The 72,089-nt window shown below is 41.1% G+C and overlaps 1 protein-coding gene across 1 annotated transcript; it reads right to left on the bottom strand.

Annotated features, from left to right (window-relative positions):
- Window positions 1-18,269: 18,269 nt before the first annotated feature.
- Window positions 18,270-67,785, bottom strand: LRIG3 (leucine rich repeats and immunoglobulin like domains 3). Its single transcript, XM_081084896.1, has 19 exons — window positions 67,306-67,785; window positions 61,244-61,315; window positions 60,957-61,031; window positions 38,178-38,309; window positions 37,483-37,626; window positions 36,311-36,454; window positions 35,870-36,013; window positions 35,305-35,448; window positions 34,303-34,383; window positions 33,101-33,172; window positions 30,475-30,546; window positions 29,790-29,953; window positions 27,333-27,653; window positions 25,932-26,213; window positions 24,310-24,762; window positions 23,378-23,536; window positions 21,654-21,797; window positions 21,274-21,549; window positions 18,270-19,950 (listed from the first exon to the last, which is right to left on the bottom strand). The coding sequence occupies exons 1-19, from the start codon at window positions 67,518-67,520 to the stop codon at window positions 19,706-19,708; spliced, it is 3,339 nt and encodes a 1,112-aa protein (XP_080941022.1). The 5' UTR covers window positions 67,521-67,785; the 3' UTR covers window positions 18,270-19,705.
- Between the last annotated feature and the right edge of the window lie 4,304 nt (window positions 67,786-72,089).

Raw genomic sequence — 72,089 nt, 5'->3', positions numbered from 1 at the left:
ACGAATTTTGTGCACTGGGCCTCTAGTAAGGCAATAAAAAGAAATCAAAGGCATCTTTCTCATCTTGGAAAGGAAGAAGTAAATTGTCTTATTTACAGATGTCATTATTGCCTATATAGGAAATTCTTTGTAATCTGGACAAATCTCCTATAACTAATAAGTTAGTTTAGCAAAGTTGTATGATGAACGATCAATATACAAAGTCCATTATATTTCTCTTTGCTAACAATGAACAATCATAAATTGAATATTTAAAACCTAAGACCATTTTCAATGTAATAAAAAATATAAAATACCTATGGGATACATTGACTAAAAATTATGCAAACCCTATACTCTAAAACATACAGAAACATTCCTGGGAGAACTTAATGAAAACCAAAAATATAGGCAGATATACCATAGATTTGGATTGAAAGACTCCATATTGTTAAAATGTTAATTATCCCTAAACTGAGCTACAGAGTCAATGCAATCCCAATCAAAGTTCCTGCCATCTTTTATTTTGTAGCCATTAACAAGCTATTTCTAAAATTTATAAAGATATATAAAGCACAAAGAATGGTCAAAACAACTTCGAAAGGGAAGAATATAGTTGAAGGATGTATTAGTTTCCTGTGGCTGCCTTAACAAATTACAATAAATTGGGTGACTTAAAACAACAGAAATCATTCTCTCATAGTTCCAGAGGCCAGAAGTCTGTAATCAGGTGTCAGCAGGGCTGCCTCTAGAACAGCGGTTCTCAACCTGTGGATCGCGACCCCTTTGGGGGTCGAATGACCCTTTCACAGGGGTCGCCTAAGACCATCGGAAAACACATATATAATTATATATTGTTTTTGTGATTAATCACTATGCTTTAATTATGTTCAATTTATAACAATGAAAATACATCCTGCATATCAGATATTTACATTATGATTCATAACAGTAGCAAAATTACAGTTATGAAGTAGCAACGAAAATAATTTTATGGTTGGGGGTCAACCACCACATGAGGAACTGTATTAAAGGGTCGCGGCATTAGGGGTTGAGAACCACTGCTCTAGAAGCTCTAGGGGAGAAATCACTTTTTGACTCTTGTACCTTCTAATTGTCAGCATTCCTTAATATGTAGTCTTGTGGCTACATCACTCCAATCCCTATCTCTATTATCACAATACTTCCCTATGTCTGGCTTCACCTCTGTGAGTCATTTATATAGACACACTTAAGGACTTAGGGCCCACTCGCATAATCTAGCATAATCTCCTTATCTCAAAATCTTTAACATAATTGCATCTTCAATGACTCTCTTTTTCCCAAATAAAGTAACACTTATAGGTTCCCCCTGGATATATCTTTTGAGGGGCCACCATTTAGCCCTCTGCATAGCATTTATACGATCTGACTTCAGTACTTCTTACAAAGCTGCAGTAGTCAAGACAGTGTGGTATTAAAATTAATGGAGAGATGAATGGAACACAATAGAGAATACAGAAACAGACCCACATCTATAGGATCAATTGACTTTCAATGGCAAAGGCAATTTAGTGAAGCAAAGATAATCTCTTTAACAAATGGTGCTGGAACTAATGCATAGTCATAAGAAAAACAAATAAATAAAATAATTTATTCATTTGCCATATTATCACATATATTTGAATTTTTGTGTCCTGTACAAAACTAAAAATTACTCACAGACCAAAACATAAAACCTAAAGATTGTAAACTTATAGAAAAGAACATAGGAGAAAATCTTTATGACCTTGGGTTAGATAAATATTTCTTAAATATAATAGAAAAAGCATAATCATACAAGAAAAAATTTTGATTAAATTTTATTAAAGTTAAAAATGTCTGCTCTTTACTTAATAGACACAGCATTAATACATTAAAAAGTTAAGCCCTAAGCTGCAAGAAAATACCATATTTACAAATCATATATCTGACAAAGGATATAAACAGACAGTTCACCAAAGAAAATATGTGAACAGCAAATAGGCATGTGAAAAGGTTCTCAACATCAGTATTTGAGATATGAAATGTCACTACACACCTATCAGAATGTCTAAAATTATTAAGACTGGCTCTATGAAGTACTGGTGAGGTTGTGGAGCAACTGAAACTCTCATACATTGCTGTTCAGAATGTAAAATGTACCACAAAACTCAAAACTTTCACTTTTTTTTCTTTAAAATTACAGAGGTATAATTTTATCCAAAGAAGTCATATTTCACCAGGTCCCCTTATTAGAATTACTCCTTCATAATTCATCGTTATCCTTAGTAATTTAAAAAACATGCCTTAGTTGTATTTTTACGTAGCTCTTTTTCCCATCTTTAATGATGTGCTGTTTAAGTGACCATGGATGAAAATACGGTTGCTGACAAATGTGTGAACTGCAAATAAACTTCACAAACCAAATGCTGCTGGTATCAGATGTCCATTGCTACCAAGGGCTGGCAAGTACCACTTTGCATTGGAGATGCTATTGTTTATGGCTCATATTGTGGACACAGGCAGGAATCAATGCAGGAGGTAACACGGGAAATGACAATGAGCATCTCCAGAACAATAGGTGTCACTCTTCCTCTTGGATCTGGACACTATTTGCTTTGGCAGAGCTAAGGAGTTTAGTTTTGCCATTCACTGTTTGTAGATATTGTCTTCATAAATCAAGTCTTTCATTAGCATAGACAGAAAATAGTGTTCCCCTTGTCTCTTACAGACCATAATCACCCACTTTACGAATTGCTGATTGAAAAGATCATGACCATTAACATTTGTTGAGCAGCCCCTGGGTACAAGGGATGTAACAAAAAGAAGAAAAAGGAGAAATGAATGATAAAGTGAAGGGCAGGTTCCAGAGAAAGTTTTAAAGTTGCCTATCAAGATTCTTAGACATGCGACTTGTGCTAGAAAGGTAATTTAATTAAGTAAATTTTATTTAGTATTAACTGAAGCACTGAGATAGTTTTAAAAGATGACTTTAAAAGGCCCAGGCAGTATGCTCCCTCAAAGAATTAATGGTCCAGCTATACGGACAGAATAGAAACATGTAACAAGTAACTGACAATACCGTTCAGCAAATTCGGTTCGAATGAGTAATGAAGAGTGTAATAGCTATGGATGTGGACAGCTATATAAGGAATAATATATGATTTCTCAGAAGAAATAAATTTTAAGAACAGGCAACATTTGATGCGTGGAGGAGAGAGAGGGAGGCTGTGCAGAATCAGTGTTAGGCCCCTACAACTTCTGTTCATGAGGCTTTGGTGAAGAGGATGTAGAAGTTGTGGCAGACTAATTAGAGGCAACCCCCGGAAGATGGTTTGGAGCATGACTGTGGAGAACCTTAAGTAATAATAAATACATTTTTCTCTAGTAGATGTTACAAGCCAAAACCACAAGGTGACAAAAATATTTATCATCCTTTTTGTACTTGGGAGGGTTTGTTTTCCTACAGTTTTTAATAACTTCCCCCAAACACTGACTTTTATTCCAACCAAATCACACACATTGGGTAACTGTGATAGGCACTGGGCTAGGTAACAAAACTGTGTCCAAGAGCTCACTCTGGGAAAAGAGAGCCCTAGAACATCAATCCCTCTAATCTAGGACAGCATACACTTATCTTTGTACGAGAGGTTTCAGGTGAGATGGGTTCTGATAAGGAAGAATTTGCATCTGGCTGAAGGCATCAGCAGGCATGTGGGTTAATGGCTCTTCCAAAGAATCCTTGCACAACCAGGAAAGATATGTCAAAACCCAAGACATGGTGCAATTTTAGGCTCTCTGACCAAAAATTGGGGAGATATTTAAGGTGAAACTATCTCCAGGATATTTTTCATCTTTCTTATCAAGTGACTTGCCACCCTACCTGAGACTCATTGGAGAATGAGGGATCTTCACCTCTGCTCACCATAAACAGTGTGTTGCAGAAATGGGAACAAACCTTCGGGCCTCTGAATCACGCACGTGGGTAAGACCCTGGGGGCTCCGCTCACTGGGGTGGAGAGTCTGCATAGACATCTCTCAGGGCTGGTAATGACATTCTGGCATCAGTATCGATGTCTGGGGAAAATGTCTACATCTGCTGTCATATTTAGAAGAAAGATATTTCACTGACTTTTCAAAGAAAATATTTATTATTGAAGAGAAGGAATAGGGAGGACTGACTATCAAAAGAGTCTTTGTGGCAAAAGACTCTTTCTCCCCTTCAAAGGATTAAAATATTGACTTGGCTTAGAAATAGCACAATAAAACAAATGTGAATTTACAAAATAATATATCCTTTATTCAAGTTAATTTAAGTAAGGAAATTGTTTCCTATCATGAATGTTTTAAAATGGTGATCCAATGCTTATCATATATCATGGCAGCTGAAAAACATCTGCATGGTGATTTTTGATTAATTAAAAGTTGTTTCATTACAATTTGTTTTGCTGCAAAATAACCTTAGCTCTAGGTTAAGCAAATATTATGCTTTTTCTTTGTTTTACAGAAGAAAGAGGACCAAAGTAATTGCTTGGCTAGAATTATATACGTAGTAAGTCCCAAACACATGTTCTTTCCATATCACAACACTATAGAACCCATAAAACGGTATTTTGAAATATGCCCTTCCAAAATTAAGGGAGGTTAAAAAGATCTAGACCTAAGATCTGAGTAGATTAAAGAAAATTTAGTATATGATAAAGAAAGCATTGTGTTATCAATAGAAAAGAAATGGATGATTTAATAAATAGTCTTGGAACATTGTTAAATCATTTAAAAAAAGTTTAGGTCTTTTCCTCACATCAAAATAAATGGCAGCAAAAGGTGAGCCCAAGAAAGAGAAAGAAGTTGAAGAAAATATAGGTGGCTATTTCTATACTTCTGGGAACCTATCCTTTGACCTAATAGTTTCTCTTCTAGATATTTGTTCTGAGCAAATAAGTAACATTTATAAACATGTTATTTGTACTAGGGAAAAATTAAGTAATTTAAATGTCTAACAATATGAAAATAGTTAAATTATTTACATATATTTTTATTGAGGTATAATTGACATAATATTATATTAGTTTTATGTGTACAACATAGTGATTCAATATTTGTACATATTGTGAAATTATTACCACAATAAGCCTAGTTTATTCTTTAAAAGTATGCCTGTAGGACATACGTATTATAAATATACATACATGTTATATTTAATGCTATATGTATTTGTATATATGTTGTTTTACCTGGAAAATAAGGTATAAAAATGTGATCAGATTACAGTGATAACACAGGTTTACATGGAAAATAGAGATAACAGGTGATTTGAATTTTCTTTAGTTTCCTAACTATTATCTCTAAAGCTTTAGTGCAGTGGTTCTCAACTTTGCCTGCACATTAGAATCACCTGAGAATCTTTTTAAACTCCTGATCTCTGGACCTCATCCTCCGGAAATTCTGTTTCTTTGTTACACTAATGTTGTGGCCCCACCCCATAACAAAGAAACACAATTTCCAGAGGATGAGGCCCAGAAATCAGGATTTTAAAAAGATTCCCAGGTGATTCTAATGTGCAGCCAAGGTTGAGAACCACTGCTTTAGTGTCATTATTTTTAATAATAAGAACAGTAATTGTTGTTTACTTTAAAGGACAAAGAAGAAGTGGGAGCTGGAGAAACATTGCATAGGCATTTAGGGGAACTTGGTTTTAAATAGCCACATGATTCAAATTCTAACATGGTAAATGGGGCCTTTACTCTAGGAGTGCATCCCATCTAAGTGATGACTGCCACCGAAATATTGCTAATGTGTTTGTAACTAACAAGATTGAATGTTTCTTAAAACCAAGGCAGAAACTGTGAATGTCCTAAGCTATCAAAAGCCACGTATTGACTATCCCATTGACATCATTTAAATTTAGCAAATCAGTCATCTAAATGCATCTAAATTAGTAACTCATGTGGATAATAGAAAAATTGCATTCAGTTTTCTGACATATTTATTGAGCATCTGATTCTGCACCAGTGCTCTGCTGGGCCTTGTGAATGCTGTAGAAAAAAATAGACTCTGACTCAGCTAGCAAACTGTCACCCAAGTGTGAGAGAGACATTTAACAAACACTTAACTGCAGAGTCAGAGGTTGTGATGAGGGAAGGGCGGATATTCACTGAGTATCTCCTGTGTGCAAGGTGCTACCACACACACTGAGGATATAGTCATGGACCTACTGATCTGTACCTTTATAGGGTTTACATCCTAGTGAAAGGAGAGAGAAAATACAATAAATAAACTATAAGGTAGGTTAGATGGTGGGAACTAGTAAGAAAATCATAACACAGGGAGGGGAATGTTAAGCAATTGAAATTAGTGGATAAAGGGAGCCTGCCAGAGGGGAAAAACAAAACAAAAACAACAACATTTGACTGAAGACCTGATGGAGAAAAAGGAGTGGGAGTCATGTGAAATTTAGGTTACGGTCATTTCAGAAGAGGGAAAGGAAGAGCAAGGAGAGTTCATCAGAAGCAGAGGGCCCAGCAAGGGGAAAAGTTCTGAGGTGAGAACATGGGGCATGCTTTCCAGGAGCGATAGGCTGTCCATGTGGTTGGAGGTAGTGAGCGGGAAGAGAATATAGTAGGCTCTGGTGTCAGATATGTAAGGGTAATTTGGATCCTGTATGGCCGTCCAGACAAATGTCTTTGTCTTTTACTCTGAATTCACTGCACTGTTTTGAGCATAGCTGGGGCATGATCTGTATGTTATAACAGGATCACCCTGGTAGTGTTCCTGAGAATAGATTGAAGGATACAAAAGCCGGGATACCAATTATGAGTATACTGCGTTAATTAAGGTATAGAAATAGCCACCTATATTTTCTTCAAACAGATTGGTAGCAATTGATAAGGTGGAAGTTGCTGGATTCTGAATATATTTTTAAAGCAATCAACAGAATTTGCTCATGGATTGGAAATAAGGTATCACAGAAAGATAGAACTTAAAAGTGACTATTAGTATTTTTGTTACACATGAGCAAGGGAAGAATGAAGATGCCGTTAAGTAAAATGGGAAAGACTATGGGAGGAGCAGCTTAGAGAGGGGAGGTCCAGAGCTCAGTGCTTGACATGTAAAGTCCAAGATTCCTAACAGAAATCTAAATGGAGATGTCAATGAGGCAGAGGAATAGAAGAAGTTCAGGGAAGAGAATGTGCTGGGGATATAGACATGAGAATCATCAGCATTTAGATGTAAAGTCACGGGATAAGACAATATTCATCAAGACTGGGTATAGATAGAGATGAGAAGAGGTTCAAGGACTCCACAGTTAAGAGACTGGAGTGTGAGGTGGAACCACAAAGGAAAATGAGAAGACACAGTTTGGGGATAGAAGGAAAATGTCCTGGGGGCAGGATTGATCACTGTCAAATGCTGTTGGTAGGTAGGGCAGAGATATGATTGAGGAGTAACCATCAGACTTGGAAACATATAAGTCTTAGGTGACCACCACAAAAGCAATTTAGCAAAAAAGTGAGGACAGAAGCCTGAAGTGTGTGTGTGTGTGTGTTGGGGGTGGGGGGGGGGAGCTCATGAAAGGATAGAAGGTGAGGAACTAGATACAACTGTTCCAAGAGTTTTGTGTTTGAAAAATAAAATAAGAATAAAAAACAAGGAGAAAATCAGAGCAGATGAAGAAAGAAATGGCGTCCAGATGGCATCCAGGTTTTAATTCTTAATATGAGAGAAATAACACTGATCTGTATCCTTATTTTTTTAAAAGAAATCCAGAATAGAGATGAAAATGGATAATATAAGAGAGAGGATATTACTGGATCAGTGGTCTTGAATCGGCAAGGGAGGATCTAGTACACAACTAAAAATGTCTTACTGTGATTGCCTAGATCAACAAGGTCTTGTGTTAACACAGTTCAATATGTTAAAGTTTTATATGTTATTGGGAGGATGCAATTATAAGGAAGCAGAAATGAGGATAGAGGGAGTGTGGTGGGAAGAGATGAGAAGCAAAAAGAGAATATTAATGATCTGACCATCATTTTGTGACCAACTGATTGTCCAGTCTGGTAGGATGTCTTCAGAGATGCCATATCTGAGACATGGGTAAGCTACCAAACAGCCCAGAACTTGTTCCAGCAGTTCACACCTCTCCTCTGTCACAGTTACCTCCCTTCTGGAAGACCCGGGGTGGGAGGCAAGAGGGATGTATGCACAGCAGAGGAGGAAAAGAACAAGAGAGATGGCAAGTTCTGCGGGCATGGATTTAGATAGGTGGGTAGTGGTGGACTTTGAGAAGGTTCTCTTTTGTTTGCTTCTATTTTCTCAATAAAATTAGCTGAGTGAGAACAGGTGATGAGGAGGTTTGGGATACTTGTAGACAGAGGAGGTTAAAGTGATTATCTGGGAGAATGGGAAGCATAAAAGGACCATGGAGCCTGGGAGCACCCGCTTTGTCTAGGGCTGTGGTCGGCACACTGCAGCTTGAGAGCCACATGCGGCTCTTTGGCTCCTTGAGTGTGGCTCTTCCTAAGCCTTAGGAGTACTCTAATTAAGTTAATAACAATGTACCTACCTATATAGTTTAAGTTTAAAAAATTTGGCTCTCAAAAGAAATTTCAATTGTTGCACTGTTGATATTCGGCTCTGTTGACTAATGAGTTTCTATACGAGTTTCTAGATTCTAGATGAGTCTCAACAGGGCTGACTGGGCACTTCAAGTCTCTGCCACATAACTGTTCCATGCCAGTAGGCTACCTCAGGAATGTCCTCATGGAGATGACAGAAACAGATGACAGAAGGAGCAAGGCCTCTCGAGTTGTAGACTTAGAAGCACCATACTTGCACTTCTGCTTCATACTATTACCCAAAGCCAGGCACATGGTCAAGTCCAGAGACAGAGACAGAGGACATTTCAAAGTTAAATGCCCGAAGGGGTGGATGCAGAGAGGGTAAAAGATCATTCAACCCATCAGCAAGACCTATCAATTCTACCTTAGAAATACTTCCCACACCTGTCTAATGCTCCTTCTATCTAATTGCTACCACCACTTCAGTTCACCATGATCTCTCTTACCTATCACCACCTGACTGCTCTGTCCAAATCTTTCTTGTCCATTCCTTCTCAGACCATTCTCAATGCAGCAACGAGAATAAACTTAAAAAGAAAACCTGCTCTGGCCACTCATTTAATTAAGTCTGCCAAATGGTTTCCTATTGTTCTCAGGATAAAGGTGAAAATCCTGACTAAGGCCTGAATTGTTTTCAATTTTTAATTGAGGGGTTATTTTAAAGCAAATAGATGAACCTGGTGAAAGGGAGAAAGAGAGTGAAGAGGGAGTGTGGGAAAGAGAGGCTTTGTAATGACTTCCACGTGAGGAGAGCCTGGGACCCCTTTCTCCAACCTCATCTCCTTCCATCCTTTCTTTCACTGTATGGTTGGAACACATCATAATTCCCAAACTTGTACACTATTTCAAGCCTCTGGGGTCTTACTTGGACTGCTCTGTGTCCAAGTAGAGTTCTTTACCCCTCCTTTTGGTACGGATTCAAAACCCTCTGCCTTTCTCCTTTCCTTCTGCTAGGGAAAAAGAAGAGAGGAAAAGAGCCCAGATTGGTTTGGCTCAGTGGATAGAGCATTGGCCTGCAGACTGAAGGGTCCCAGGGAGAGAGAGAGAGAGAGAGAGAGAGAGAGAGAGAGAGAGAGAGAGAGAGAGAGAGAGAGAGGATGAGAGAGGGAGAGAGAAAGAGAGAGAGAGAGAGAGAGAGAGAGAGAGAGAGAGAGAGAGAGAGAAGATGAGGAAGAGGATGAGGGAGAGGATGAGGACAAGATATTTATTGTTTGGAAAAACAGTATGTGTTAACACCTTGAGTCTAGGAAAAGTATAGCACAGTTGAATGTAAATATTACCGAGTGTAGTCCATGATAAGCAGAGGGTAAGAAAAGAGTTTGTAGAAATAGGTAGTTGGAAGATTTGCTCTTCAGGTCTTATATTTCATGGGACTATATAAATAATAACTATAATAGAAAGATTAAAATACATTAACAAAAATATATTAAAATAGATAATTATTCTTAACTGCTTAATTAGTTTTGATTAAGTAGGGGCTTGGTCTTTTCTGACAACATTCATCATAAAATTACTTGATGAATTAAGGTCATTGAAGTGCAAGTCAAGAGTTAAGACATTTATAAATATTGTGAAATTCAGCAACACTGGAATTACTGACGTTCCCAATGAAAGTCACAATTAGTCCCAGGAACAGAGAAGTAAGCATAGCTACGATTCACAAATATGAAAAGTATTCATTTCACAGATAATAGATGTTATCTTCAGCTCCTCTGTAATATCTTCATAGCTATTACATCAGAGAGGAATTTAATGATATACTTATGATACTTAGAATCTTTAGTAGAATTACCCTAAGAGCCTACTCAGAATTATACAAACACACATCTGTGCACATACATAGATATTCTTAACTTGGCAGAGAAGCTAGATAAAATGTGAAATGGAAGACATAAAAATAAAACCAATTACTATCTTGGCAACAAGGGTTCTTTCATGCTACTTAGCCATCTCTCTGAAAATAAAAGTATGCATTAACAGCAATTCAGACAGTAATATGTTTCCATACTCCTATCTCTATGAACCCAATAAATAATCCAGATATACTTGGACATAATGACATCTAAAACTATAGAGAATTAAGAATAAAATTGACAGAGTAATGAGACTCCGTTTTTTAAAAAGCCAGACTTGGGGTGCTTTCAAATTTTAGGTTTTCAACTAAACTTGCTAATATGGCTCCACTTATCTTGTATATCCTGCAATAATGCATCTTTGAGAGCAACCCTTTGATTTTATTCATTCTTCACTGTAGCACTGGTATGTCTACCATGTCCTTGAAGTTAATGCGAAAAGTTACGAAGAATACTAAAAGAAGAAGTAGCTACCCTTGGAGAGATTCCCAGAGAAAACCTACGAGAACCATAGTTCTCCCATCATCCCCCACTCAATAAGGTAATTGGCTTAAGTCCATGAGGCTTCTCCAAGAGGAGGAGGGGTTTGCTAGAACCACATTAATCACAAGTGCTTCCACCATTAGCCATTAAACTACAGCGGAAAAGTTAAGTCACCGCACGCATGACATGCTGTGGTCCAGGGAGGAGGAGAAGTGGTGTGCCTCCTTTAATTACTCCCATGGAACTGAGCACATGTCTAGCCATGGTCTTTTCTTTTACTATTTCCCAAATAATGAGCACTCTAATTGCTTCAGCTGGAGCAGCCCTTGCTCATTTTAATACCTGGCTGCCAGTGTTCTTTTCCTTTCTTCCCTCTGTTCTCTCCACACACATTCTCCCCTTCCTCCCCCTTTTTTGGTCTGAATTTGATGAAGGTCTGGTTTTTACTCCCTGAAAGTTTAAGTGGTTGAGTTAAATTACAACTTTCTTTGGTCAATCACCTAGGGAGCTTTTTAGGAATTGGGGAAACATTTTATTTATGACTCAACTTTCCACCTGTGCTGACATGGCATGGAATTTACAGCTATATTGAAAGCGTTATAACCATCACCTCAGAAATTCCACATTCTCTTGAGCTGCATTATTATGGGACATTTGTCAGGCTGCCAATTGCTCTGTCAGCCTCTAATTGATTTATATTAGCATCTGTAGGAATGAAGGGGAGTGAGGGTGGGGTGAGCCTGGGACCACTTTAGACTACCCAGTTCCTGAGTTTCCTGTGGACATGAGAGATTTCCAAACAGAACTGAACACATGGCACCAGGGTTGTCTTTTTGCTTTATTGTTATGCAGCATCTTTAAAATCACTAGTACATATGTTAACAAAGCCAGTATAAACTTTGATTACTTTGTGAAAAGTTGAGTGAGCTTCCCTCTCTCTGCTATGCTGTTACTTAACTGTAAAGAACACCTGGCCCTAAAAGGTCGGATTCATTTTCCCCTGGGGAGGGGGGTGAATAAAGAAACCAAGAAACACCTTCAAAATGTTTTCCTCTGACAGCCTTCATTTACAAAATAGAGCAGTTAGCTTTAATAGCTCTCTTTTACACTAAGATTCCACTCCTCCTGGATTAGAAACATAAATCTAAATTACTCATTTAGAAACACCTGGTCTGAGGTTAGGTCTGGTTGAGGAAACCTGAAGAAATCAGCAAAAGGGGATCGTGGTGAGAATGCCCAAGACACCCATTCACTACAACATTGGTTCTGGGATGCATTCATGGTTTATCCAAGAGCTCCCAAACAATGGCGCTCCCAGAGTGTCCTGGCCAACCTGATTTTAGCTGTTGGCATCTTTGGTGGACACCCCAGCCCCTGCCATTCCCTAATGTATTGGATCTGGCCCAATTCACACACATAGGGAATGTGCCTGGCCTCTGTTGGTCTATGAGTTTGCAACAGAATAATCATGCTCTGAGCACTTTTTATATGTCAAGCATTGTTCCAGTTGCTTTGTTCCTATTGTCTAGAAGCTTCTGTAAGAGGTGTAGGACAGGGGACAGGGCATGATAGGCGATAGGCATGGTGTGAGTGTGGAAACAGAACTATATGATGAAAGAAAGGAGTGCCAGTGGTTTATTTGGGCCTCTGGCTATGGGGCAACCATAGCTGAGAGGACCTCTAGGGAAGGGGTGGCTTCTTTCTACTGCCCCCAGAGAGCTGGCTAGTCAATAGAGGTTCTAGTGGCAATGCCAGGCCTGGGGCACAGTGTGCCTGGGACACAGAGCTCCGGGCCACAGCAGACCTGGAATACAGTGTTCCTTGATCTCCATACCCACCTCTAATCCATCAGCAAATCCTGTTGACTCCAAAGTCAAAATATATAATTATAATCCTCACTACCTTCACAGCTGAAATTGGCACTGAAGCCTGAAAAAAGAGTTTCCAGAAAGGCAAGAGAAAAATAAAGAGCGAAAAAGAGATTGAAAATATACTACTAATTTGCCTAAATATTTATTCATTCATTGAACAATCACAAACTGAGCACTTTTTATATGTCAAGCATTGTTCTAATTGCAGGGAATAAAAGGATAAACAAAATTAATAAACGTTGCAGGAAATAAAAGGATAAACAATAAATGAGGACCACAGACAATAAGCAAAATGAATGAGCTAAATATATGGTATGTTACACTGTGAAAAATGCTAAAAAGAAAAATAAAGCAAGAAAAATGTGCTTAATGGTATCAGGGGTGGGGGCTGCAATTTTATATGGGGTGGCCACAGAAAATTCAATCATTTGAGCTGTGTCCTGAAAAACAGGGAAGGACCCAGCAATGTTGACATCCAGGGGCAGAGCACTTCACGCGGCGTGGAAGTGGAAGCAGGAGCATATGGTTTAGGGGAGGACCTCGTGGGGGATGAGTAGGAGATGATACAGGAGAGGTCACCCTGGGGTCAGATCCTAGGGCCTTAGAGGCCATTGCAAGAACATGGGCCTTTTCTCAGTGGAGCAGGCCTGAGTACTGAGGGGTTTTTATTCAAGGAAAGACTTTCATGTTAACAAGTTCATCGAGTGGCTATGTTGTTAATAGTAAAGAGGGCAAGGTTGGAAGCAAAGAGATTAATTACATGACTATTATAATAATGCAGCCAAGATGTGATGGTCCTCTTTTTAGGTTTCATTGCTAATTCCACTTCATCTTTTGTCACCTACACTTTTGGCTCTCTTATCTACTCACTCACCATCTCTCTCCATCGCATACTCTCTCAGGACTTAGATGAGCACAGGCTAATGATTCACCTCCCTTGGTCAGGAGCATGGTTTACTCTCCTGTGTGTTATACTCTCCAATAGTTGATTGGAATTTCCACTTGGTTTCTTAATAAGGTCCTCACATTTTAGAAAATAGAATTTATTATCTTCTCTCACCAAACTTATCATGTTCTATGTCTCAGTTAATGGGTGCTACCATCCATCTAAACCACAAAAGCTAGAACTTTGGTATCTTCACTTTCTCCTTCACAGTCACGTCCCACTTCATTTAGAGCTTTTTCTGGTGAGGAGGACAGTCTTATTTCTTGCTTCCATCTTCACCCAGCAAATATCAACATGTCTGCATATGTGGGTGTCTGTGTGTTACATATACTGTACGTGACGTAGCCACATTCAAAAATGACATGAACAAACCGATGGGCCAGACTCAAGTAACAAGACAACAACACAGGCTTCCCTGTGACTTTTTTCACGATGATTCATATAGAATTCTATGGGGAAAAGTTGTAGTAAAAGGAAACGTTTGGTGTTGAAAGAGGAGTGGATTCTGCTGGATGAGAGAAGAGAAAGAGCACCTCAGGAAAATAGTTTTGTCATTTGTCTAGGAGCTTCTTGGGGGAAGGATGTTTGTTTTAATAGTATAGTGTAGCCTAAGCATCTAGGACGGCACCTAGCACAGCAGCCACTCAATCAATGTTTGCTGAACTAAAAATGAGAAAATATGCACAATGACAACCAACAGTATGTTGCTATCAAATTTCAACTCCAAGCTGTACATATATCAGTATAAAGCCATAGAGGTGCATAGGGGCTGGGCAGGGGTACTGTATTATCCTGTTAAAAAGTTGGGAGGGGGTGGGCTGGAGAAGGGGTATGCATGGTTCAAGGGGTGGGCTGGAATCAGTGTGGAAAGTTTTACTTGTTATAACGGGGGCTTAAAGCTTAGCCCTTGAGGGTTTTTAAACAGGAAGGTGACCAACTTAGATCCATTTTAGAAAAACAATTCTAGCAGCAGTGAAACAAGGAGTTGGGTGAGAGAGATACAAGGGGCAAGAAGACCCTGCTGCAAGGGACAGATACTGATCTGAACTTGGCTGTGGTAATGGGATAAGAGGAAAGGCATGAACAGCCTTGAGATAATTCAGATGCAAAATCAGCAGGAATGGTGATAATTGCTAAGTAAACAAAGGGAGTACCAGAACTGGACCAGATAATCAGCTTGTTCTAGGACATGCTGAGTGAAGTATATTCAACAGTTCTAGGCAGCTCAGGTAGGATTAGACACCAAATTAGTTCCTGTAACAGGGGCCCTACTAAAGTACAGCACTTAACTCATTGTAAGTATTTATTTACATACCTGTTTCCCCCCCTGATAATAAAGCCAAAATCAACCATGAAACTGAACAAAGATGTGAAAAAGAGGAAATAATTGTAGAAATCTGAGAATAAAATTGTAATAGTCTTGAGTTGCTCTGCCTTATTCTTTAAAATGTATTTTCAAAAACTCTTTAATTAAAAAATGTAAATCTAATAAAAATCTACATGTGAATATTGGTTACAACTTCTTTTAAAAATAAGTTTTATTGATTTTAGAGAGAGGAAGGGAGAGGGAGATAGGAAAGTCAATGAGAAGCATTGATCTGCTACCTCCTGCAAGCGCTCCCCCTCCCCCGCCCCTCGTCTCCCCCCCCCCCCCCACACACACACACCCTGGGATCAAGCCTACAACCCAGGCATGTGCCCTGACCGGGAATCGAACCAGTGACCTCTTGGTGCTTGGGACATCACTTAACCAACTGAGCCACACCGGCTGGGTTGGTTATAATTTGTGTTCATGGATATAAATCGTCCATGAATGATTTATGGGAGGATATGGAATTCAGGATAAAGAATTCGAATCCTTGACAGGAAATAGAGGAAAAATGGGAAATGAACTTAGTATTTTTGCAATAGTAACAATGTATTTGATAAATTGTACACATTTCAACCTATAATATAAATTTTCTACCTCAAGTGAAAGCAAGCATCTGTATTAGAAAATACCCCACCACAATCAAACTTCTCAAAAAAAAAAACAAAAACAAATGGCCCAAAATATTGGAATAATTCAGTAAATGTATGTGGACAGACCTCCTCTCTGTTAAAATACGAACTAAAGTACCTCTGAGCCATTTTAGGTCAAACTTGAAAACTCTCAAGATGTTTCAGTACACTCTTATTATACATTAAAGTGCCTCATGGAAAAGGTAAGTTCTGGTAACTGGATGCTTCTGGACTACTGAAATTATTCAATGTGTGAAGAAATTGTACCCCTCTTTAAAGACTCTAACAGTTTTTTGGCGGGATATTGTGTTATTCAATGTGTTAATAAAATGCTGTTTTAAAAAAAGTGTTTCTAAATTATACTAAGAACAGCTCTGACAAGGAGTTAATATCCAACGTATGCAAAGAACTCATACAACTAACAAAAAATCCAGTAAAAAAATATGGAAAGAAGACCTGAACAGACACCTCTCCCAAGAAGACATACAAATGGCCAACAGATATATGAAAAGATGCTCAAATTCACTACTAGGGAAATGCAATCACACCTGTCAGAATGGCTATTATCAACGAGACAAGTAATAACAAGTGTTGGAGAGGCTGTAGAGAAAAAGGAACCCTCCTCATTCACTGCTGGTGGGGATGTAAACTGGTACAGTCACTATGGAAAATAGCATGGACGTTCCTCAAAATATTAAGAATGGAGTTACCATATGACCCAGCAATCCCTCTTCTGGGTATCTTCCTGAGAAATTTGAAAACATATGCACAGCTGCTCATTGCAGTATTACTCATGGTGGCCAAGACATGGAAACAACCATAGTGTCCTTCAATAGATAATTGGATAATGACAATATAGTACATATATACCATGGAATACTACAGCCATAAAAGATGAAATACTGCTATTTGTGACAACATGGATGGACCTTGAGACTATCATGCTAAGTGAAAATAAGTCAGTCAGAGAAAGCTAAGAACTATGATTCCACTCATATGTTGGATATAAAACTGAAACTCATAGACACAGACAACAGTATGGTGATTACCGGGTAAAGGGGGCCAAATTCATGGAGATGGAAGATGATTTGGGTGGTGGGCACACAATGCAATATATACATTATGTATCATAGAAATGTACACTTGAAACCTATATGATCCTATTAACCAATGTCACCCCAATAAATTTAATTAAAAATAAAATTTAAAACATTTATTTAAAAAAATAAATTATCTTATTAAACAAGTCCAATTACTGCTGATCCAAGAGTGGGAGGGACAGGGCAGGCATTTTGCAATGACATTTGGTTCTCATTCTCTTAGAAAAATACTAGCATAGCACATCTCCTGCAATATTGATTGTGAATTATTTCCTATCACATTAAATCAAAAGGACTAAAACCCGTCACGTGTGTACAAAGATCAAAGCACTTTCCAGTCAAGTTTTAAACCATAGTCCCATTGGTTTTATTCTGAAATAACTGTTTGTTTCTTTCTGTAGGAACACTGTGATTGTAAGAGTTCTACAGATATTTAATCTTTAGAAAATGTTGTCTGCCATAATTAGGGAATATTTTCCCCAGTATCTTCAAAAAACAGTTAAAATTATACACAATAACTATCTTATCATTAGTGTCAACAGTGAACAAAAAAATACAAGTTGTGTGAAATCTGTTAGGATAGGTTGTACATGAATTGGTCTTGTATCAGAAAGCATAGAATAATTCAACATTTTAAACATCCCTCCTCATAAATAAGGCAAGTAATTTGATATTTATTTACATTAGTTTTTTTCTTAAGTCTGCTATTTTAGGATTTCTTAATACCTAATGGACTCATTCTGTTAATTGAATATGTAGTCTCAAAATCACACATTTTTTCCTGCAAATGTCCAAAAGAAGTTAAGCTCCTCCTATTTCTCTAGCAGCTAAGATTATATGCAATCCATAATTTCAGCATATGAGCAGAGTAAAAGGGAAAATCATACTGATGCAGAATGAATCTAAGTTTTAAATTTCAGGCATTAATGACTTGAATGACCCTCTGTGCTTCAGTCTGGAAAAGTTAAATGCTTTAAATAAGTTCATAATTATTGAAGAGGTCCCTAGTGATGCTTGCATCACATCTGGCAATAATGAAGACAAATCAACAATAAGATTTGAAAATTTGGCAATATGATAAAGGAAAGGCATCTGAGATCACTTCTTCGCACTTTAGTCACTGTGGTCCAAGGGAGAATCAACTTCCTGCCTTGGACTCGGTGTCTAAACTAAAGAAGGAAAATCTTACTGTGATCTGGGTTCCAGGCTCCTGGCTCACAAACAACAAAGTTCTGAACTCACTGAGCAGGAAAACTTTACCCAACATCTCTTCAGAGGAGAATCTGCTTTCTCTAAGAGCTGTTTTCAATTTACTTCAAAGAACTGACAGTGACATACAGTCTCACTTCCAACTGGTTCAATTTTAAAGATGAATGTGCTATATTAACTCCTTCCATACCAATTTAATTTTTCTTGGGCAAGAGAAGATTGTTTTAACTACAGATGTGAAGAATTTTCTGGAAAAAGAAATCCAACTTCATCATCTGCATTATTTTTTTTTTTCAGAGAGGTAGGGAGACGGAGAGATAGAAACATCAGTGATGAGAGAGAATCATTGATTGGCTGGCTGCCTCCTGCATGCTCCCTACTGGGGATTGAGCCTGCCACCGGGCATGTGGCCTTGACCAGAATCGAACCTGGGACCTTTTAGTCTACAGGCTGATGCTCTGTCCATTGAGCCAAACCAGTTAGGGCATTTTCTGTGTTAGTAAACTTAAGTTCGTTTTATTCTATTGCTTCAAGTTATGTCACTTAACTACAGTTTAAAACAAATATTTAAATTATTTTATGTGTTTAACAGATCTGATACTCAGTTTTTAACAAGTAGAGAGCTATGATGATCAAATTACAAAAATATTTTAATTATTAAAGAATGTTGCTGGATAGCTTAGAATAGCTTTTTCTGTAAGAAAATCAGTAAGAACAGCAAAGAATTCTACCAGCATCCTATTATAACCTGGAACAGTGGATGAAAATCCACATCTACTTTAGCTGTTTTAACTACAGAAATGTGCAAAAAACCACCCTCGTTATAATTAAAGGGATGGTGAATGTGAAACTATTTGGAAAAGCACAAGGCATTAGACCACATAAGGCATTATTATAATTAAGGACTCATGGCTCCGGCAGTGACTTAAGCAATGATGGTTGTACTATATTACACCAGCGTATAACAAATCTTTTGTTTGAAGAGTTAGAAGCAAATTAACGTACCTTGAATCTTTGCAGCTCCTTCTCACTATATGCTTTCACATACACTAATCTGATTTGAGTCTATATTACAACCCTGGGAGGTAAGCAAAATGGTTGAATTTGCTCATATTTTTATGTGCTGCATATAATTTTCATCAATTTGAGACATGATAATATGAAATAATTAAGCCTACAGTGTTGAAAACAATAAAAATGCTATTATATAGATGACACTTGGGATCAAAATGATACATTTTATTAAATGTAATGTGCAAAGTAAAATGAAGTGACCTCTATTCAAAAAAAGTACAAGACAGGTATTATTTAAATTGCTTTAGTACTTATTTTCAATAAAAAGAAATCCGGCATTATAAAAATACATAAAATAGTCATGGATTTATACCCTTAATTTACACAAGATTTTTTTTGTTGTTGCATAAAACAAAGTTATAAAATACTTTAAAAAGAAATTCTTATATGAAAGTTACTCCCAGTATAAAATTTTTATAAATTTTGGTAATTTTGGTCCATCTGTATAAATAAGACATTTTATCCTTTTAAAATTCATAACTCCATTTAAAAACATAGGATTCTCTCTCTTTTAAATAAAAGTCCACTTGAGGTAGTAGTATATTAGAACTCTTTGGTCCCATTCAGTCTATGTGTCCAAGTCATAAGACTGAAAATTTGGAGTCCTGTGGTTTTCTAAGGTCTGTTTATAGGTACATGTGTGATTTTCTTGCTGAAAATCTGTCCTTTCTTTCCCATCTTCTTCTGACTCAGAGTCCAAGTCTGGGGAAGAATGAGCTTTCAAGTGAAAAGCTCTTGGCTGACAATCCGACGTCTGTCCAAAGCTTGAAAAGACATCTAGGTGAGGTCTCCTCAGAGGCTTTCCAAATGTTCCTAAAAGAAAGAAAGGAAGAAACCCCTTGAGCATGTGGCACCTTTTGCTAACATGAAGTCATCAGAAAGCACTTCAAATGGAGCACCTTGCCCCATGAACATGAATGAACATTTTCTACAAGTCCACATTATGGTATTTGGGGGCATGTGTATCTGAGTTATGGAGACAGAACTTACAGAACTCCTTGTGGTTTAAAGAGATCCCACTTGGGGTGCATGCCCGAGATCCCCAGGCAGGCCCTGTGAAGTGTTAGATGACAGGATACCTACATCCCTTATATATATGTATATCTCCACTCAATGTGTCCATTTCTTATCACTTCTATGACTTATAGTAATATTTATCATTGAGCAATGAAGTTCCCCAATATAAGTTGAAAACCCTGCTTTAGGACTTAAGAGCCCACAGTAGTCTCCATGAAGGCAAGTTTAGACAGTAACATACAAGTAAACTGTGCCTGAATAAAGTATCTTTTAAAATAATCCTTATGTCATATTCTTTCCTTTTCAGTAGCACAATATTATTCAATTGACTCAAATTCTTGCCTGAGTTTTATAAAAGATATTATTTTCATTTTTCCCCCAAAAGGAATATAAATAATTATACTGTGACAAAATATAAAACGTCTTAATAGCTGGGTAAAATATTTTAAAATTCTATTTCTTAACAAACGAGACAAGCTGTGGTTTCTCTTCCCCTATCTCCACTCAGTGAAAAGATGACCTAAGTTCTTCCATCGCGCTGGTTCCAGGCACCAGACGAAAGAAGTCTGCACACGAATGTTGGTGCCAGCCGGCGTCGACCACCACCACTAAGGGCTGTAAGGCTCGGCTGGTCTCCTCTGCCAAAGGTAGTCTAGCCTGGCTGGTGAGCAGTTCGTTGTTGCCAGGTAGGACGCCGTCTACCCTTTGGCTGCAGGTTTAGTTATAAACCGCCAGACATCCAAACCACAATCATGCAGTGCACACAACTCCACCCCAGAGGCTGTTGTAGCCCAAAACCACTTTTTCCACATGGCTGACCAACTGAGCTCCTAAGTCACTCCTGAAACGCCCGTGTTCTCGAGGATGCCACACACGGTGCCACCCAGAGAGCTCCTGAGGCTTCGTTAGGGACTAACTACATAATCAAGTAAAATCCCCCATGCCTGACTCTGCTTTTAGAAACATGTAAACTAACAAACAGAATGTCAGAACAGAATCATTAAAAATCAAAGACACTTTTCACTCGCTCAGCATCTGAAGTTCTCTCTCCTTGCTCTCCCACACGCAACGTGGACTAGGAGTCCCATGTCAAGGTATCTCACAACTGAAGGAACTTACCCATGAACGAATGACTTGAGGTAATTGATGCTGGCTCTGAACTTGGACTAAAATCTAAAGAGGACTTGTTTGGACACACATTTTTTGGGCCAGGTCCTTCATGCGGAGAGTAAGTAGAGTTGATTAACTTCCTCACGTGGGAGGGCCAGCCCGTGTCACTGCCACTCTGTTCGCAGGATTCTTCGGGAGGATGAGGACATGGGTAGCACTCCTTTTTCTTTATGTAACTGGCCTCACAGTGGTCCATTAACGCAGCTCGAGGGTCCGGGCTGCAGCCTTTTCCATGTTGAGACAGAAGGGGAGAGAGTCTCAGAAGGAGAGGGAGGGAGTGCGTGTAGAAGCCTTGCAGGAAACAGAACTCGGGTAGGAAGACCACATACCTGTGTGATAGGCTTCAAAGGGATCCGGCCCATACACATTCCCCTTCACATACACAGGGCCTGGGGGTCCCAGAAAGGGACACAGGAATGGATCTGTGGCAGCTTCTACGTCGGTTTCACTGCTGTTGTCAATATGACATGTCCCTTTAAAATAGATATCTTAGTCACTGAACCCATTGTATTCAAGTACCATTCAGTACTCTCTCTACTTTGGGCATTTCCCACGTTTACAGACTTTGGATACAGCATCATATAAAGGAAAAAATTGCAGAAATTTAGGGTTTTTTAAAAAATGCATCGAAGCCTACGGATTGGGTAAACTCGTGACATCTCACTAACAGAGACTTGATGAACCATTGTACCAGGTGTGCTAACCTGTTTGCTGGCCCCACCTGTTGGCAGGGGAAACTGGTCTGTGTATGACTACGGCAGCAAAGCGCTGGGACCTGAACCACAGGATGCCAACAGCACTGTCCCTTCCGCCACAGCCAGTGATCAGGACCACACACTGGCCCTTAACCAATGACCTCTCAGTGCCCGAGCAAAGATGGGCTCAGCCAAAAACAAATCCTATCGTATCTGAGCTAAACAACTCAGAAACAAGATGCCAGTTAGCCGTGGACACAGCCAATGAAAGGCAAGAGATGTGGTGCGGGTTGGAGGTGCCATGACGAGCCATGTGCCTGGAAGCGGGAACTGGACAGTCAGAGGGTGGCTCAGAAAGCAGCAAACGTGCGGACTGTGGCTCGGTAATGATGGTGACCCCTACAGGGCCCCGAGAGCAGATCGACCTCCAGCCCCAGCACCCAGGCGACGGGGCACTGCTACGTTCCGGTCCTGCCCCTTTAGCCTTTCATGCAGACCTCCGTGAATGTCCTTTCGGTAAACGCTGCTACATGTGAACGAAAGTGGGCCTCTGATCTTTGCAACCAAATGAGTAAAATCGGAACATCCAGTTTTATCTCTGTGCTATTACTGCCTTACCAAGCCCTCTGTCATTGTTAGTTGAATTTTTGCTCACCACTGACTAAACTGTAAAACTGAAAACAAATATTCTTCTTTCCCAAGTGTGGCATCCCCCACAGAGCAGACACTCAGTAAACGCTTGCAGGAAAAGGTGCCAAAATGTTTGAAAATAATGTCAATAGCGTCCACTTGCTGAGCCCTTAAGATGTGCCAAGTAGTTTTCCATTACCATGTCATTTAATTTTCACAACAACCGAACAGGAAGTACTGTAGCTGTCCAAGGAGACACGGAGCGTCAGAAGTGGCTCTTGAACTGAGGCTGTGATCTTACGTATGCTGCCTCCATTTTTTTTTTCTTTTCTTAAAACCATATGGTTCTTAAAGCAAAGGGTCAGAATTAGAGTTCTCTAATAAAAGTGTTTTTAAATCATTTGACTTTTAAGACCGTGCACGAAGCCAGCCAACGCCATGTAATAAGGAGAACATTCAGGGCACCAAAGCATATTTACAATGTAAAGAAAATACGCTGCATGGAGGAATTAAATTTTACTTAACCTACTTGTCTCCTTTCATTGTCAGAAACAAAGCTTTTTTCGTAAGAAAATGTATCTAATTTTAGCTTTACTACTGACCTTAGGCCATGTCCTCAGATCCGTTTCTGGTGAAAATTAATATCATATGTGAATCTTCCATCAGGTTATTTCAAAAACGACCCTCTCTGAGAGCCCAGAGCAAAGATGTTCACCTCAAACACTTACCATTGCTGTCGTGTTGTGGTAAGAAAAATCCGCCCCCTGAGGAAGTGACGAACTGGTGGTGGCTTCCGCTTTCCGAGGAGACGTACCCATCCTGTCTGTCAGCTAGCGTTCCCTGAGATGACAAATAACTAGGGATATCTGCCGGCAAGTTGGTCTCATCTACAATCAAACAGCAGCACTCTCTTAGCCAAGAAGGATCGCAAGTGTCCCGCGGACTTCCCCGATGAACAGCATGCACTGCTTTGGTTTCTGTGCATTCAAATCACCGAGTCCTGCAAAACCAGCTGGTTGTGCAGCGTGCAGGCAGGCAAGTCAGGGCTGCTCTGGGAAGCCTGAGCTGATCTCCTACCTTACTGCCCGTGGGATGCCCCTCCCAGATTTCAAAAACAGCAAGTGTTTAAAAAGAAAGGCTTAAGGATTTTCATGGGGTAGTACCTAAGCTCTGGAATCAAGCTTGATTTCTGTGATAGTCCTGACTTACTACCCATAGCAGTCTGCACATAGGCCTCTGCCTAATAACCAGTGTCCTCCCTAGATTCCTGCACACACGTGACAAAACCAAAACCTACAGCAGAGTATAAACCTCCTAGCTAAGAGGCTGGTCCTTTTTCTCCATCAGCATCTTACGAAGGAGTTAGGCTACTGAACTCTTATGATGTCCACCGGATCGCACAGCCAACAGGATATTCGGATGAGGTTTTCACAAAAAGTATTAATCTTTAAACGTGGGCTATATTTTGGGCCAGGGTGCTATTTTTAGCTAACCATATTTCTGCAGCTTGAAACAAATGAGTCACCCTTCTGACATGGCCTCAGACTCCAAGACACATATTCTAGAAGAGAATTACCCCGGGATCACACACACACACACACACACACACACACACACACACACGACTGCTACACCCCATGCCAAGCTTCTGTTTACACACCTGTGTTGGTAATGCTGCAATCTTCATTCCTCCGCCTTGTGTGGTATATAATGACCACCCACACAAGCGATGTGCCCACCACACAGCAAACCACGGCTATGATCACGATGCCCACAGTGGCCCACCCGTCATCGTCTAAGGATGAGGCAGTCATCTGCGGGGAGTCGCAGGTCGGAGTAGGGATCACACTGAGGCGCACGTGGCCTCTCTCAGTGCCCAGCGTGTTAGACATCTCACAGGTGTATTTCCCAGCATCGCTGACATCCGAGTCCACAATGATCAGCAGCTGATTGCCCGCTGCGAAAAAGTGCCTCTCCGTGACCACCAACGGGCTGTCGTCCTTGGTCCAGTTCAGCCTGGGAGGAGGGCTCCCTCCCGCGATGCACTGCAGGACGGCTGTTTCTCCCTTGGTTACCGTTCGGTCCAACAGGGGCCGCAGAAATGATGGCGTTTCTGAAATGACAAGTTATGTCTTTAATCTTTTCAATGAAATCAGGTTTTGCATAAGACCTAGCACTTGAATTTATTCAAAGTGAAAGGTGAAATTTTATTCTCCCATAAACTAATACCCATGTTTCCCTTAAAGCCTAAACATATACAACTCGTGGGATTTCATTTCATTGTCCAGGTGTCATTTACTCATAACACCAAGTAAGGATAACATTTACTATTTTTTAACCTCAATCTCCCTCCCTCTTGACAAGGTTGAGGAACGGTGGAAGAGGGGCAAAGCATATTTTTCACAATCAGAAAATGTATAAAAATATTTTCAAGCACAAGAGTGTGTTGATGCATAAAAATAAATCAGAACATTTAATTTTTTAAAGAGAAACTTTCTAGTGCCAGGTGTCCAGGCCTATATTAAAATTCTGGAAATGATTTACTTTTATTATGTGGTGTTAAGAGGTTACTTTAACTCCTTTAGAGATACACATATGACTATCATGTTCACATTTTTCAAAAAGTGTTTAGGAAAAAGATAAAAAACAATCTCTGATTTCCAGAGTGGTAGGGTAAGCTGAGAAAAGACACTAGGACTCAGTGATGGCGAACCTATGACACGTGTGTCAGAGGTGACACGTGAACTCATTTTTTTGGTTGATTTTTCTGTTAAATAGCATTTAAATATATAAAATAAATATCAAAAATATAAGTCTTTGTTTTACTATGGTTGCAAATATCAAAAAATTTCTATATGTGACACAGCACCAGAGTTAAGTTAGGGTTTTTCAAAATGCTGACACGCCGAGCTCAAAAGGTTCGCATCACTGCACTAGGTCCTTCCCAATTTGTTCATGTATTTATGTCAGACATTCTTTGTAGTGTTGAGAACCAGTGGAGACGGCATGATGGGGAGAGCAGGGGCGGGTGAACCCTGCAATACAGGGAAAGCATCTCCGGCTCCTGGAAACAGAGAGAGCAGATTTGTCTCACTGGCTGTGGCCTGGAAGGTGTGAAGCACTCCTGACTTCAAAGAGTCTGAGAAGCCATTTGTTGTTCCCAGGAAAGGGCAGTATCCTCGGGCCATCTCTCACCCTCACAGCTCTGACACTGAGGGTCTCTGGGTGAGCTCGTACCTTTCTGATTAATTTATATCACAGAATCTGAAAATACCCACTTACCTAGGACAGTCAGAGTCGCATTGGCAGAAATGCTTCCTGCGCTGTTCTGGGCTGTGCAGCTGTACACCCCGATGTCCTCTATCTTCACATCCACGATAAAGAACACGTCATCCTCAGGCATAACGTGCATACGCCTCTCCCTCGCAGCAGGGAAGTCTGTGCCCCCGTCCTTCTGCCAGGCTATCTGCGGGGCCGGGTGCCCCAGGGCGGCACACTCCAAGCGCGCCATGGCCCCCGCACGGATGGTAAGGTCCATGGGTGTCTTGGTGAAAGAAGGGAGCACTGAAATCAGAAACACAATGTGGGCGTTAGCACTGTGGCGTTTTAGAGGCTCGTTTTCATGCCTTTTGTTTTTGATGCTCACAAACGTCCCTGACAAAGGTCAGGCAGGGCTATTTCTAATTACAAGACAAGGAATCTAAAGTTGAGATGGAATGATTAAGTGACTCCCTCAAGGTAACAGAGGTACAGAAATGATGGGGTCAGGATAAAACACAGGTCGCTGGATCTTCAGCCTGAAGGTCTTTTGGCTATTTTCCAGTTTCCTCAATAATTATCTGTGAGATCTTGGGCAAATCGATTTATCTCTTTGTACCTTGACCACTCCATATTTTTTTTCTTTTAAGTCCCTCCTGACTCTAATACTCCATGACTTCAAATGTGTTTGGTCCTACAATTTAAACTCAAAATTGTTCCATGTCAGGCCTCAGCAATCATTTGTGGAATGCATTAATAAGTCATATACAAAATCTTTCATCGGGGAAGATACAAACGATTAAATGATAAAGTGGCAAGGATCCCGTTGTAAACTGTATACCTGCCACACAAAGCCAACCATGATACACTTCTTCTACTAAGAGCAGCTAACACTCACTGCTTTTACAGAGTACTTACTGTATTCTAGGCAGTCTGCTAAGTGCTTGACACCAATTATTTTACTTACTGACTATCATACCTATATAAGGTAGGTACTATTACCCCTAACTGATGGATGTAGGAATGGAGGCACAGAGAGGTTAAGTGACTTGCTCAGAGTCACACAGCTGTAAGCAGAACTGGCAGAATTCAAATCCAGATCTTGGCATTAAAGGCGCTGCGCTTTAACACTATGCTTAGGGTGTCCCATATCAAAGTAGTGTACTGTGAACTCCAAAGAGCACAAGTTGTCTGGTTCATCTCTGGGTTACCCATCATGCTCCATATGGGTCGACATAAACAATGCTTCCTTAGATACAAATAACCAAGAATCTTAACTTTGTGGGATGAGAGGTAGGAGCAGAAAGAGTTAGGTGGAGAACTCTGAGAACCGAGGACAGGATAAGGACTAAGAGAAAGAACCAACCAGGTGCTTTGTTTCTACAAGGTGCCTTTAAATGCAAAAGGAAACGTCGGATCACATACTGTTTACTGTAAGCTTGGCTTTGACGGAGTAGGATGAGCCAAAGTGATTGGAGATGACACACTGGTATTTCCCCTCGCTGGTAAATTCCACGTTGCGCAGCCGGAGAATGGTGGTGTACTCCATCACCTCCCCGCCTTGGGCCCGGAGGTGCGCATAGTTTTCCATTTCAGCATCAGGCAGGAGTTCGTTGTCCTTTTTCCAAGCGAAAGTCATTGGGGAATCACTGCTGCTGGCGGCCGAGCAGATAAAGCTCAAATTGGAACCTTTTATGGCCGATTGTGTTTCTGGCTGCACCGTGATCTGGGGTTTCGGGAAATCATCTGTTCAATAATGGAGAGGAGGAAATAAAACCATTTTAAGGCTTGAGAGTCCACAGGCTACTCAGATTTGAACACCAAAAACTCAAAACAAACAGGGGCTTAGGTTTTACCCTTTGTGTGTGTTTCCCAGATGGAGTAGCCGCCCCAGTGTTGAAACGAGAGCCCGGGAGTGTTTATAAAGGAATTCGTTCTTCAAGTAGAGACAGAGATCTATTTATCAATCATTAACTGAGAGGAGCCTGCTGTTTGGGAATACAGTGTATCCCAGACCCCTTGAGCTTTTTAAATGTAAATACAATAAAAAAAAATCAGTTAAGAAATGTCCAGGCTTATGGGCCACTTTGAAAGGCTACTATCAGGAAAACTGCAATTCTTCCCATGTTCTCCACATACAAGGAGCAGCAAAATGAAAAAAAAAATCAATCAATAATGATAATCAATATCACTAAAAATAGCAATGAATACCCCACTTACCAAAAACAGAACCCGTATTAAACACAGTACTTTGTATATGGAGCAGAAAAAATAAGCCTGTAGTGAAAGAGAAAGCACCTCCCCCGCTCACTGGGAGCCCTGGATTCCAGGGGACAATCCATCAAGCCGCTGTACTACATACATGTCAGGGCTACATTATAATTACAGCTAAGCAACTCTGTCATTCCACACAGTTATTTTTAGTTCTCTGTTACTTTTTGGAAAAGTTACCTTTTTGAACTTCAGTTTCTCAGAGATGCTCTAAACCCAGAAGGAAACATCTTGGATCTACCAAAATGTATTGTGTGGGTTTGTGTGTGTGTGAGAGGGATGGGGTGAGGGAGGTGCTCTGATAACTCCATTGCTGCTAATTTCCAATGCCATGCCTGCACGTTGTACTCAAGACAGTTTCTTCTTCTGTATGATTATTCTAAAATCCTCATCTGGAAAATCAACGCTCATTCCCCACTATGGAGGTTAATAAAACGTTATAGCCACTGTATATACGGGTGGGCAAAAGTAGGCTTACAGTTGTGAGTATGCAGAACACTTTATTCTTGCATTGTTTATTAATTATTGTATTATTGCCCATACGAACTGTAAACCTACTTTTGACCGCCACTGTATGCCTCAGAGTAATAAAGAGTTCATATCTGGGAACTTGAGAACTATGAGAATAGCTCATGTCCTTATAGAATAAGGCCATAAGCTTATTTAGATCCAAAAGCTACATCATTTTATTTCCAGAAATTGTTGGCACTGTTTAATGCTGCAACCTAAATATATATATACATATATATATATATATATATATATATATATATATACACACACACACACACATATATGCAGTTTTAAATAAAAATTTTAAAGGTCAATGTAAAATTAGGTTCTGTAATATCTTAAAACACGTGCTAAAATTTCGGCAAATTGTGACTTCACGTTCTATACACGCATTTTTACAAAGGTCTTCGTGGCAGTGAATAGTAAACTGTGTCGTGTAGTAGGCAGCAAACTGCACTGGGGAGATGAAAGCGTGGGTTTTTTTTATCCAGATCTACTAACTAGTAGGTGACATTTGGGTAAGCACATTTCTAATGCTGAAATGCTTAGATGCTAAAACAATAGACCTTAAATTTATTTATAATAAATTTCCTATTGCTTGTAATGCTTTACCCACCAGTAGTAAAAAAATTTAGCAGCCTATAATTCACTGGCTAATGATTTGCTCTTTCTACTCCACATAAATGGCATCTGCCCCCGGTTTAGTGATGTCTCTTCACTGAGCTGACGGGAGCCTGTCAACAACCCCCCGGAGTTGGGACCGCAGATCCCCGAGTTCCCATTTCATACGTATAGAAACCGAGGTTCGGGGAATTTAAGTCACGTAGACGGGCTGGCGCTATACCCTCCCAGGCTCCGGAGCTCCAATGTCGTTCTCTTTCCATCAAACCACCCTAATGCCCAAATGAAGATGACGAAAACTCTCCTTCCCATCTGTAAAATTAAAATAACAGGCCAACTACAGATCCATTTTCACCTATCTCAGCAGAAATAAGTACTTTATTAAAAGAGCATAAATTTATTCAAAACCATTATTTGGACAAATGGGAGACATAAAAAGAAGAATGACTAAAAGGCAGGGGCAACAGTTAGACTCACCACACACAAAGCCATCTGGGCTAACAGCAAAAATGCTTCTTCCCTTCAGCAGCTGAGGATGGGCACAACTGGCATTTACAAAGCTCTGAAAGTTGTTCTCCGCCACCCACTGAGGGAGCCATTTCAGTTGGCAATCACACAAAAGGCTTGATGTATTTAAATGCCTGAGGAGAGTAATTACATTCAATTTGTTTTGTATGAAATGCAGATTTGTACAAGTAAACCAAACTCAAGTAAATATTAGCAACACGATGCATGTGGAAAGCAAATACACGTATCCTATGTAATAGTATCCTTTAGTCCATCTTAAAATGCAAGCAATGTGACCAGCACAGTTTTTTGTTGTTGTGTTTCCTGACCTAGTGAGACAGAAGTGCTGATAGATCAAAACACCTTCCTGCTGAACACTTGTGACTATGGTTAGGCCCTGTACTGTACGAAGGCTCACAAATTTAAAATGCAAATTCATCACAGAAAGAACAAGAAACTTCTCTTTGTAACAAAAGGAATGGATTTTTCCTTCATTTTCATTGCTTTTCGCCTTTTCTTTTGTTTTCTGGTATAAAAGTTAAGGAATATTAAGAAAGTGCTAGACACATTTTACAGGGACATAATCTAGGATGATATACCCCACGGTGGTTTCCCCTCTATGCTTAACTGAAAACTCTTAGAAAGGAAAACTTACAATTGTTGAAGTTTCTTCATTTGTGAAAATGCATTGCCTTGTAATGACATGATTGCATTGTCACTCAGGTCTCTGAAAACAATCAAACACACAGATTAGAGCCAAGGATGGTCACCACATGCCCTCAGGCAGAGGCTGGGCCCACTGCCCACTGCATTCACCAAACACTCTCTGTGTTGAAATGCACAAATGGGTCAACTCCAAAGACCCACCAGGAAGTGTAGGCTGAAGAACAAGGATCTTTGTATGAGAGGCCAGTTCTGTTATGGTGACAAAGATTCTCTTTACATTACCACTTACAGGTTACTTGACTCATAAGGGCCCGAACTGTCCTGCTGTATAATTTTATTGAAGTTCTCATTATTCAAGTTAACCATTTTCAATACACAAATAAAACTGCTCGTAATTATGCTTTTTAAAAAACCAGCATGTATAGAATAGTCCCTATGATGCGCACTGTGCTAAGTGGCTTGCGTATATTACATTTATTCCTCAGAGCAACCCAAAAGATGGCATTGCTACCTTGGCCAGCAGGAGGGAAAGGGCAATACGATTTGAACCCAATTATTTTCAATTTCCAAACCTATGCTTAATTGCTAGCCTAATTCTGCCACCCACAACTCGCTACTGTAAAGATGGTTTAAGTGTTTAGACAAGATGTTCTTGCTAAAACAAACAAACACTTGAGGCAGAACATTTATACAATGAGCAAATATTCTGGGCGGATTTTATTTTTAACTGGTACTTACAAGCAGTTTGAATTAAAGTGCTCTCCACAATGATTACTACTCTGTTTTTCTTTACAAGGGTCAGAGTATACAAACAGGATTTTGAATGAGACAAGTGGCCACAGAAGACAGAATGAAGGTACCAAACACAGGCAGAGAAAAAAGGCTTGGAGAGTCAAGGAGGTTTAGCAAATTGAAGCAGAGGTTAATACTCCACTAATTCCACTTTCCCAGAAATGGAATGGGTCGGATGACAAACCCTTTTGGCTGGTTTCCCTTTGAAAATAACTTGTTTCAGTAAGCCCGGCAATACTGGTTTGGCCTTCCAAATTCTGCTTTGCACAATCATTCCACCACAGCCTGAGCTGCTACCCTGTCAGTATGGCTAGCCACCCAAATCTCCCACAAGCTAACAGGTAAACCAGGCCATGACAGCAAGATGGCCCAGAGAAAACAGCGCAGCCTCCACTCTCAACACGGGAGAAACAAGAGCACCAACCAAATGTATATTTTAAATTAAAACTTCTTTTGTCTAAGTTAACAGATATTAAAACTTCTGGCTATAAGCATGCCTTAGCAGTGAGAGTGGACATATCTAGATTACTCTGTACTTTTACTGTCCAAGTATAAAACATATACTTATGGTTATAAGCAGCTGGTTGGTTCAGTGCTCATGCAAGTTTTGACTCCTATCATGGTTGGCTAGCCATTCTCCTTAAGCTGAAAACAGGTTAGCCCCTAAATGCCATGTCAAAATTGTGTGCTGGGTGATAATGAGAATGACCGGTGGCAGAGGCTATGAAGGCAAGAGCTTGTATGATGCAGGGACACTGTGAAGGCAGAGGCAGCCCTGGTTTGAGTCCTGGATCTATCCGCTGCTAACTACTGGGTTAGTGGCAAGAGAACAAGAAAAAGGGCAATAAAGGGGGGGAAAGAGGTTGTACGTTTTATAATTAAACAACAGCAGTTGTACATTTTATACTTAAACAACAAACCAACAAAAACTCTCAAAGTAATGTTAATACCCTCCAAATGTCACTCTCAAGAACTGTGGGGATTGTTTTTTCTAATATCCAAGTCACCTTCCTAACTGTACAATGGAAAAAACCCTCAGAATCTCCACTTCTTGGTTTAAAAATAAAGATAATAATAACTATTGCATAGTCTTCTCATAGGGTTAATGAGACAATATGCCTGGCATCATGCCCAACATGTTGTGGGTGCATAATAAATGGTAGTTTCAAAATTATGTTTTATTTGTATTTTATTTTTTCCATCACCTGTATCATTTACCTCCTCTTCCAATTCCTCCTCCTTCCCTCTCCCCCAATCACCACACTGCTGTCCATGTCCATGAGTTCTCTCTCTTTTTTCTTTCTTTTTTGCTCAATCCCTCCACCCTGCCTCATCCTCCCCTCTCTTCCCCACTCCTGAGCTGTCTGGCTGCTCTCCATCTATGAGTCTGTCTCTGTTTTGCTTGGTAGTTCAGTTTGCTCATTAAATTCCACATATGAGTGAATCATATGGCACTTGTCTTTCTCTGACTGGCTTATTTCACTTGATCTGGAGAACAGTATACTAAGTGAAATGGTAGTTTAAAATATATATAATTCACCACTTGAGAAAAATAACTAAACAAAACCCAACCTAATCTGCAGTAATGCCCCTAAATGGCAAGGAAAATATGTACTTGTATACTTCTAGACAGATACAGATAGATGGATAGACAGATAGATAAGCAGGTAGAAGGGCAGACAGAGGTAAACAGATGGGTAAATGTACTTTATGCTATGAAGAGGTTGTCAACAAGATTACATTTTAGTTTGTCTTATCTTTCCTGACACATAAGTAAATGCCCATCTTAGTCTACCAAGGATAACTAAAGTCCCGCTACTCACAGATGTTCCAACGCATCCAAACCAGTGAAGGCTTTTTTGGTAATAGATCGAATCCGGTTTCCCTGGAGGATTCTGGGGGCAAAAAAAACCCAAAACAACAAAATTTACATTGGAATAGTTAATAAAAACCATCTGGGAGTAGAATTCTCATGACAAGAACTGCTTTTGCAATCACTTGTGAGTACTTTATTTCCTTGAATTGAACAATATATTCTGTAAAAATGTATCTGTGCCATGTACTTCAGTAATATAGTTCAGCATGGTTTTCACAGCATTCAACAGAGAACCCAGCAAAAGTAGGTATTCAATAAATGACTGATGGTTACATTAAAGCAGTGATTTTCAAAGTCTCTTTAGGAATGGCGAGGCATTCCTACGGGTGGAAACTTTATTCCAAGGACACTGTCTCAGCACTTTAACAAATAAAGCAGATAACAGTGGAGACTTTCTCTTTAGCCTCCCCACAGACATTCAGGGCTATATGAAACTCAATTTGAAAACCACCGGCTTACAGTACAGAATTTGGCCACCTGCAAGGCCATTTTATGGCTACAGATAAGCATGTTTTGATCCTGGACTGCTTGGAACCTACTTCCCTATTCTCAGTAGATACTGGGTCACTTCATTTAAACATTTCTGTGAGTAGATTGCAACAGTGAAAATTTTAAACTGTTGAAACTTTTACACAATGATAATCTTTAGAGTCTAAGCCAGGGGTGGGCAAACTTTTTGACTCGAGGGCCACAGTGGGTTCTTAAACTGGACCGGAGGGCCGGAACAAAAGCATGGATGGAGTGTTTGTGTGAACTAATATAAATTCAAAGTAAACATCATTACATAAAAGGGTAGGGTCTGTTTTTTTTTTTTTTAGTTTTATTCATTTCAAACGGGCCGGATCCGGCCCGCGGGCCGTAGTTTGCCCACGGCTGGTCTAAGCACTCTCAACAATTTAAAATTCTTATCTAGATATTAAAATAAGTCACACACACCAAAGTGCTGAATAAAAACCCTTAGACCCAAGGAAGAAAGCAAACTCATACACATCTTGTATAACAGCCCTCATTCAGGGAAATGACAAAGGGTAGCAACCACATTAAGCACCTATTTCTACACTCTTTAAGCTTGTGGAACTGACTAAATGAAGACACAATGTTTACTTTAGGTCAAAGAGGGAGTCAAATCATGAGGCAAATCATACTCACAGCCGCCGCAGTTTGTCAAGCCCAGAGAAAGCACCATTCATGTCCTCAATAGTCCAGGAAATTTCATTGTTCTTCAGATCCCTAATATAAAAGAGGGATGTTGTGAAACTGGTACTAGGTGCTTAAGAGAATATGCAAGCATTCTCTTTAGGGACACACTCAGAAATCTAAGATCACCACCCAGGTGGCATGTAGTTTGTAATAAATTCCTCATTAGTTCCCCACATCATCTCCACCCCTTTCCGAACAATAGAAAATTCGCTCTCTCTCCCAACATAACTCCCACACCCTGTCCTCTTTTTACCACAGCATTTTAAGTTGTGGGGGTTTTTTTGCCCCAAATCAGGACAGCTGACTCGAGCTCTATTAATTCCTCTATCAAGATGACTAAATTCTGAAAGACTTGAATAGTCTAAAAAATACATTAAGCTTTAAAACCACTGTTCCAACCACATAAGCAGGCGCTCGCCAAAGCATACAGTCCGCCTTTCAATTATGTAAAGCTTCAAATGGTGAACAGAGCAAAGCCTCTGACAGTGCAAAAATCAAAAGCCCACTGCCCAACGTTAAAATGAACATTGGCCGAGAGTTCTCAAAGGTCAGTTAATCAACTTCTGCTTCTTTCTCTTGGACAGAGATCAAGTCTGGATATAACTGGTATGAGATCTTTGTGTTCTGGGTAATTTTTAATCTGCATTTTCTAAAGAAAAATTAGTGGATTTGAAATTGTTTCCCTCTTGAGCAGTCACCAACTTCCTGGAGATCCTGAGAAGGCTAAGTATAATCACCAAAACAAGCTGATCACTGTCCTTTTTAATCCCTTTAAGAAACACACATGGGTGAAATGGACCGATTTTAATCAAACTGATCTGGGAAAGATTAAGACACTACTTCTGAGGCCGCACACATTTCCTTCACAACAAAGGAAATCTGCTGGGAGAAAAGTGGGCACATTTAGGAACCAATTAGGTTCCTGTACAGAGAGCAAAATGTGTAACTTACAAAGTCTTTAAACTGGAAAGCCCCCGGAAGGCACAATCAGCAATGTAGCTGACTTTGTTGTTCCCGATGTGCAGTGTATTTAGCAAGCTTAGGCCCAGGAAGCTTGAATCATCTAACCTCGACAAGTGATTGAACGTTAGGTCCCTGGAAAGGAAAAAGGAACAAAAAAAAAAAACACACCTATCATAGCTTTTACTTTCTAATTCAACACAATGAATTGTTTAAAGAAACAAAACAGGTAATATTAATGTAACCACATTAATCCTTATTCTAAAACTCTGCCTCCTTAATAATCCCCAGGTAAACATTATTCCTAATCCCAGTAATTTAAGAGAAATACCTCTATTTGAAAATAGCCATCACTCACTGCTTCAGCTCATGTGCCACAGACCTGAAGCATCCGAGTGGTCTCCAACTTATCACAACAAAAAATGCGACCAGGTTGCATGTGAAAAATGCTGTCACCTGGGATACTGTTATGAAAATTTCACAGATCGGTGGTAAGAAGCTCATGCTCTGGCATGATCCCTGCTCTCAAACTTGGGGAGAATAAAAGGCAACTCACAGCTCACTGAGTTTTTGGCAGAACTCCCAGGCATCAGGGCTGATCCTGTTGATGGCATTCTGGCTGAGATGAAGTTCCTGTAGCATCAGCAAGCCATAAAGCCAGCCTTTGGTGATCTCTGTTAGGTTGTTATGGTCCAGCTGCCTACAATGACAACACGAATCAAAAGCAGGATCAAGAGTTCATTATCTAGTCTCTTCCAAGGGGACCTATGATGACAGCCTATTACATATTCCTATTGTCACTAGTTAGCTTCTGTTAAAGACCTCAGCAAAAAACAAACACACCATGTGCTTATAAATTCTCACTTTACTTGAGACAAAACTAAATTATAAATGATTGCAAATGATGAGACTTCAACATGATAGGATTTCAAATAAAAGCTGCTGAATGTTCAGTGATCACACGATCTGGATAGGAATTATGATAAACCACACTTACAAGATTTCCATGTTGCTCAGCCCCCAAAAAGCTCCATCCATAAGTCTTGTTACTCCGTTTCTTTGCATTTTCAGAGACTTCAAAGCTCCCAGCCCTTGGAACGTGAGCCCATCTACATTTTTTATCTTGTTTCGGTTCAGTTCACTGCATTAGATATTATAGTGAAATTGTTAGCTTATAGGACAAATTCTGGAGGTAGCAATAACATGTCACATTACTACAATGTAGTTACACCAGCCAGTGTTAAATTACATATTGTCTTAAATTTCTAAGTATTTTTATCCAGAAAAATGTTGATTTATTAACAGGAAGCGAATTTCCTTCTGAAATGTGTGATGTATTTTTGAAATGATAAAATACTGAAACTAGACTACACTTTTACTTCAAAACTGTTGTCCACTCAGTATAAAAGTAAACAAACTAATATTTTTTTTAATTACCTAGAAAAATGAATGTTACATTCAGACATTAGGCCTTTTCAGGAACAGGGACAAATTTATCCTGTCCAATCTGCTTACAACAGTTGGTTACTCTCGTGACCCTTCACGTTTACTGCTTTCTCTTTAAGGCCGTCGTTCTCAACCTTGGTTGCACACTGGAATCACCTGGAGAGTTTTAAAAATTACTGAGGCCTGGATCTTACCCCCAGAGGTTCTAATATAATTGGTGCAGGGTGTGGCCTGGTCACTGGGATTTTTTAAAGCTCCCCAAGTGTCTGTAATGTGCAGCCAAGGTTGAAAACCACTATTTTGTAGGAGCCTGTTCGCAGATCATTCCACCATTATTAACGAGACAGTTCTTTACAGCCACTTAAGCTATCAGAGCCTCCTGGAGTTGTCGGCATTATTCTCATAAACCACAGCTGCTGAGAGTCCCCATGATTTCTCCAGTGCCACAATGACGCCTTTGTACAGAGGCTGCTCAATGATTACACTGTTCACTCTTTTGGTAACAATCCGACATGCCTTGTCAGGCAGGAGCTTGTACGAGGTGACTTCAGGCTGTTGTGATCCGGGAATTCCAGAACTCTGGCTCTCAAAGGGAAGACAGCAACATCCCTGCTTCTAAACTCCTTCTGCCACATTGTGGCTTGTAGGGGACAGATACCAAGGGTGTAGAGGAGGTGAGGAAACATTGCCTAAGTCTTAGGTCCTAAGAGATGTTTTACTTACAGGTGTTGCAGCTGGGGCAGTTTGAACATCTTGGGTGGTATAGCTGAGATCCGGTTCCTGTTCAGCTTCAGCGCCAGGAGCGTGTTGGCCAAATTATCAAAACACCCAGGTTCCATGGACGTGATCCGGTTGCTGTTGATGTACCTGTTGAGAGTCTGAAGATGAGCTTCTCTTTCTGGTTTCTTTGGGAAGACAGAGCGCATGTATCGTCTGTGTTATAAAGAATCTCCACAGAACCTGACCACCAGCTGTGACAATGGACACTAAACAATCGCTCTGTAGGTCCTTGTGGACCAGTGCTGACTGTGATTCACACACTCTGGTGGGGAAAGAGTAACTGGAAAATCTGAAAGTTATAAAAATTTGTTAGAGATGTTTACTCACTCTTTGGATTTATGAATGTATTAATAAAACAATAATTGAACAACAGTGGTTTAAATCTGATTTCTTTTTAAAGAAGCAGTCTGTACCCCGTAAGTTTTCTAACAGTCAAGGGATGTCTAATTTTTTGTAAGAGTAAAATGAAGGTTATGGTTGTTCAGATTTAAAACAAATTATAAGTCAATAAGAAAGTTATATTTTTGATATATCAGCAGTGAAATAAGCAGTTTGTTACATCTTAAAGTTGATTTTCTTGTTATAATATGATAGTTTCACCAAAACTAAATACTTCTGCTAAAGAAATCTTAACTTACAGATATTTGAGTTGTAGAGGTGGAAATGCAGTTTTAAGCTCTGAAATATTATTGCTGCTGAGGTCCAAAGTTTCCAGGGACTGAAAGTGTTTCAGCTGTTCAGGTAATATTTCAGCAATCCTGTTTCCAGCTCTGGAATGAAGGAAAGCAAAGATAATAGGAGGGATGGTACGACAATCGGAAAGGTGAATAATATTCTCTATTCCTCACTTGCTCTCCAGAAAAAATGGAAAACTGCTCTAAACAGTACTTTTTAAAAGTTAAACAGCATCTCTCTAGTCACTTTAATTTTGAATTAAATAGTACGCTGTAACATTAGAATATAACATGAAGAACATCCCTATAAAAATATGGGCACGTTACCTAAATGCTATGCACTTCGGAGCAAAGATGGCTGCACTCTAACAGGAGGCTGAGTGCCCTTACTCCCAGCCACGGACTGGATTTACAGCTAAAATACCGCGCAGTCGGCTGGGAAAAACAAGAAAAGCACAGCTGATTGGACGTATTTTGACCGAGGAACACTGAAGACAAACAACGTAGGGAGTGCACCTATACAACAGCTCACACGGTATGGTAGGGCTGAGCCTCATAGCCTGAAAGGAGAGTCCTCCCATGAACGGGGCAACGGCAATCTAGACCCAATCACAACAGAAGAGTCCAAATAACCCACAAAAGGGACACACCTCGAGCATACAGCTCAGAAGTACAAGGAAGACACACCGCTAGGCCCCACAGGACATTCACTACAAAAGCCCACCCCACAAGACGGGGAGTCAGAGCAAACATATCTAATACATAAATGCTATGCACTTACACTGCTTTTTCTTTGTTATTTGGTTAATATCCATTCTTCCTTTTCCTTTTTATTGAACAGTATGTGAGTGCCCAGCACCGAGCTGGCAGTCCAGGCACTAATCTGCTAGCTCCCTCTTCCTTCTTCTTGATTCCTCATCTACCTGTAATTCTTCGCTTGGAAAGTACCCACACTTCAATACTCATCAGACCGGGGCTTTTTAAAAGCCATCCTAGAAAGATCTCTTTTTCTTTAAGAAATAACAAGTTTAAATACACATCCACCGTCTTCCAAACCAGTGGATGTGTTTCAGGGCTCGGAATTTGATACAGTACTACACAGGAGCATCTCAGTTTACGTAATCACTGGTAGTAATTACACTTAAAATTTTTGACATGGCCCTGGCCAGTTTGGCTCAGTGGATAGAGCGTCGGCCTGCGGACTGAAGGGGCCCGGGTTCGGTTCCAGTCAAGGGCATGCGCCTTGGCTGTGGGCACATCCCCGGTGGGGGTGTGTGGAGGGGGCAGCTGATCGATGTTTCTCATCGATGTTTCTGACTCTCTGTTCCTCTCCTTTCTCTCTGTGAAAAATCAATAAAATATATTTACAAGAAAAAGAATTTTTGACATTAAGCCCTGAATACCAAACCAGAACGTCCAACGTGGTAGCTACATGCGGCTCTTTAAATTTAAGTAAAATCCAATGTTAAAATTCAATTCCTTAGTCATCGTAGCCACATCTCAAGTCCTCAGTAGCCATGGTTGTCCGGGGGCTGTCAAACGGGACAGTACGCACACAGAACATCTCTATCACTGTGGAAAGTTCTATTGGCGAGCACTGTACTAGACTACAAATTTAAAAAAAAAAAAAGAGGCCAAGGCAAAGCTCTAAAGAGACCATCAGTACAACAGGTTCCAAGGCGAAAGTCAGCGTTAAATGGCCATGTTGCTAGAAAAGAGGAATTAAACTGAGGTGAGGGTCATCTTAATTGCTATATCAGATCTTTGTCTTTTCAGTCATTTGGCAGAGGAAATAGCACGTGAAGGTAGAAAGGTTGGGAAGGTAACAGTCTACCTACAAACAAAAGGTCTTCTCTTTACAACCCACCCAAGAACAATAAAACACTCTGAAGGCAGAACTCTGTATGCAAGACAAGTCACATGCTGGCATTTCTAAACCTAGTCTGCAGTTAACCTCTGCTTAGTGAGAAAACTTAGAAGATGTATCTCATATATGTATATTTCTTACCAACAGATATATTTCTACGGTGTTGAGTTTATTAAGCTTTTTTTTTTTTAAATATATTTTATTGATTTTTTACAGAGAGGAAGGGAGAGGGATAGAGAGTCAGAAACATCGATGAGAGAGACACATCGACCAGCTGCCTCCTGCACACCCCCCACTGGGGATATGCCTGCAACCAAGGTACACACCCTTGACCGGAATCGAACCTGGGGACCTTTCAGTCCGCAGGTGGATGCTCTATCCACTGAGCCAAACCGGTTACGGCATTAAGCTTTTTTGCATTATTATAAGTCACAGTCCTCTCAACATCTCAGAAAGCTCCTGAGGTAGGTTCAACTTGATGTATTTTCCACCAAGTCCTGTGTTGTATTTTACGTAGCCCTTACCCTGGCGGCCTTGTCTGTCATGCTGTGCACTACCCCCTCCATGCAGGGATATGTCTCTACACCTCTATCTTGGAATGTGCATGGAATCTAATCATGTTGAAGATATATTATTAGATTCCAAGCTCTACGCTAAGCATTTTTCAATATATATATTTGCCACTTAACCACAACATTTCTCTGGTAGATATTACAGTTAAAATTAGGAAATTAAAGCTTTTAATCTAATAGCGCAAGCACTCCCAAAGCACCTCACAGAGTAAACCCTTATTGGTCCCAAGGCCATCTCTGAAGGCTTGTTTCATGGCATACAGTTTCAAAGGTATTTTGACAATTAAGGCCTCATAGGGAGATGCACTAAAGAAATGCCTACTACTTCCCACCCTTGTAAAAATGCTGTCCTTCTGGTTTCAAGCTAATGTGGGGATCCACCCTGGCTCACTGAGGCACCATCACGCCACAGTAAGGAAGCCCTGGAAATGCCTCAGCTGTGTTTGCACACAAGGTAGATCAGAGCGGGGCCAGGGTTCTGCATGTGCCTCGCACCCATCACAGAAGAACTTCCTGAATGCGTGCAAACTTCAGGTGTGGCTTTCCTCACAAAAGAGAATAAGGTTGTTACGTTTTCTATGTAGACAACTAATGAAACTTCTCAAAGCCGTGCTGAAATCCTCCCTATGCCACTTTCAAGGGCTGTGGGGGAAATCTTTTTTGATCCAGGTCATCTGAGAATCCAACCCCATTGTAAAGTAATTCTATACAAGGTAACAAGGTGATGCATATGGTAAGAGCTAAACTTTTGTGATATCAGTAAGGTGAAAAACACACATACAAGGCACAAATATCAAGGCCTCAGATTCCCATAACGTCTTACAGACTTTGTTTAGAGTTAAGTCAGCCATGACCTCTGATTCTGACCATTTCCCACATCTGGATTCACCAGTGTATGAGCTCCTTGATCTAGTTGTGAGGTACAGGGCAATGCAAGTGAGACAATTAGTCAATTTCTAGGTCCCGGAGATGGATTCAGTCCAAGAGACAAGCCACAGGGCCTTAGGGTTAGTGTGTGTGGGTTAAACAAAACCACGCTTTAGGGGACAAAAATGTTCGCTTAAATACATAAGCCAACTGTTTGCATTACCAGGATGTCCTCCCACAATCAGTGGAGTAACCCTGAAGCGCCCAAGTCACCTCCCCCGCTCTCCACCTCCCTCCCGTCCCCAGCCAGTACCTCCCATTAAACTCTACATCTGGTTTTGGCCCCCAGGCTGTCTGGGGCTAGTACAGCTACACTTATATTTAACAACAACAAAAAGAAAATGCTCAGCTTTAGTTTTCTGCAATAAACGGAGCAAATTGGTTTTTTGTGGGAGGGGGCGGGGGACCCACAGGTGTCTATCCCCTTGGTCAAATAAGGCTACGAGTTAGATAACAGGCCTTACAATCTTTGGTTTATATATTCGCTTGTTTATAAGGTAATTATGAACAAGGTATTAAAACTGCCAATTACTTGAGTGACGAATAAAATTTTCCTTGCAGTGAAAGTATGCTCCAGCCAAAGCCAGCCATTTCCTGAGCTGCACACCTCCTAAACTGCAGTGTGAAAGTGCTCAGTTACAGACGGGGCGGCACAGTGCCGTCTTTGTCAGCACCGCTCCCCGGCACAAAAATCCCTCACAACTGCCAGGATAATAGTCCCTGTATCACAGAATCCGGCCTCTGTCCTCATGGAGCTGAACTGAATCCAAATACCAGTTTCACATTAGCTCTCAGACTTAACTGGCCAATAACTACCTGATATGCACCAGTTTTGTTTTTGTTTTTAAAGCCATGCTTTATATCATGAAAGGGTTTTTTTAAAAGGAGACAGCTACATTTAAAACGCTAGATTAAAAACTCTTTTTAATCACCTAAAACCCTCCATCTAAACACGTCTGATACTAGGAGTGGGCCACAATTAGCCACTTCTAGAAGACAAAGATTTCATTCAAATCCAGCGCTCATTTTTTCTCCAAATATGGATACCTACCAAAATTGATGGGCACATTAAAAGCACTGCTGTTAATGTTTTTGGCGGGAAGTATGAATTGCTTTAACAAAACAACAACAACAAAAACCAAACTGTGTGAATATCTTTTTCCATTAACTTAAGTTAATGTGGAAATGCCATCTTTGCATTGTTCAAAAACCACACTATGGTACTATAAGCATTGGAAGGTGTTTCAAACATGGTGTTTCAATCCATCTTAAAGACTACGAATATTTTGGTCTTCTCTGCTTGTTGACAGTACAAGGTGTTCCACAGGTAATCCCTGCCGAGGTCAAGCATAATCAGTCCCTTGTGGACAGACACAGACCTGGGGTCCTGGTCGGCTGGAATGCACAGGGTTCGTTCCCTCAGGCTTCTCAGAGCCACAGCAAACACAGTTCCAGGTATTTCAGCTGTGGCTTCTCAGGCCCAGCAATAAAGGCTTCATTTTTTACTAACTTCACCTTTCAGCCTACTTTGCCAAAGGCCTTTAAATGTAGAGGCAAACATGACTGACCATTTTGTAGGATGACATTTGTTCTGAGAGGGCTCAAGATCTAATAATGAAGGAGGGAGATATGGTCCCTGACCTCACAGAGCTGAAATTGCCGTGGGGTCAGGAGAAAAGGCAGGCAAACGGGAGTGGTCACGGAAGTGACAAGTGCTATGATAAGGAAGTAGTGGAGTGGAAGAGGGAAGGGCAGCCTCCTAGCAAGTGGTGGGAGGGGTGCAGGAGGTCAGCAGCACTTCCCACAGCCAGGAGCCCCCTAGTGTTCCAAGCAGAAGCAAGGGAGAGTGAGGCAAGGCTTGACTCCCTTTGAGGAAGTGAAAGAAAAAAGACAGCCTTCATGGCTGAAGTATAGTGTTCATGGGTAGAGACTGCAGACAGAGGAAGTTCAAGCGTGAGGTGCTGGCAGGAGATAACAGTAGGCCAGATGGGCATGCTGTCAGGCATGTGGCTTCTATCTGAGGATCAAGTAGGAAGAGGAGGATGGAGGCTTTCAAATGGTGGGGCGACAATCACAAGTGCATTTTAGAAAGGTTGCTCTGGCAGCACTGGGTAGGACTGGGTGGGAGGCAGGCAGCACCAGGTGCCGGAGCAGCACCAGGTGCCGGAGCACCCCCAGGTGCCGGAGCACCCCCAGGAGGTGCAGAGGACACATGACCGCACGTTGGGATGACGGTGACTGTGTGCCTAGATGTCCCCTTTGGGTTTCCCAGGGCCCAGGCTGTGCTTTTCTTCTGCCCTGACATACAAGCTTGGGTTTCCAGCTCTGTCGTCTCTGGCACTACTGGAATTCTCATTCCCTCCACAGTGCTCCGTATCGCTGATAGGGGAGGCCTTCTAATGCACAGAGCACAGACGATGGTCCTCTCTTGCTCAGGTGTGAGATGCTGACTAGAAGAGCCAGTATGGACATTTTAGTGTGCCTATAGTCCAGTGATGGCGAACCTATGACACGCGTGTCAGAGGTGACACGTGAACTCGTTTTTTTGGTTGATTTTTCTTTGTTAAATGGCATTTAAATATATAAAATAAATATTAAAAATATAAGTCTTTGTTTTACTATGGCTGCAAAGATAAAAAAATTTCTATATGTGACACCGCCCCAGAGTTAAGTTAGGGTTTTTCAAAATGCTGACACGCCGAGCTCAAAAGGTTCGCCATCACTGCTATGGTCACTAGGGAAATAGAGAAATGTATTCTTCTCATATATAAGAAATGCGCTTATTTGTTCTGATACTGTGAACACCTCCACTAAATGTAAATCCGGACTAAGTTAATAACAGTAAAATATAACTCATGAGGTTAGTGACATAACCACTCAGTATGATGATGACTGGCTTTACTTTTTGACTCACTGTGACCTCCAGAAAGCATAAGCGTCTCAGAAGAACCTCATGTACTCATAGGTGGATATAGATGCTGTTAGTTTATTTCCAGAGTTTGAAAGGAGAGTCACAGAGTGAAATATTCTTTGTTAGCGAGGAACCGGAATATCAGGTTTTTTCACACTGGAATTCCTGAACCAATTAAACTGTAACTTCTTGGTGAATAAGAAGTGTCTGTCAATCGTTCCAACTGTCTCCAACAGGAAGCTTAAGGCTTTGCAGCTGGGAGGTGTAAAGATGTGCAATCTTGGCTATTTAGAGAAGGTATGTGCGTGTGGCACTTTCCTTACAGAGAGGGTGTGCTCAGTGAAATTTAATTTGAAACTATGTTTTTATATGTTGCAATGCCCTCTTTTCTTAGAATGCATTTCTCCAACCCCATCCCTTAAGTCCAATTCAGTTATTGCAACTGACAAATTGCTGAATCCGTGGTCATTCCATACAACCACAGAGCAAGTATATTAACTGTATCGACTGGGAGAGTCGGCCTGGCCCCAAGGAAATTCTGATTTCTATACATAACTTGCAAGCAACCAGTTTAACATCATTTATAAAGGAATTACAAGTTGTTAAAGAAAACACTACATTTTGCAAACACTTTAAAGGGCACTGATACTTCCAACAATAACTCCCTCTCCCTCACCCCCCCCCCCCAGCCCGCCCCACAAAAAGAAAGCTTCCTTGGAAACTATCTTGGCTAGAATACTAACACCCCATAATATTAGGTTTCTTTAAACAGAGAGACTTGCCAAGCAAAGAACCTCTTCCATGCAGATAAAAATAAACTCTCTCTGCTCATCTTTTTTCTAAAAAAGTAATTAAGTTTCATTAAAAGAACACGTTTAGACTGGTCCACTGGTACTGTGGCATCAAAGAATAAAGCCAAATGAGGCAGCTTTAGCAAGGAGAAAGATTCTGGATTAAGAATTAATGATACTAAGCAGCAAATGAGCCACTGTGAGGGGCAAAGAGTCAGTTCTCTCAGCTAAAAGCCAGGTCAATATAAAATATAATTATCTTTTGGACCATGAACATCATAATGATGGCCACAATGTCTTAATAAAATAATCAGGGCCCTATTAATAAGGCAGTTATAACACATGTTAAAAATGAAAAAAGAAATGAGTCAAAAAGTCATTCACACCAGATACAAAACAACTCTTTTTGATCCCCAAGTGTAAATTCAATTTAGTCCTTTATATAAACAAATTTAAGAGCAAGTTTTTCCATTTAGGATGCTAAAGAAGATACTTACTGAACAATTATTGTAATCTGAAACGATTTAATTACATGCAATAAAAATTAACTCTAGTGACGTTTAAAATTTCCCCCGTCTTTTGAGGCAGAGGTGCTCCCTAGCCATTTCCACGTGCCAGACCACTGTTACGGGGCAGCTGGGAGTCTGAGTCTTCCCGTTAGCTTGTGATTTACTTGTGAGTGGAGAGAACTTCTGATTCATTTCTGGTTCCACCACGTCGGGACTAAATGAATGGGTTCAAGACCCTGAAGAGACTGGCCATGATTAGTCCAGAAACTCTAGTCTAGATCAAAGTTCAGAGTAGCCCCTAAGGATTTATGTACCTTGAGGTTCTACATGCACATGTACGTCCGAAAATGTTACGGCCACTATAGCCATCACCCAGCAAAAGGAAACAAACCTCTGATCCTATACACTAACCAACCTTTTAAATTGTAGGAGCTCCTTTTTTATTATTGTTTTTTTTAATTAAAAATCTTTTTTTAAAAGAATATATTTTATTGATTTTTTACAGAGAGGAAGGGAGAGAGAGAAGTTAGAACATCGATGAGAGAGAAACATCGATCAGCTGCCTCCTGCACATCTCCCACAGGGGATGTGCCCGCAACCCAGGCACATGCCCTTGACCGGAATCGAACCTGGGACCCTTCAGTCCGCAAGCCGACGCTCTATCCACTGAGCCAAACCAGTTTCGGCCTATTATCGTTTTTTTTAAGTAGGGTCTCTTTGAAGCAACAATTCAGACCACAGTTCCCCAGCAAGGGGGCGCTGATTCTGTTCTGATTCACTACACTTTGATTTTCTCACCTGTCAACAAGAGGAAAAGAATGATCTCTTCCAGCTCGAAGAAGCTGAGATTCTGGGTGTGGATGGCAAACACTGGAAGTGACAAGGTTTGCTGCAGAGGCGTCACACAATCATGCCGAAGCTGCAGCCTTTTAGAGAACCCGGGCTCACTTTGGGGGCTCCACATCTTTACTCTGTTGGAGTCCCACTGTCTGGCTACTCAGCTTTCCTTGGTTTACTCCCTCATTTCCCTGGGGCAGAGCACAGCCTCCATTAGCTTTCCAAGAAACCATGCGTAGGTGTGTAGGTGTGTGTGTGTGTGTGTGTGTGTGTGCGTGTGTGTGCGCGCATGTTTCATGTGTGGAATATCTTCACAGGATTGACAGTTTGGGTGTGTACAGAGTTTATATTAGACACCCTTTCCCCTTAGGATTTGAAGACAATGTTTTGCTCTATTATTGCCCTTACTACATAGCTGGGAGTCTGAGGAGCCCGAGGCGGTTCTGATTCTCTATCCCAGTGTTTCTTCAACTTCAGCGGGCATCGGAATTATGGGACAGGGACTTCCTGAAGCAAGACTGGTGAGCCCCCCTGCAGGGTTTCTCTTTAGGCAGTCTGGGTGGGGCCTGGGGATCTGCATTTTGCCAGGTTCCCGCAGGATGATGGTATTGCTAGGAGCACCCTTGGGGGAACCACTGGCGATCCTTATAACTGATCTGCTCCCCCGCCCCCCTCCTCTCAGGGCTTCTCTTTACCTCTGGTATTCTGCAAATGCACAGTAATGTCCCTTAACGTAGGTTTTGTTTTTTTCTTGTTTGCTGGCGCACTTTCAACCTACAAATGTGTTTCTCAGTTCTGGGGAATTTTTTGGTATCTTTGATAATTCTCCCCCTCCTATGTACACAGACCTCCCTTGTGGCATACCAATTAGATAGGTATTAGACTTCCCAGTGGATCTCCCCATTTCATTTTTATCTCCCCTCTTCCATCCCTTTGTCTTTTGGTTCTTCTTTTTGAGAATTTTTCAACTTTTTTCCAACCCTTCTATTACCTTTTAATAGTGTCTGTTATTGTATTTTTAATGGCCGAATTCCTCCTTATTTTCATTATTATTATTATTATTATTTACCATTCTTTTTTGTTTTCGGCCACGGTCTAGAGCGTCAGTTCCGAGACCAAAGACAAACAAGGCACAGTTCCTGTAGTCGCGACCTGATGGGAAAGGCAGCCACGAGCCACCGACAAAGGCGAGTCCACGTGGCGTGGGACGTGCACTAACAGGTTTGCACCTGCCCACCAGCACTGCCCCACCCTTCTTCCCAGTCCGGTCCCCTCGCCACCTTTCAGATCTCATAGGACCCCTGCACCTCCCCGCTTGCCCGCCCCATTGCTCTCCCTTCCTCTCAGGACCCTGAACCCTTCTCCTATTTACCATTCTTTTATCTCCAGAGATATTAGATTGTTTTGAAGTTCCCTTCTCCTTCCATCAGGTATCCTTCTCCCGTTCCTTTTGGACTCTGACTTCATTGTTAGAAACTTCCTCAAAAGTCTGGGGATCACTGGCTACCCGTTCGTCTTTAATAAAAAGCAGCACTGAAAAGCTTATTAAGGGCTGTGAGAATGGACCTGTTGACTGTGAGTCCCAGTCATCTCCACATCTTATTGCTCAAATTCTGCAATTTCAAGTCTAGGGCCTGGGAGGGCGAACAGGAAAATAAGCTGAAGGGAGGGGGTGTCAGTACTCTCAGTACTCAGATTTTACTTCATTTCACTGGTTGCAGAATCGGCTGCCCTCAGCCCCCACCCCTTGCCCAGCTGGGCCTATGTCCCAAATTACTGAGATATTCTGTTTCAGATCTCCAGAGAGTAAATTTCCAATCTTCTGTCTATACCAGGGGAGGGGCAGTCACTGGGCTTTGAATTTTAGAGGAGGAACCCGGAGGTCTTACTGCTTCTTATAAAAGAGGCTTAACCAATCCCCCATTTCTAGTCTTACTCTGTACCCCACCTTTACAGGTCTTGAGTTCCTGAACTATTCTGAGGTTCTGCAGCCAAAAGTAAAAAATAAAAAAAAATAAATGTTTGCTCCTTTTGGGATCCACTCCAGCTTCTCTCTGAAGTCAGGTACAGTTTGCCTGTTTGCTTGCAAAATTTTTGTGGTGTCTTTCATTTGAACTGTCTCCTATTCTCTCTTTGTTCCCATCAATGTGCACCCCTTTAATTTCATTTTAAGGGAATTTAGGAAGTTGCAGAGTTAAATGAATGCATTCAGTCCACCATCTGTATTAAAAGCGGTACAGAGTGAACAGTCAAGGGTAGGTGCCGCAGAATAATAGTATCATTCATCTAATAGATGACTCGCGATCCCAAACCTCTCAACGTGCTAAAATGATGGTCTAGAAGCAACCAGAGGAATTAAGCTGGGATAAGGCAGTGTTTTGGATTTTTAATCCATCATTTAAAAAGGCCAATCTGAAAGCAATGTAATGAAAGTGACAATAGGCTTGGGGATGCCAGCTGATGACAACTCCATCTGAGACAATGCTACGACACGGTCCATCGGATGCCAATAAAATCTTAAGCTTCATTAATTTCCAGTATTTGGGGCAAGAGTGATGATGGTCCAACCACATTCTGTATTAAGACCACAGCTCTAATATTTGTTCTGGGCACAATATTTTACACTGCCACGCTAGACGAGGTGTATGTGGGGAAGACTTTAAAAATCTAGACCTACACTGGCCAGTACAACAGCCACTGCCTGTGTAAATTATTTAAGTTAAATTGAAAATTCAGCAACATTAGCCACATTTCCAGTGCTCAGCACCCATGTGGCCTGGCTGCCCATTGGCAGCGCAGACACGGCATACTCCCCTGATGGCAGAGAGCTACTGCAGAGCCCTGGCAGAGCCCCCAGCTCATACAGGAAGTCGGAACTGGACTCTGAGCTGGGGAAAAGAAGGCTTTATGAAAACCGTATATTGTGAGCCTGGTTTTATAATGCAGAAATAGAAGAAAGTTGTTCTCTCCAGCACACAGAACTAGGACAATAGGTACAGGAGCCACAGAAGGGCAGAGCACAACAAATAAAAAGTTCTAGCAATTAGAACTATTCACAGTGGAAGGGCTGCTCCCCAAGAAGCGAGCTTTTGCCCCTGGATGTGCTCAAGGGGAGGTTGGATAACCTCTCTTTCAGAGGTTTCTCCATGGAGAGAAACGTCTCTTCCAATTCTAAGTTACTAAGATTGAGTACAGACACTCAGCACTAGCAAAAAATGAGTTATGGCCAGTTATATAATATAGCAAACTGTTTCTAATTTCTCTCTCCTTATTTTTGGATACATAAATGGGGATGGTGGTGAGGAATTGAAAGCAAAAAAAGACAGGAGAAGGAGAATAAAAGAAAGAGGGATTTACACAACAAACTGACTACTTTCCTGACATCTTTAAAGAATAATGCCCTCAGTTCCTGGGCCAATACCTTGTGCAGGATTCCACGGCAATCAGTGACCAAGTTCAAAAAGCATCTTACTTTTTTTTTCTAAAAAATTCTGCTTATTCTGATTCTATTCCATGTTTGTTTCGTTATGAAAACATTTACAGCTGCTCATGCACTGTGAAACTGACAGTCCAAGAACGTATACTACGGTTACTCTATGCTGCGTGGTACTTGCAGCATAAATACTACCTTCCTATTTCAATCTGTCATCTCCCTCACTCTACAGACGACGACTGTGTCTATTGGCTAAAGCTTAGTGAGAGAGAGGGAGACAGCCAGGCAGGTGATTTTAAGTACTAGAAAGGAGGTGCTTAGATTTATAATTGCCTTTCCTTTCATGTTTTGAATTTAGTACTTAAGCAACTTCCAGCCAAAGAAAGAAGTCTTACTGGTTAGAGCCCCATTTCATTGTTTTGGTCTCTCTACCCAACTAGAGCTCCCAGCCTCTGGTCTAAGGAAGATAAGAGATAGCAGAGATACTAACATAAGGAAGAGAAGGAGGAAAAGCGACGAGGCTAGGATACAAACACATGTTGAATCTTGCCACCCCAGTCATGAAACGCAACTAGCTATAGCTTTATTGTTTTGTCTGTCTTGGCAGCGCAAGCCTCATTCAGCTTAGAGAAGACTCTGGCAGAAGCTGTACTTGATACTTCAAAGCAGCAACCAACAGGGCTAGCTAGCATCAAGTTGGGGGAAGGGATGAGGAAATGGTGTAGGTTCCGGATAAGTATTACCAGACAGGAGTACTTGTAGTATGCTATACTGGAGGGTCAAGTCAAGGGCCTGGGGGTCAATTTTCCAGGCTCCAAGAACCATCACTGAATGAAGAAAGTTGCTTAATGGGTCACTATGTCAAATCTAATAATGTTGTTACCTTGGGAAAACACAGTTGCGTTAATGACATTTTTAAGTGTGTAGGAACAAAAAGGTTAATGGAATAGTTTCTTCTACAGTTAACTAGGTATATTAATTTGGACCGAGCTACCCATTTGGTCATCCGCCTAACAAACACGTACTCAAGTGTGTACCATCTGCCAGGTTCTGCACTGATGCCAGGGAGAAAACAAGTTTGAAAACAGACATGATCTCAGCTTTTATGAAGTTTCATTCCGGGGGGTGGGGGAGGAATAGATAATAAAGTATCACAAACATGCAACTAAAAATGTGACAGCATATATTATAAAGGAGATAGGAAAATGTATAAGGGGAAACCTAAGCCTGGCTTAAAAGGTGGGGGAGGGGGAGTTTTCTAGGCAGAGGGAAAAGCATGTGCAACAGGACCTGAGGCAGGAACAGGCTGGCACATTCCCAGGAGGAATGAGTCCAGAGGAGGCTCAACGGGAAAAGAAGATTCGGATCATCCAGAGCACTGTACACCTTCAGGAAGATTCTGCTCCTGACCTGAGAGCAATTGGAAATTCCTGAAGGGTTAAACAGTCCTGGTCACAGATTTGTTTCAAAAACAATCATTCTAAATTGAGAATTCGAAAACCTCGCAAACTTGTATTCTGGGGCGTAGTTTCAAGTAAATGTGAAAATAAACTTAGAGTCACAAACACACCTCTGTGTACAGTGAACTCTTTTATGTGCAAATCACATATAAACATTTTTAAAGTCCAATAAAAGAACACAACTTATCATATGAACATGTGCAAGTGTTTACTTTGTCAGACTTGAATTTCATGAGCTTATTTCCATAGCAGCACAATACGTCTGGCTTGTGCTGGTGAAGTCTGCAGCCCCCTAATGCAATGTCCCTTACACAGGAAGTCACTGGACCACTCATCCACGTGGGTAGAACATATATTTTGGGGTGAATTTTTTAGTTAAGTGATCAAATTCCATGGACTCACCTGTACCCAGATGTGGGTAAAGATGGGATATGGGTTATGCCCACTTAATCAGAACAACACTCCCCGATTCCCCAGAAACTTAAGCTCTAATTTTGACTAAAGCTGGTCCCCAATTGCCTTAATTAAAATGACAAAATGGTAACCACTTTTCAAATATTGACTCACATAAATTTTGGTTTAAAAACAACTAATAACACTTTGAGCTGTTCTGCAGAGATATAAATTACTCAGTTACATCAGCATTTGAAAACGTGCTTATTAATGCTTGCCTTCCTTATATGCAGCTTCATCTGAGTTGTGAACTACTAAAATATCAATGTTTTAAAAGTTATAAATTGAGTTTGATTATTTCAATAAAGTCTGTGCCATGCAACCCATCAATAATCTTTTACATCACTATCTCCCAACTGATATTTTTTTCTTAGTCTAATTTTTGGAAGGAAAAGGGAAATGCATGCTTATGGATGAAATTGCCATTGAATATAGTACTGGGTTTGGTAAGTAACAGAACACTGTTGTAACAGAACACTGTTGATCAGATTTCTAACCAATAGTTCACATGGATCCTTTGCAGAAGTCCATATGCAAATGACACCCTCCCCCCCACCCCCCCCCACAATGGCCAATTTCCCTGTGTGGGAAAGAGATGTGGCCCTAACATACAGCAGGGCTCAGAGTTCCGAGGATGGATGGAGAACAGGTATTCGGTAAGGCATACCTGTTCAAGAGCAAAGACACGTTACCTATCTGTCTTCAGGGCACTTGATTCAGAAAATGAACATCATTTAATAACTACTTGAGAAAAAAGGAGAGAAGCAGATTCTGTGCTTACCTGAAGTGGAATCATTTCATTCCCTGCATCACAAAGTCTGCAATAGCTCCCCAAACCTGTAAAACACCTGAGCCGATCCGCACCCACTCACCCAAGTCTCCGTCCTCCCCTGGACCTCACACCCCCTCACAGTCCACACTTACTGAGACCACAGCTCTGCCCTGGGGCAGCCCGAGCGTCTCCCTCTCCCAGGGGGGCCCTGTCCTAGAGGTATCTCTTTATCGTCTCTCTTCCCGTTATCATGGTTCAAAGTAGAGGCCAAGTCCGATTTTTCTTTGTTCCCAAGCACTTAGCACCTATTAGGCCTTGTTGTTGGGCAACAGGAACAGCTCAAAATCTACCTTATAGCACACAAGCCCTTCCTTGTTCAGTTATTCACTGTAACTGAAGGCTCACCCAATTTTTAAAACGATTTGAAGAACACAAAAGTTTCCCGAAAATTCACCCCAATTGCAAAGTTCTTTCTCCTCCCTTCTCTGTTGCTGCCAGGAGATAATGTTTCTAAATCCTCTCTTCTTCCTGTGACCCTCCGGTTCCAGAACCCACTTTGGCTCACTGCCCCTCGTCTTTGCTGCTCCGCCAAGCCCACGGCAGCTGTAAGAGCAGCAGCTGGAGCTGCTCACTCTGTTCAGAGCCCTTTCCTGTACATCATGCCACTTGATCCTTCCCCGGAACCAGATGAGAGATGGAGAAACATCTTACACTGTTTTTACAGATAAACAAAGAAGAGTTAATTAACTCTGCCCAAAGCCAGACGGGTCATTAGTATGAGACAAGACGAAAACCTGTGTGCCCCACTCTCAGCTCAGGTCTCTCTACTATTGCACAGGGGCCCGTGGTCGCTCTCGCCCACTCATACTTACTGAGCCTCTCCTATGTGCCAGAGGCTGGACGGGGCTTCCGAGGGGACTGAAAGCTCAGTAGGACATGAGTCCTAGCCTGGAATGACTCATGTGTGACAACTGCCAGTGGAGAACTACACATTTTGTACTTGTGGGAGTTTCAAAACCGAAGAATAAAAGTCACACCCTTCTCAGAATTCTACAATGCCACACAAATAAATTCCCAATACTCCCTACTCCCCGCCACCCAGGATTGTTCTTTATAAATCACATCAGATCTTGGAGCAACGTTTGACTCTCATGCTTCCCTGAGTCCCCAAAGCATCCCCAACACAGGAGGACGTGGCGTGATGGAACCCCATCACACATGGCACTAGGTTCTAAAACCAGTGGAGCAGGGGAAAACCAGCTATCGTGAATATATCCCTAAAGATCCCTTAACATACTAGCAAAAATTTTTTAGGCAGACATACTCTTTCTTTCTGTCTCAATGAGTCCCACATAGGGCCAGTTTTGTAATTTGGATTTTTAGTTCAGGACCTGATGATGCAGTTCCCATGTGTGATGGGCAAAGGGCTACGGAAAAATCTGTATCTCTGAAGACCTAAGTCATGCCCAATGGGTCAAGATATCCACTTAGAACAGAGGTGGAGAACCTTTTTTCTGCCAAGGGCCATTTGGATGTTTATAACATCATTCGTGGGCCATACAAAATTATCAACTTAAAAGTTAGCCTGCTGTATTTGGTCAAACATTTAATGAACTCATCCCTAATGCCTTGGCAGGGCCAGGCCAAATGATTTCCTGGGCTTTATACGGCCCATGGGCCAGATGTCCCCCACCCCTGCCTTGGAACAATGAAAAATGGGAGAGGGGGTTTTTATTTCCCAAACACTTTCATTTCGCACACACTCCAGGGCATGTGCTCACTGGCTACAGTGGTGAGCTAAATCCTTCTGCTACTTAAATTACTTCTCTTGTTCTTTTTTCTTTAATTATTATTGCTATTATTATAATCTTTTTTTTTTTTAACCAAGCACACATAATTGAACATAAATTAAGTGGAACACAGGTATGCTTTGTCTCCACTGTAAATTTTTAGTCACTGGTACAGACCAAGTTTATAGGAGATCTGTTTGAATTATGCTAACTGCATGCGGCTGTTCCATAAATATTCCTTAATTCATACACTAATTAAGCACCGACTACATGCCATCCATCTACATTAAGTGCTGGGAAAAACAAGAGTGAGCCACAGAGGCCTCAAAGTATAGGAGGGGAGAAAATTACAAACACAATCAAGATAGACAAGGCAAGAGGGCAGAGGAAATGAGGAGATGGCCCCCACCCCCAGGTGCCCCACAGGACGCCCTTCCCCACCTTCAGGCCAGTTCAACTGTCACCTGCCAAGTGCATCACTCCATGAGTCCCCACTTGAAACTGTCAACCCCCCTCCCACCACACACTCTCCCACATCCTTTCTGCTTGATTTTTCTCCCTGGCACTTATCACCTTCTGGCCACATTTCTTATTTATTTTACTTCTTGTCTTTCTCTTTCCATGAGAGGGTCAGCTCCTGAGGGCAGAGATTGTTAGCTATTTTGTTCACTGTTGAATCTCAACCCTAAAACAAGTACCTAGCACATAGTAGGGTTTGGTAAATATTCAAAAATGAGTCTTCCCGGACCACAATAACGGGCAACTGCCGGAGCTCTCAATCCCTCTGTCCTCTTCCCTTTTGCTTCTTAGTCTTTACCAAGAAACTCAAGTTTTCTTTTAAAGTTTGTTTACTTGTTTATTTTTTCTCAACCCTCACGAGAATGGAAGCATCCTAATAAGAGGGACTCTGTCTGCTTTGTTCGCTGCTGTGTCCCCAGCACTAGAACAGGGCCTGGCACTATTTGTTTATTCCACAAATTTTAATAGAATGAATGGTCATGATCATGGCTTATATTCACTGAGCATATGCCAGTGGGTTTTACCCTTCTCTCTCTCCAAATCCTCACAACCCTAGGAGGTGGGCATTATTATTTTCATTTCATAAATGGGGAAACATGGATAGATGGTAACTTGTCCACGGCCACAAACCAAGCAAAGGGAAGAGCCAGCAATTAATTCTGAGCCATCTGACTTGCGCCTCGCATTTAATCACTGTTCTATGGACATGGCCGGAGCTGCACTGTAGAAGAACAGTGCCGTCCTCCCTCCTGGCCAACCTCGGCAGTTTCCTCCTCATCTGCCCCGTTGTAGCCACCCTCCTGCCTCCTCCAAGCCACTCTCCACACTGAAGCCAGAGTGACACTTCAAAAAGCGAATCTCATCACCTCAACCTGCTTGCAATTCTCCAATGCCCTTCCATTGCTAGAGCACCCATGTTAGGGTCCCACCCAGGAAGGTGATCCTTTTTTATAACAACTTCTTGGGAAGGATGACAAATGTCATCTCTGGAAAAGTAAGTATTATGAAGAAAACAATGAACCTGGGAGAAATGCTCTACCTTTGAGATAAGAAATAATGAGAAAATGCTTATTTGATTATGATAAACTGGACTCTATCAGTAATTCCAAAAATATTTATGCAATTTCTGCTTAGAATCAGCCAGGCAGATGTGTCAAAATGGATATTCTTGGGCCCCACCCAAACCCATTAATTTAGAATCTCTAAGGATTCGGTCAGGAAATCTATGTTTTTAACAGGTACTCTAGGTACCTCTTGGACATTCACTCACCTAAACCTTTTCATCTCTAAGATAATAGGCAAGTATCTGCATGTTGAGCAATACCATATAAACCATCAATGTCAAGACTAAGGCTCAACTAGCTTTATTCAATGACCAATAGCTCCTCCCTTATTCAACAATAACATACGCACACGCACACGCGCGCGCGCACACGTTATTGTTGAATTGTGCCTCATGGCAGCTCCTGTGTTGAGCGTCTGCCCTCTGGTGGTGTCAGTGTGCGTCATAGCGACGAGTATGCTGTGTCCTTCCGACTGTCTCACTGGTCGCTATGACGGCACTGACCACCAGGGGGCAGATGCTCAGCACAGGAGCTGCCTTGAGGCACAATGGCCAGTTACAAAAAAACAGCACCGTGGACCTGGTGCCCACAAACCAACACACAGCTTCCCCCAAGTGGGACACAGGCCCGCCACCACCCCAGAGTGGCAGGCCACCAAATCACAGCCAATGCTGCCAAGACCCCATAGCCCAGCGCAGCCCAGAAATGGTGGCTGTGGGAGCTGGGTAATGACATCACACAGCAACGCCTGGCTTCCTCTCCCTAGCGACTAGCCTCCTTGGAGTTTCTTCAGCCCAGGAACACAACTTGCTTTATAGCCAAGTGCAAACATTTTACACTTTAACCAAATGTCTGTGAAGCATTTTCACGTGCCTCATCTCATCTGATCCTCACAGAAGTCCTGGAGTAGGAAGATAGGAGACTCGGTGGAATCCTATTTTCATTAGCCGGAAAACGGAGATTTAGAAAGTTTAGAAACGTGACCTGACTGAAAAGAAGTAAGAAGTGGTGGACCTTGAAAATGACTTCAGGTTTTCTCACTGCGCAGAATATAGTCAAACACTGCTGCAGTTAAATATTTTACCCTTTGTTCTCCCTGCGTGATCTACAATAATTATCTCCTTCATGCTAATATTTACTGCTGTGTTGCTGACAATTACCTGAAAGAGAAGTTGGGGTGCTTCACTGGGCTGGAAAAAGTTTAGCTAAATCAGAAAAAGCAGGTCTAATTAAGCAAATGTATTCTATATATATGGCTAAGTTGACTCGCGCATTGCGCCATACACAGAAAGCTCTCGCTGGCACCAATCGCGCGTTTGTGTTTCCATCTGTCATTGTCGATCGTGAATTTGGTCGACACTTCTATTATAGAGAAAGGGCAAATAGCAATACTGAAGTATTTCTTCTCATTAATTTCCTTTCAATGTGCACAAAACCATGCACTGGGCCACTAGTGTTATATAAACCACAGATTCAAATAAGACCCAACCCAAGTCACAAGTTCCAAGTGCCCATTGCTTGAGCAGCTCACGCACATCACAGGAAGCCAAATCTATCACATCCGTGAGCACAACTCACTTAGGCCAGGTCAACAGTCTTACTACAAAATATGTTCATTCCAAATATCTCTTTTCCTAAAACATACCATCCTGCCATGGGTGGGAAATAACTGTGAGAGAAAAATAAACAAAAAACACAAATCAAAAAAAAAACAAACACAAATCATGTTTTGCTCTTGACTTCTGCCAGTTGACTTCTGAGCTAGTACTGTGTGGGATTCAAAGACAAGCAAGTCTGTTCAGGCCTTTTATATTCTGAAAAATCCCTAGAAATGTTAGAATGAGGGTTCTTAATGAGCAGATTCAATGCTCACCCAATGGCCAACCTAAGACAAATGCCAAGTTTCCCTGACATCAGGACTGGTCCTTGAATAAACTCATCCCTGGACACTTGGGGTGTCATCTGACCCAATATTAGCTTCTGGCTCCTGGAGAAGAAAAGCATTTTACCAGATACGGTCTTCTCTACTCTTCTCTGCGTCAGCCCCTTGAGCAGCAGGAGTACAGAGCACTGACACCGAATCTCATGCTCAAGACTCCAACTAATTTTTCCCTTTCTTTGATATGTTTAAAATTACTGAACTTGTGTAAATTACCTGGAAAAATGATTTCCTACACATATTGTTAAAAAAAAAATCTTGACAGAATAGAAGTCAAATAATCCTGAGAACTACTTTAAAAGATGTGGGGTTTAACTGTGGTGCTACAGCAAGTTTCTAATCTGACTCATGTTATGTGGTTCAACAATTTTTTTTTTTTATTTCAGAAATGGGTAAGTATTGACTTTTAGCTCTGATTACTTTCAAGTGCTTCTATATTAAAAAAGCACGCACGCGCGCGCACACACACACACACACACACACACACACACAGAGGTTCTACCCTACACAAGACAAGGCAGAAATTAATAGTGCTTTAGAAACAATGATTGTGTACTGCAATAGCCAAAGAAGCCTACAAGAAAAAACAAAACATTTGTAGAAAAAAACAGGCAGAGAAGTGAAATTTTCAAGATATTTCATAGGTATAAAAACAATTTTTCAGCATCCATATTGAATTAGTAGCCCACAACATAAATTACTTTTCAGATTCTATATGATCTAGGTAATAAAAAGGATCTATCACTATATAGATCAGTGGTTCTCAACCTTCTGGCTCTTTAAATACAGTTCCTCATGTTGTAACCCAACCATAAAATTATTCTCGTTGCTACTTCATAACTGTAATGTTGCTACTGTTATGAATCATAATGTAAATATCTGATATGCAGGATGGTCTTAGGCGGCCCCTGTGAAAGGGTCGTTCGACTGCCAAAGGGGTCGCAACCCACAGGTTGAGAACAGCTGATATAGATGGATAAAGCAATCCCTGGTAAGATATACTGCAACAACTTGAGGGGAAAGAGAGATTATTCAAGTTCTAAAAAGACTGGAACTCAGTACTCACTAAAGTGGAACACAAACAAAATATGAAGATGACTTCAAATTCAGAAGGCTTCTACATTTCCATATTTTATTTCAGTTTTCTCATTACAAATTATAGCTACAAAGTGCAAAATCACTAGGTTATTTATTCCCAATAGAACTTTCTAATTCCCTTACCAGTTCTTATGCTTTTAACTCTGTAGCAAGCCAAAGAGAAGACGTTTTTCCCCGCCCACCCCCCCCCCCCCAAATTCTGAAACTCCACTGTGAATGCTCTCAGCCATGAAGCATGCACTGACCCCCCTCAGGACTCTCTTGAACATGCTGACAGAATCTGCCAATACACAGGGACAAGGGCAGAAGGGTGACGTGGCATTCCCGGAGATTTAGAAAGGCCCCTGTGGTCAAATGAGAATAGCTAAAGATGTTAAAGACACCAAAGCCGGTGCTACATCTAGACTCCAAAATTTTAAGCCACTGTGAAAGACAGAAAGCAGGTATTAATGCTAGCATAAAAATATTTCTTAAATTCAGTGTTTATTTGTCAAATATCAACTGCTTTTTCTTTCATTCCTTTCTGTTTCTGATCTTTGGAAAAAACCACATCAGTATCAAATGTCCCTTAGTTCTTATTCAAACAGAGGAAAGCAGACACAGCGGCTGCACCAGTGACTTAGCTGACCTGGGCCCTAAGTAAAAACAAACCTCTATAAATCACCAGATGTAAGCAATTGGGTAGTGATCACTTTAATTAATTGAACAGCTTTCCTGAAATTTACTGTATAATTTCGACCCTCCCAACACCTTTCCCAGAAGCATCTAACAATGGTGTTATTTTCTTCGGTTGTTTAAAGGAGAAAAACATTTTTAACTTCAGTGGATTAAATATATTTTTTAATTATTCAAGATTAAGATGGTAAACTACTTAATTTTAAAAATTAAATCATTCGCATTCTAAATGCTGCCTTTAAATGCCCAAGTCAAAATTATTCCAAAATATCTTCAATGCATGAATATGTTATCTACCTTAAATGTACAGAAATGCTAACACCATTTTAATTTTATTTGAAAACTTGTGTTTGCAAAATAATGTGCAATGGTATTTCTAACTTCAATCACATTCATTTATCTGGATAAAAGTTCCTATTTTGATTTGATGTTTCTGAACCTTGACTTCCACCGCAGGCACCACACTTAAAAGAGGATACTCCAGTGCCTTGTTAAAAACTCCCATTTCTCCTCACAAAACAACTCCAATCATTCTCCACCAGCAGCTAAGTAATAATACCTAACCCGCAGATCCCATGCCAACCATTAAGCAATACCAGAGGTAAAGTCTCAGTCAACAGAATATAATCAAATACATGTCTCTATGGGGTGCAGGCAGCTTCCCTGAATTTTGGAGGCCTGAGTTCAGCAATGAGTGAAGTGTAAAGTGTGCTGTTACAATGATACTTCCAATTTAGCAGAGAGAGAGACTGGGGCTGAAAAACAAGTCAACAGTTTTAAACACCTCATCACCCACTGAAGGGAGTATTCTTATTTTGCTTCTAAGGCAGTGGTTCTCAACCTTCTAGCCCTTTAAATATAGTTCCTCATGCTGTGACCCAACCATAAAATTATTTTCGTTGCTACTACATAACCGTAATGTTGCTACTGTTATGAATCGTAATGTAAATATCTGCTATGCAGGGTGGTCTTAGGCGACCCCTGTGAAAGGGTCGTTCGACCGCCAAAGGGGTCGCGACCCACAGGTTGAGAACCGGTGTGCTAAGGTCTTTACTCCAGCTCATATCCAACTGCTACCCACAGTCCCTGCAGACATACATATGAAATCCTGCTAACATTCACTTACAAGGAGAGAAGTGTAATATTTGCTGAGACAGGTCCTAGATTTGGAATGGTCTCCAATTCATTGTTGTTCAGTTTCCTATAAATGCCCCCAAAAAAAGAAAAAAGAAAGAAAGCTGATTAGGTCATCTGTAATTCATAGAGACGAAACTCTGTAAAATTATTTAAAATTATTGTTAACTCAAGTTGGCAGTTTTAAATAATTTATTGCTATCCAAATGTTTTCACAGTTAAGTAATGTGATGGGTAGTATTTTATTCAAACGTCAAACAGAAGATAACTACGACTCACACTTCTCGAAGGCTTTGAAGGTGGCTCGTGGAACTTGCCTTGATGACAGACAATCTGTTGTGACTTAAGTCCCTATGAGAAAACAAAAATAAAATGATAAGTCGTTTAAAAAATCACTAATAGCACTTAATGATGTACAAGACAGAATGGACCTGTGAAATATCTCTATCAACACTGGTGATGACATAAGACATAATTGGCCCATCCTGACCATAAACTAGATGGTAACCAAAATGCCAAACTCCAAAAACACAAACTCTAGGACAGAATGAGTTTAGGAGGCTGGCAGATTCCAATGCTTTAAGCCCACAAGTGTTTTAGGAGATGTTTTTTGGCACAGGGTGAACAGACCTTTTGTGAGCTGGCTGTTTTGCTTCACCTTCCCCATCCCCTACCATCTCCTCACTTCCACCGTGATATGATGAAGTCATGGCTTAAGAAAAGTGGCTAATAAGGCAGGTTGCTGAAACTAAAACCTCTAAAAAAATCTTTTTAGTTTATTATCAGAAATTTAAACATCAAGTGTCTTATTATAGTCAAACAAAGTAGAAATTGCTTTTCACACATTTATTTCTCTGGGCTAAGGCAACAAATTATTTAAGGTATCGTTTTGTGTTGTGTGTGTGTGTGTGTGTGTGTGTTTGCATGCGTGCACACTCGAGTGCTGAGGGTAGAAAACAACCTAAACCCTATGCTCTCCTGAATTCCCCAAATCTCAGTATCTGGTAATATACTGTGTAATTTAAACCACATTAGCCACCTAACAAAGTTAAGCAGAACGTACAGAAGGCTGTGGTCACATTTCTTTTCAATCATTAAAATAACTCTGCTTTCTTACGCAAAGATTCAGTCTAACTTGACCTAACAATTTCCATTGGACATTATTCTTTTTTAAAAGAAGCAACACAAAACTTCTACTTACACAATACTCTAGGCTAGGAAGTCATCACAGCATTTACGATTCAAGCTGTGATTTTTTAAACCTGCCAAATATTTGGTTATCTCCCCTATATTTGCCAACATATTGAATACGTGCCCTCAAAATGGTGCGATGAAAATAAAATGGCTGAACAGCCATTGAAAACCAGGCTAACAATAATATGGTTTAAAGCTCTCCCACTGAAAAAGGTTAACCAACCCTTACTAAATTAATTCTTTCGGTGTTTAAAGAGGAGGATTTTTAAATAACCAAAGTTTCAAATAACCAAATTTGATTGGAGAAAAAGCATGAACCATTTGTTATATGCTCAAGTATGCACCCCCCCCCCCCAAAAAAAGAAAAAGGCAGAGAAACACAGTGTTACTCAGTGCCTATCCATTAGTTAACAATTAGAAATCAGACAGCCTTTCCAGCCTTTGAATTTTTGTTTTGAGAATAAACCTGGATTTCTCCATTTCACACACACACAAAAATCTGCAAAGTTTTTTTTTTTTTATTTGAAACATGTTTGCCTAAAGACCTACCAGACAGTAACAGACATGAGCAGATTTGTTCTGGTAGAGTTATAACATGAAAAAAAAAAAACCTGGCACAGTCTTTTCAACTATAAAAATCCTGCAATTACAACCACTGCTGTGCATGCTCACCACGCTGGAGCCAGACACTTTCCCTCACAGACCCAGCTCAGGTCCATCTGGAGTTCATCAAGGAAACCGTGAGCCCAGCAGCTCACGTTAGGATTCAAACCAAACCTGTGTGCTTTTAGCACCACAGACAGTCACAGATTTCCCACAGGGTTCAGAAAACAACCAAGGAAAAGAGCCCTTCACCTGGGAGGTAGCCTGAACCAACAGAAAGTCTCACTTGGACCCACTTAACTAAACACTGAACCGGCATACAACTGCCTCCCCTATTGTTTCAAGGTGTGTTGTTTTTTTTTAAAGGAGGAACCCATCTGGCATTTACATTTAACACAGGTGATTTTCCTTTTAATTAGAAAAACTAAAACCATACTCTTCACTTCAGTTTAAGGACTATTCCACAAGGCAATCCTGTGAGGAAAGAGATGGCGTGCCTAGCATTTTTCCCAACCAGTAATGGGATGAGAGCTCCAACAAAAGGCCTTTAAATGGAGAGACGGCCTCCAGAGAACAGTTGCACATGCTGGGGGGGGGGGGACGGGGACCGTTCACTTCTGATGCAGAAGCAAGAGCTGGTGACCTTAACTATTTCAGTTATTGCAACACTTCCACTCCTGAATTCTGTGTACTACTATTAAAACCACACTCTATGTGGGAGAAAAAAAGACACCCCTTAAGTGACTTTTACTGCTAAATACTTAAAGCCATGAAACTTTTAATGCACCTAAATTTAGACTTAATTCAGTTTATGTTTCAGAAATGCTTATTTTCCAGATAAAGGGTGTCACATTTTCCTAAATCTTCCTTATATTGTTTTTATAGCTAGACCATTACAAACAAATTCCAGTTGTACAATGTCCATGTTTTGTTAAAACCCGTAAGAACATTCAGTAAGGAAGGCAGATTCATTTTAGACTCCCATTAGTGAGCATCTTCACCAAGAAACATTTTTTTTAAGAAAAAGAAACCATTTCTATTATATTTAGGGACATATCTTTTTTAAATGTTTAACAATTTTTTGAATTTTTTTAAAATTTATATTTCAATTATCATTTACATTCAAGATTATTTTTTGTTGGTTTCAGGTGTACAGCTACACATAGTGGTTAGACAACCATATACTTTACAAAGTGTTACCAAGAAACCTTAAAAAAATACACAAAAAAACTTTTGGTAGTGAGGTTAATAAAAGGAAAAGGTGGTCAGGCAGGGAGGTGTTAACTATTTACCCAGAACTCAGCTGGCCAAATACTTGAAAATCAAACTCTACTTGGTAGAGACAATCTTCCTGAATATTAGCAAGCCCATAGATATATACGAAAATAATTAATTTACAACAACTGGTTTCAGCTATCATTTTCTTCCTTTCAGCATTTGGAAATCTGACTTCCAAGTCAAATTTTAAAATGCAAATCCAGCACAGCTTCTTAATCAATCCCACTGGGGCCCGCAGAGCTGCTAATTCAGCAGAAATCTGGAAGGCTGAAAAACAAAAAGCCAGGCTGTAGCTGTTTTAAGACACTGATCCAGAGTGACTCATAAATCAGCCTGCTATGTTCAAGTTTTAGTCTGGAAAATACAGAAAAACAGCTGCGAAAACCATAAGGACTATTACCCCCACCCCAGCCCTAATTCTGATACCAACCAAAGGATTTATAACAGGCAGACACTAAGGAAATCCCACCAGCAGAAAGAAGTCCCTTTCGGGACTCTTTTCCCCTGAGCCCTACTAACTCAAACATCTCTGCGTGTACAATAAATAATTTTGAAATTCCAGCGAAACTTTAATAATACTTGAAGCTCTCAATGGCAATTGAGCAACTTTCCCCTTTGGCTAAGGAACACGTTTCTAACAAGTGCTCTTCTTTAGGTTCAGGACTCTGTAAGCACAACTCTAGATGTAAACTCAAGAATGCCTTTTAAGGCAGTTAGTTGTAAGCAACCTTCAAATAGTTACTGTTTTAAGAGCCACTTCCACTAAAATATTAGAAATTATTTTTTGAAAGAACTAACAGCAGCATTATTATGTTATAGCTCAAACTATTCAACTTTTCACACATGAGGTTCCTATGGCAATAAATTACAACAGAGTAACGTGAAAAAATAAATAATTATAACAAATAGACTGATTTTTTAAAAACTTGCTAATTCGACAAAAAAAAAAAAAAAAGGAGGACACTAAACTTTTCCTGAAGAGTGCTCCCATAAGCTAGTCCTGAGGCCAACTTTCATTACTTTAATTATCTAAGGAAAGGAAGTTAAGATACAGAAGAACAATATGCATTTTTCTACTTATGTCTAAACTCTGAAACAATCTACTTAAAAGCCTTTCTCATTAGTGTAAAATTTAAGAAGCAGGTTTCTTATGCCTCCTGTTACAAACACCAAGTAACAGAGAAGTTAAAGCTCCATTTCTTGGGTTTTTCTTCTCCTTTCAAAGGTGGAGAGAGGAGACCTGCAGAGCTTTAAGCACAAACAAAAGGAACATTTACAATAAGGAATTTAGACCACATGGTTCGGTGACAACTACAAAGTTGGTTAAAAGTCACAAAAGTACAAGAATGACAGAGCTGTCCAATGAGTGATCACAGCGGGGCTTCTGACAACAGACCTAGCGCTTATTTATACAAGTGGAACTTATTTTCACATACATTTAAGGAATGTGGACTTGTATTGAGACAATTTACTGCTGGCGGAAATGTAATTAAAGATTGTGCTAACCAAATAAACTGTAATTTGTTTTTAGTGTGCCACCAAATTATCTGCAAAACAAAATCCTAATTAGGTCAGCTACTTTTAAGATAATGTTTAAATAGGTACCAAGCCCCCTTTGGTTTAACTCAACTTCTAATCAAGAGCAATACAGTTATCTTTTAAAAGACATCCAAATTCACAAAAATATAATATTGCAGGGTATGAGGCCTCTTGATATTGAGAAACTACTGAATATAAATTAGATTTGTGAAATATCCAAGCCTTTCCAAACACAGCCCAGGAAGCACTACTATATTCATTTTCTTTTTCTCATCCCTCTGTTATTCATAGGTGTTCACCTCCAGTCAGTTCCATATGTTGTCAATAGAGCCATTCACATTTCATGAATAAGGCAGCATGACCTCCACAAGAGGCAATTGAGCAGAATTAGCCACAACTAATTGAAAGTCTTCCTGCTTTGGGTTAAAGCCTTTATCTCCATCTTCAATTGTAATAAAAACTACTAAATAAGACATCCCGTGATAAGAGGTTAAATATCAATCTAAAACTCTCCAGTTCTACTTTTTTATTAAACCAAGGTTTGCTAACACACAAAGAATATTATTTTGATGGCCAACAATTCTACAATTCAAAAATAAATATTCTGATTGGCACAATGATTTAAAAACAATTTCCTTCTACCATTATGATGATGATGATGATGATGATGATGATGACATTAGGACAGTCTACTAGAATTGTTTAGGAACTTAGAATTTCCATTGCAATTCTGCTAGGCCCAAATCTATTAAGTGTAGACTGTACTTTTACTTCTTTTAAACAGTAACTTTTTTATTTTTAAAGCACAAGTTTTGACTGTTTACATGTTACAGGAGTCCTCCCATTTCAACAAAACTAAGGTTGGGAGAGAATAAAGACATGACATTTGGAAAGAATCAGCCTTTCCAACTAAACTACATTTTTTTCCTTGTTCTTGCACGCAGTTGGCAGTGATTTCAGGTTTTCAGACTTCACAGCTAGCATCCAAAAACTTGCATAATAGCACTCAGCACTCTCTCCTAAACCGTCTGGGCGTGCTGAGCAGCTACAGAAATCACGCCCTTGGTTCTCAAAACCAGCTCCTTCCCTTCCAGATCTACTGATCGGCCTTGCCAACTTCCCACCGGAACGAAGATGCTACGATCTGGTCTAGGAGGGGGGTTTATGGAGCACCGGAGAACGAACAACAAAAGAATGCCCATCTACCACAGCTTGGACAGTGCCCCAACTCTAGAGAGAGGACTTCCTACATGAAAGGAGCGCGTTCAATACTGGTGGGGTACAGGGAGAGGGCCTGACACAGTTAGAAACTATAGTTGAACCCCAGGATCTTACACTCACACAGGGGGAACTGAGAACTCCGATAGTCCGCAGGTGGCCACCTCTCCCGGCCAGGCAGGGGCGCGCATTGGAACCCCCTGGGGAAGCTCCAGGCGCAGGAAGTTGACTCTTCCCCCAGAGTTGTCAGTGGCTCCCTCCCCTCGCCCAAGTGAGGCTAGACGGGTGCGCCTAGGACCCCCCCCCCCTTCCCCACCCTCTCCCCACCCAGCGAAGCCCGCAAGGCGCAGGGGAAGGGAGACCACCGAGTCCCCGGTGGCTCCTTTCCATCCGCACCCAGCGCCCTCGAGGCCTGGGCCAAGCGCAGCTGCCCGGGAGAACGCTGCTGCGCGCCAAGTGCCCAGGCCCGTGGCTGGCTTCCCTCCCCCGCCTTCGGGAAGAATACTTACAGCCGAGCGACCCAGGGCGGGAGCGGCTCGGGAAGGTGCGCCAGCCGCAGGCGGCTGCAGTCCAGCAGGTCTCCGAGGCAGCGGCAGGGAGCGGGGCACCGGCGCTCGGCGGCGACCCCCCGGCTGATGCCCGCGGCCGGGCCCGCGCGTCCCAACAGCGCGCACAGCAGCAGCCCCAGCGCCGCCGCGGGCGCCCGGAGCTTCGGCGCGCCCATCGCGGTCCCGCGGCCTCTCGCCCGGCCCTGCGCTCCGCAGCCGGCGCGCGCTCGGAGCCCCGCACCAACTTCCAGCCGAGGGTGATGCCCGCGCCCCGGACCGCGTGTGCGCGCCCTCCCCTCGCGCTCCCAGGTGAGCTCCGTTCCTTCACTCTCCACGGCGAAGCCTTTTCCTGCACCGGAGCAGCGTGAGGGAAACCGAAAAGAAGGGCGCCCTGCGGCAGAGGGGCCGGACGAGCAGCGTCGGCGCGCCGGAGCCCCTTTCACCCGCAGAAGAAACTTTTCGGCCGCCTCCCCGCCGCGGAGCGCCCAGTCCCGGCTCGGCGGACTCGGGGGCGGGGCGAGCGGCGGCCGGCGCGCGCCCATTGGCCGGCCAGGCCCCTGGCCACGTGACAATAACAGGGCTCCAAGCCCTGGGCGGGAGCGCAGGAGAAAGTGGAGCTGAGGTTGTAGGAAATTCGGGGTTACATTTTCCAGCCTCTCGGGCCAGAAGTTCCACTACATCCTGGGAAGCATATATCAAATGGCGTTGGAGAGTAAAAGGTAGTGAGCAAAGTATATAAAGTTAGGGCAGCTCGCGGAGTTGGAGGTATTGCAGGGAACATCAAGGGAGTCAAGTTAGCTCTGTCACCAGAAAACTTTTCAATTCCAAGTGTTAAAAAGGTATAAATTCCCCTACTATCCACAGATGAACAATGGTTTCAGTGAAAGCGCAATTTTCTTTAACAGTAATGCTGGTCGGGTTTTTCCATATATTGGCTCCAAAAAAATAAAAGAACAATAAAATGTAAAAGTCGTGGTATTGGAAATGGTATATTGAGTTACAAATATCCAGCTGGATAGACCTGGGAGGAAATTATGGGAAATGGCCTTCTAATAAACCGCGATGGCAATCATAGATTGCATGCAATAGGTGGAAATAATAAAAGTAGTCACAGTAATATTTCAGAGCAAAATGAAAACTAAGTGGGAAGAATTAATCTATGTACCATGGCCCACCTGGGCTTTGAGTGATGACAAATCCCGATTGAGAATGCTACCAGGCCAGAAGTACTTGCCTGCCTCCTCAGTCGGGTGGATTCAGCACACAGGACTTGCCAGGGAAGTCTGTGCCTTGACTTACTCTTGCAGGTGACTGGGGCCACCTCAGGGATCATCTGGGAACGCCCTCCTCTGTAGGATGAAATAGAGCCAGAGAAGGTAACTAACCTGCTTGTGGCAAAAACTGGAAGCTGATTTTAAACTTCCACTTCTGCAATCAGCATTGCTTGGGTGTTTTCTGCCAAAGCGTTCCTCGGGGCCACTTAAACTTTTCCTTATTGAGAAGTGGAGATCGTTTGTAGAGTTGAGACCTTAACTCCAACTCTAACGCCCATTGATTTCCACTGTAGCAAATGGCCCGTATAAGCACCTCCATTCATGAGGGAGAGCAGTGACTCGCTCTGAAGTTGAGGCAACCTACTTCACATACATATCCCATCCTCTTCTTTCCAGCTGCCTTTAGCGTCAACTCCACCATCTTTTTTGATGATTTAGAAAATATTGATAATGACAGCTCCTTGGTTTTCAAGTGAACATTTTGCCTCCTTGGGAGTGGTCCAGACACGCCACAGTCAATTTACCGATTTCCCATCTCTGTCTCCCGCATCTATTACATATGGAGAAAATTGGGCTTGGTGCATTGGAGTTTTTAAATATATATTTTATTGATTTTTTACAGAGAGGAAGGGAGAGGGATAGAGAGTTAGAAACATCGATGAGAGAGAAACATCGATCAGCTGCCTCCTGCACACCTCCCACTGGGATGTACCTGCAACCCAGGTACATGCCCTTGATCAGAATCGAATCTGGGACCTTTCAGCCTGCAGGCCGATGCTATATCCACTGAGCCAAACTGGTCAGGGCAGAAGTTTTTAAAAAAGGAAAAAAATATGCCATTATATACCATTATGCCATTATGTATAAGCGTGGTGGCATGACTATGGTGGCTTGCTGATTGACACATCACCCACCTGACAGAGATAGTCAGAAATAGACAGTTTACCACTTTGGGGAGGCTTGCCTCATTTCCATTCCACAATCTATACTCTCCTTATATTACTTCACCTTTTGTGAGTTCTATTTACACCCACATGCTGATATTTACCATATCCATATTCGAGCCCAGATATTTCTCCGAAACTCTAGATTCGTATATTCAACCATCTGTAGGTCATCTCAAATTGATGTCCATATGTAACATGTCTGGAATTAAATTTCACAGCCCCTGGGCCTACTGCTTTTCCTCCTGATTTTACTATCTCAAGGAAAGACACCTCCCTCCAGCCAGATGGAGATCCAGACGCCTGATTCACTCTTAACACTTCTTCATTCTCAGCACCACCGTACATTGAATTACTTAGCAAGTCCTGATGATGCTAGCAACTAAATATATCTCTTCTCTATCTCCATAGACATTGTGTACACTCAGACCACCATCAGCTCTTGCTTGTATTACTGCCATAGCCTCTTTCCTGGCTGACATTCCAGGCCTTTCTCCATAGTGCAGTCAAATGATGTCCCAAAAGCTCAAATCTGAGTCTTGACTCAATTACCTGGTTCCTTTCATAGGCTACCATTGTCCTCAGTGTGTGTGTTTGGCTTCTACTGAACTCTCAAACTCTTTTTATTTAATCCTCTCCCTTTTATTCTAGGAACAACTTGCAACTCTCTTTCCATGACATGCTCTTTGCCTTTGGTCTTTCTTCACATGCTGGTCCCTCTGTGCAGATCACTCTCTGCCCTTCTTCTGCCTGGTTGACTTGTCCTGCGACTAAGCTTCCCTCTTTGGAAGGAGGCTCCCCTGATATTTTAGGTATTTCTCCAATGCACCCCAGCACATACTGGAACAGTATTCACTGGAATGTCAGTGGCCATTTTCACTTGACTACTTCCTAGGTAATGCTTAGAATTGCCACATCACCATGTATCCTGTATGTCGGTTAAGGGTTTCACTTGATATATGACAAGTTATTTAAATTTTCCTGCTCTGGCTGGTTTGGCTCAATGGATAGAGTGTTAGCCCGTGGACTGGAGGGTCCTAGGTTTGATTCTGGTCAAGATGTGGGAGGCAACCAGTTAAGGTGGATGTGTCTCTCTCACATTGATGTTTCTTTATCTTTCCCCCTCTTTTCCATTCTCTCTAAAAATCAATGGATACCATCAACAAATGATAAGTGCTGGTGAGGATGTGGAGAAAAGGGAACCCTAGTACACTGCTGGTCAGAATGCAGACTGGAGCAGTCACTATGGAAAACAGTATGGGGTTTCTTCAAAAAATTAAATATGGAACTGCCCATATTTAATTTACCCAGTGATCCCACTTCTAGGAATATATCCTAAGAAACCCAAAACACCAATCAGAAAGAATATATGGCCCGCTATGTTCATAGCAGCACAATTTACAATAGGTAAGATCTGGAAATAGCCCAAGTGCCCATCAGTAGATAAGTGGATAAAAAATTGGTGGTACATTTATACCATGGAATACTATGTAGCACTAAAAAAGAAGATTCTCTGACCCTTTGAGACAGCATGGAGGGTCTTGGAGAGTATCATGCTAAGTGAAATAAGTCAGTCAGAGAAAGACAAGTATCACATGATCTCACTCATATGTGGAATCTAATGAATAAAATAAACTTATCAACGGATTAGATCCAGAGACATGGTGGCATGGAAAAGAGTGCAGAATCTCAGAGGGGAGGCGGGGGAAGGCCAGAGGGGGTCGATGTGGGGGGGGGGAGGGGAATATATGTAATACTTTCAACAATAAAGATTTGAATAAATAAATAAATATCAATGGAAAAACATCTTTGGGGGTAGAATTGATGTTTATTGATGAGCAAGCCTATGCTTTTTACCTTAGACTTGGAAATTTAAATAAAAATTGCTAGCCATCCAGAATAAATAATAAATAAATAAATAAATAAGTAAATAAATAAATAAATAAATATTCAGTACCTCAGTTTCTCCTTTTTTAAGTTGGGAATGCAATAAAAACTTTATCTGATTCCCATTTATCAGTTCAGTGGATTAGCTGTCACTGTTTGTTCTCTCTGTATGATTTATTGACTAATGCCTAGGACCAGCTGAAATCTGGAGGCTCCCAAGCCCTTCCCTAGTACACTATTTACATGTTTGCTCCTACCTGTTGCCCCATACTAGTTCCAGACTTGTTTATATCTACCATTACACAATTAAATGATTGTGTAAACCAAATAAATACAAGTGCAACCAGAAAGTGACTTTGTTTCTATGATAATGAATTGGAAGGTTGGGAAAGATCCTTTAAAGGTAATCACTAAAACACAATGCTGTGAAATTAGATATGGGCAAGACAGTTGTAAACACTGGGGAGAGATTGTAAATCTAGAAGATTGCTTTGCAAGCATCTTTAAATGCTTGTTTTACTTTAAAGTAATCAGGATTGGGAATCAATCAGCTGAGGATGTTTTATGGGTGTGGTTCATGCTCACTGAAAACTTCACTTGGTCATTGAGAGAGCTAACTAGGATGACATGGAAAGGGTGT

This window comes from Myotis nattereri (assembly GCF_964212035.1).
Source record: "Myotis nattereri genome assembly, chromosome: 2".
Lineage (NCBI taxonomy): Eukaryota > Metazoa > Chordata > Mammalia > Chiroptera > Vespertilionidae > Myotis > Myotis nattereri.
Note: the sequence above shows the minus strand (reverse complement) of the source record. Positions and strands in the feature narration are given on the sequence as shown.

Excerpts from the sequence above, each read along its gene's own strand:
- LRIG3 (XM_081084896.1), bottom strand. The coding sequence starts at position 67,520 with ATGGGCGCGCCGAAGCTCCGGGCGCCCGCGGCGGCGCTGGGGCTGCTG. Across the intron at positions 37,627-38,177 it reads CCTCTACAACTCAAATATCT|GTACATCAACAGCAACCGGA; the intron begins GTAAGTTAAGAT and ends GACTCTCAACAG. Across the intron at positions 21,798-23,377 it reads ACCACAACACGACAGCAATG|GGACATGTCATATTGACAAC; the intron begins GTAAGTGTTTGA and ends TCTATTTTAAAG.